Genomic DNA, 72,089 nt, shown 5'->3' with positions numbered 1-72,089 from the left:
CTAGAAATGCTGTGGCTAGAACTGGTCCAAGAGAAGAATTTCAGAAAAGATCTTTTCCTCTTTTGTTAATTATACAATTTAAAAATGATTGATAACTCTCAATTCAGAAATGATTCAAGTCCGTATTTTGGCCTGTGGAGTGAGGAAAAGGAAAACAAAATGGAAGATGGCAGCCTCTCCCTTGTTTTAGCTGTGGCTATTTTTTGTACTTTTCTTGTCCAGACAACAGTATTTTGACAAATTGACCCTCCATGAGCTCAGCAACTACTCAGTAACAAATAAGTAATTAATGCCGGTTTAGAGAGTTCAGATGAAGTAGCAAGTATTGTAGTAAACATGGCAGCATGAGAATTTAAAAACTCATTATACAATATGACAGTTATCCTTTATGGAATCAGCAGAACCTTGGAGTCATTTGGGCCCTAGAGACCCAGGTGATATTGTTCCTCTTTGGGGGCCTCACCAATCTCTAGACTCCTAAGTCTCTCAAAAGAAGGCACAGCACATAGCTGGCAAATCTACTTACCAGCAGAGCTAAAAACCAACTCAGGGTAATTGAGTCAGCTTGTTACAATGGAAAGAATACTGGCTCTGGAATCAAAGGCCTAAGGTTTAAATCTTAACTCTCATACTTGTTCTCTGAGTAATTATGGGCAAGTTACTTTTCTTCCCTCAGATTCAGTTTCCTCAACAATAAAATGGAAAGGTTAAACTAAATGGCCTCTAAAGTCCCATTTTGCTCCAAAACCATCTTCCTTTGATCCAAAAGTGCCAGAAGCAGGGTAGTTTCTCCTACCTGAGATGGCACATTTTTCTACTTCCTCTTCATGGCCTTCATCTTAACTGCACCTCCTTTCATATAAGGTGATCTAATTCTTTTGGAAATGGGATGTCCCCTTACCATTATGACAATATCCTTCCTCTTTAGACCATCTTTTACAGCACTGTACCCACCACCTACCCCTAATCAAAATGTCCCTGAAACTGTTTTAAAAGCAAAATGCACAACTCTAGTCAAGAGAAAAATAATGGAGCCCTGGTTTAATCAATTAATCAATAAGTATTTATTAATAACCCACTAAGAAGCAAGTACTGTGCTAGGCACTAGGAATACAAAGACAAAAAAAAATGAAATAACTGCTCTTGAAGACATTGTACATGAGAACACAAGATAGGATCACAGATATAGAACTAGAGGACTTTCCATAGGACGTCTAGTCCAATGCCCTCACTTTTCAGCTGAGGAAAACAAGACCCAAGAGGTTGAGTATCTTGTTTAAGGTCATACAGGTAATAAGCGTTTGAAGTGGGATTTGAAACCAGGCCTCCTGATTCTAGATCTAGTGGTCTTCCCACTGTATTATGTGGCCTGTTTGTAAATATACACAGAATAAAGTATCAGCAGAATATAAACAGGGATAGGGACTGGATCACTAATACCATTGGCATAGAGAACTCCTGAATGAGGGCACTCTCTCTAGCAATGCAGGTCGGTACTGTCCCTGCCACTTTTAATCTTGGACAGTCCCTTATGTGTCAGAGGCCTGACTTGAACCCAGGTTTTCCTGGCTTTGAGTGCAGCTCTGTCTGTGTCCACTACATTATGATTTTTCTGAGGCAGAATAAATGCTAAATAAATATAAATTAGTTTACATGCATGGTAGTTAGTGAGGGAGGGCACTAGCACATTATAAGGGGAGATAAGAAAAGATCTTTTCACTATAATACTTGAGCTTTGTTTTAAACAAAATGAAAAATTCTATGAGATTCAGCTAAGGAGGGAGGGTATTCCAGGTATGGGTGGTTTAAAGACATGGAAGTGGGAGATGGAGAAAGGATGTGAAGAGTTTGCATTTTATGTTGGAGCTATTCAAGTTTATTGAATAAGGGAATGATCTGGTCAGGTCTCTCTTTAAGGAAGACCTCATCAGGTCTCTGGAAGATTGAAATGGGGAGAGACTTGAAGAAAGGAGACAAATTATGAAGCCATTGCAATAATCTAGGCCAAAGGATGAAGGGCTGAACTAAAGTAGTGGCTATGTAAGTATGGAGAAGGGGACATATGTGATAAATATTGTGGTTGTAGAAACAGTAAAAATTTGGCACCCAATTAGATATATGGCTTGAGAGAGAGTGAGTAATTGAAGATAATACAGCCTAGGGGGCTAGAAGAATGGATTAAGGAAAGATTGGAGGCAAAAGGTAATGATAAGTTTTGAACATGATCAGTTTGAGTTATGTCTAGGACATCTAGCTAGGAATTTTTATTAAGAATTTGGTGATGCCAGTTTGAAATACAAAAGGGAGACTGAGAGTCATTTGCAGAGACATGATAATTAAACCCATGGGAGTTTGTTCAGTCACCAAGAGAAGGGCTATAGATAGAAGGACCAGGTAACAGCCTTGGGGTATTCCCACAGTTAAGGAGTGTGAGAAAATGAATAATGATCCAACATAAGATACTAAGAAGGAGCAATCAGATACGTAGGAGGAGAACCATGAAAATCCAGAGAGGAGAGAGTATCTAGAAGAAAGGTAGTCCACAGTGTCAAATCCAAAGGGGAGGATGAGAATAGTGAGGATTAAAGGAAAAACAGATTTGGAAATTATAGGATTATTGGTAACTTTAGTGTACATGGCATCAGTTAAGCATTGAAGTAAGAAGCAGCAATGCAAGTGGTTAAGGAGTTAGTAAGAATTCAGAGTACATGTGTAGACAGTTTTATTTTTGTTTTGTTTTGTTTTGTTTTTGTCTCTCCTGAACACCTGGCATTTGGTTGAGAAAGGGAGGGGAGGTATGAAACAATAGCTTGAAAGAAATGGCAGAGTCTAGAGAATGAAGGAACATGTTCTTTGTTTGCTTTGGTCTTCTTAGCCATTGTTTCATTTAGTGTCTCGGTCACTGACTTCATAAGTGGTAGAAACATTTAAGCAGGTGTCATTGTTGTTGTTATTGTTGATGATGATGATGATGATGATGATGAGGATGTTGATATTGTTATTGTTGTTGTAAGTAGAGCCCCAGAGGGGGGAAAATGGAAGTAAGCACAGATAACTTAGGATAGTAGATAGAAACCGTTACCAAACTAGCGGACTCCACGAAACACTGGATGGAACACTTGCTGCTGCTACAGAGTTGAGAGCCGAGAACCAATACTTTTCAGCTTCAAAGAAATATCTGATACAATCTCAAGAGAGACAGGAACATGGCTGCCATAGATTTGATTGGAAATGGTAGGGAAGGGCTCTCATGCTCTGTTTCTTTGAACTACTTGGTGGAATCTAGACTGTTGATTGTAGGCACATATAGCTTTTGTAAAATGTGTCTACTGTGGAGTTGGGAGGAAACACATCCGCTATTATTCACATGCACAAAGGGCAGGGGAACCTCTCAGATCAGAGAGTGAGTGCCCAATCAATACTCAGAGAACCTGTTGATCATTTTCAAAGTTCTCTGACTTTTTCTGCTGTATATCAGGGGCCAGACCAAAATTTGACAAATCTTCTCATTATATCCTGCTTACTATTCTAGGATCACAAGGCTAAGAGAACTTATCCCAAGGGAAAATCTACTAAGAACTACATGTGGAGCCTCTAAGAAACACTGAATAGTGGGAGACAAAACCAGAAAAAGCTTATACCTTAGGAAGGGGAAAAGTACATAATGTAAGACAGAGGTTCATACTTGGAAAATAGTTTGCTGTCAAAATATAGAAAAATCTACCTTTTCTTGGTGGAGAAAGAACAGATACATGAATCTACAAGAAAGAAAGAAAAAACTTGAAGCAACTAATAGGAATTGATACCATATAACTAGCAAGATGGTAGATCACTTGACATTTTACACCCAACACTTTCATGCTTTCTTTAACCCCCTAAACCCGAAAAAGGGATTATATTCCAGATGTAGAGAACATATGGCTGAATCCACAGGACAAAGATGAAACTGCAATGGCAAAATCCTCTCCATTAACTAGCCAGAGAACTTTATTCCTTAAAACTCTCATTTGGAATCCCTTCCACATCAGCCTGGACATGTTCATGGCAGGGACTCAAGGTATAGTTATCCAAGTTGATGCCTGACCATGTTACTGCCCTACTCAATGACTTCCTTTTACCTGTCACTTAAAAAAGGCTCTCAGCTTGACATGTGAAGCCATTCATAATCTGACTGCAAGCTACCTTTGAAATCTAACATTCTTCCCTTCACTGTTTCTAAGGTCCAGACAAACTGACTACCCTGCTATTCCTCATTGGTGGCCCTTTACCTCCCACACCCAATACTCACATTGTAGATCTCCCACACCTAGAATTCATCCACATCTCATTTCTACTTCTGAGAATCATTAATATCTTTTAAAATAGCTCAAATGACACTGAACACAAAGCTTTTCCTGATACCCCCAAATTACCTTGTATTTATTTGGTACAAATTTTTGTGTTTATTTATATGTCTACATATCTTCTCCCATGACAGTTTGAGCTCCTTGGATGCAAGGACTTCTATTTTTTTTCTTTGTATTCCTAGTGCCTAGCATATAGTAGGTGCTTAATAAATGCTTGTAGACAGATTGAATGGGGAGGGGGGGAGAAGAGGGGAAGGAATACGTGAGCACAATTAATGTAATAGAAAAAATATATAGGATGTGATCAGTGCTTTAAGGAATAAATACGGTGTTACTACAGGGGTTTGAAGGGCCATGAGCTCACACTAGGGAGGATTTACCTATAATTGATATGGCAATATTTATACAAATAACAATAAAAGGAAGATAATGATAAATCTATATGAGTCATCAGAACCATCAACAGATATGTACTGAGAAGCTACCATGTACATAGAAAGTATTGAGAAATGTGGCAGGATATAAGAATGTCAAAAACATGTAGTTAATGCCCACAACAAATCTCTAAACTAAAGGCATAGGGCAAAACTGTAAGACCTGAGTTCAAAGACAGCTTCAGACACTTATTAGCTGTATGACCTTGGGCAAGTTACTTAACTTCTGTTTGCCTCAATTTCCTTATCTGTAAAAAGGAGGTAATAGAACCTACCTCCCAGGGTTTGTGTGAAAATGAAATGAGAATATTTGTAAGAGGCTTTGAAAACTTGGAAGCATTCCACAAATTCTGAATTGTCATTATTTTAGTATTAGTATTATCATCAGCAATTATATTGACTAGGCATGAAAAGACACAAAATCTTTGGCAGTAAATTACTGGCCCCTTAAATAGGTTGATAGTATCTCCCATTCACACTTTCTAAAGAAAAAGAAAGGTACAGAGGAATTCAAGCAATCTAGCCCAATGGGGCCTTTTTCAAGGGTTACAAAACAACAGTTAATGAGCCTAACTTGATACTCTCAGGAACAGTTGTTTGGCTTCTTTTGAGGACATAGGATTATTCCTTAATTTCCCTTAATTACTCAATCAGTGTTAAATCAATCAATGAAATCAACACCATTCATGTTCAAGAGCCACTGCTGAGTTGAAAATAATATATATTAAACTGTTCTTTTCCTTACCTCCATTTTAATGAGACATTTTTAAAAAATCTAATTCCTTTTTTGTTCTTTGAGCCATTTACTAATTATCTCAGTGTTGTCTCCATGCCAGGAGCAGTTATACTGGTCTAGTTCATATTTAGGAAAAACAAAACAAAAACCACCTCCTTTTCAGCATAGTACATTAGAATACGCAGTTATCTCAAACAGGAAACCATTCCATGCTCCACATAAAATGGAAGTATATCTGTAGTTAAATCACTTCTGAAAGACCAGTTCCAAAAACTGTTTGAACCAGAATAGCATCTCTTAATATGCCTACCCAATAAAAATGACTACTTTGAAGGATAATAAATATTCAGCTATATGAGTTCTGATAGGTTTCTATACGTGTGTATTTTTTTTTCAAAAGCCACATTACTTCATAGTCAAACATCCTAATTTAGAAAGGACAGGCCAAACTAGAAACCATGAGTCTCTTTGTGGCACTGAATTTTATAAAGAATAAGGATAAGCTATTGAAAGTCATGGGAAGAGCCTCAAGAGTGGTAAAAGGTCTTAAATTCATGTCATGTGAGTATCAGTTAAAGTAATTTAGCCATATGGAATGATAAGTAGGCATGGTAGATAGAGTGCTAGATTCCAGAATAGGTAGACCTAGGTTTATGCTACCTGTGTGAGCTTAGAACAGCCATTTCACCTCTCTACACCTCAATTTCCTCAAATGTAAAAAAAAAAGAGGTTGAACTAGATGGTCTCAAAGGCTCCCATCAAGCTTTAAATTCATGATTTTATGATCTTTTCCATCCTTCTGGAAGATTGGTGTTTATCCAGGAGAAAAGAAGGGACATGATAGCTGTCTTGAAAACTTCCTGTGTGGAAGAGGGATTAGATTTTGGAAATTTGTCCTTAGACAGCAAAATTCAATGTGATGTGTAATGAGGTAAATTTAGGTTTCAACTAAGGAAAAATCTTCTAATAGTTACAGCTTCCCAAAGGTGGAATGAGCTGTCTCTGGAAGTAAAGGTTTCTCCCTAAAGGATGGTGATTATTGATGAGTGTGCTTTAATGAGGATATTTTATTCAGATATGAGTTGCACTGGATGGTTGCTGATGTCCCTTCTAACCTTGTAATTCTATGATTTTGGGTGGGAGTCTCAAATTGACAGATTTGTGCTTAACTTAAGGAAGAACTATTGGGAGACTATTATTTCCCATAGTAATGTTTTTTTTTTCTATTTGGAATATTCAAGCAAAAGCCAGATGATCATTTGTTAGAGATGCATTGGATCCTTCATTTAGATTTTACATAAAGAGTTGTGCTAGGGAAGCAACTTCTAATGAAATTATCTGAGTGCTCACTGTGGGAAGAATTCTTTAAGGAATATCAAGACATGGTCCTTGCTTGAGGAGTACACAATTAAGTAACGTAGAGTGTAAAGGCATACATAATTATTCACAATGACATAAATAACAAACATAAAAGCATATTCATAAACAAATATACATATATATATATATATTACACACAACCTAATTGGTTTCTGTGTATATAGTATCCTGTCAAGAGTAAAGGAGAATGGTTCACACGTGTATAGTAAAGGAAGAAATGTGAATGAAGGAGGATTTTGCTTTAGGAAATGAAACATCCCTTTTCCTACAGGTTCAAACTTTCTGTTTCATGAATATTATGCATTAATATTCATTAAGTGAAGCACATTATCATTTTAGAAGGAGATTACTGGGGATTCACTGTTTTCATTCTATCACGTTTTCCAATTAGGATCCCCACTTTTGCAAATAATAAGCTTTTTGTTGCCAAGGGCTTGAAACAAAGTTCGAGCAAGGGCTTTTGGAGCAATGTTATACCTCCATTTAAGGAGCAAGAGAGAAACTGAAGTGCAATTAATTATTTTTTTAATGACAGGTTAATTTTGTTGCAGTGATGCTGATCAGAGAGAAACCAAGTTACTAAGGGAATAGACAGAAGATCAAGGTGGAAAGAAATATGAGGAACTAAGGTCAAGAAGGTAGTCATACCTTTTGGTGTCACACAGTACCATCAGAAAGACAAATTGGCAGCTATCTTGAAGTTTTTTTTTTTCCTTGAAGCCAAGAAAAGTAAGCATGGAAATAGAATATATGGTACACACATGTGTGTGTATTTACAGATATCACAATGAAAGTGGAAAAAGATTGTTATGACTATGTATTTTTGGTGTGTAAAGGGCAAAACAAAAAAAAATGAATAATAGAAAGTTGAAACCCAAGACAAACAGGGGCATAGTAAGAGAACTTCTAGTTGCCTTTGGTGAATTCATGTTACCAGACCTAGACAAAGTAAAGAGCAGGAGCATCCCAGAATCCTGAATGAACTGACAGTTGTGATTACTAAGCCAGTGCTAGAGATGACTGAAAGATTATAAGGAACAGAAAAGGCTGTAGGACTGTATAGGGCAAAGGACACTTTTCAAAAAGGAGAAGACAATAGATTTTGCAATCTTTAGGCCAATGAGGCTGACTTTGAATTATGGCAAAATTATTTTAAAATATACTTTATTTCATTAAATATTTCCCATTTGTATTTAAAAAATTAACATTCTTTTTTTAATTTTGATTTTTAATTTTATTTTGATTTTTTATTTTAAATTTGATTTTTTAATTTTAAATTCTTTCCCTTCTTCCCACTCCTTGAGAAGGCAAACAATATAATATCGATAAGCTATGGGAAGTCATTCAAAACATATTTCAATATTAGCCATGTTACAAAAGAAAATAAAAAAGTATACTTCAATCTATACTCAGAATTCATCAGTTCTCTCTCTGGAGGTAAATAGCATTTTTCTTTAATTTGCCCACATCCGCTCTAGCATTTGTCATCTTCCTCTTCTATCATGTTAGCCAATCTAATCGGTGTGAGGTGATATTTCAGAGTTGTTTTAATTTGCATTTCTCTAACCAATAGTTATTTAGGACATTTTTGTTTGACTATTGATAGCTTTGATTTCTTCTTCTGAAAACTGCCTGTTCACATCCTTTCACTATCAATTGGGGAATGGCTTTTATTTTTATTAATTGCCTTAGATCCCTATAAACTTGAAAAATGAGAGCTTTAACAAAAAAACTTAGCATAAACATTTTTCCCAGTTTCCTACTTTCCTTCAAATTTTGACTGCAATGGATTTGTGCAAAAACATTTTAATTTTGTATAATTAAAATTATACATTTTACTTCCCATGATACTTTCTATCTCTGATTTTGTCATAAATTCTCCACTTATCCATAGACCCTACAGGTGCATTTTTCATGTTCCCCTGATTTACTTATTGTCACCCTTTATATCGAAATCACTCATCCATTTTGACCTTATTTTTGTGTACAGTGTGAGATTTTGATCTATGATTAGTTTCTGTCAAACTGCTTTCAGTTTTCCTAGAAATTTTTGTTAAATGGTGAGTTCTTGCTCAAGAAGTTTGGATCTTTGTATTTATCAAACATTGGATTCATGTGGTCATTTCTTTTTTGGATCTTTCGGTTTGTCAAACATGAAATTATTATAGTCATTTAGTACAGTGTATGGTGTGCCTAACCTATTCCACTGATCCACCACTTTCTTTCTTAGCAGTAGCAGGTTGTTTTCATGATTACAGCTTTATAATATGGTTAGAAATCTGGTACTGCTAGGTCACTTCCTTTACAATTTCATTTTCATTGATTCCCTTAATCTTTATCTTTTGGTCTTCTAGATTAATCTTGCTATTATTTTTCTAGTTCTATAAAAAATTATTTGGTAGTTTGGTATGACATTGAATAAGAAAATTAATTTAGGTAGAATTTTAATTTTTTATTATATTGACTAAACCTACCCATGAACAATTAATATTTCTCCAGTTGTTAAAACTTACTTTATTTGTATGAAAAGCATTTTGTAATTGTGTTTATAGAGTTTCTGAATTTTTTTTGGCAGGTAGACTGCTAAGTATTTTATATTGTCTGGAATTATTTTAAATAGAATTTATCACTTTCTGTTGGCTATTCTTCCTAAAAAAAAATAGAAATGCTCATGATTTGTGTGTATTTGTCTTATGTTCTACAACTTTGCTAAAGTTGTTAATTAGTTGAAACAACTAGCATTTTTGTTGTTGTTGCTGTCTCTAGGGTTTTCTAAGTATACCATCAAATCATTTGCAAAGAGTGATAGTTTTGTTTTCTCATTGCCTGTTTTATTCCTTCAATTTATTTTTTTTCTTGTCTTATTGACAGCATTTCTAAATGATATTGTTTATGAGTGGTGAAAATGGAAATTTTACTTCACCCCTGATCTTATTGGTAAGGCTTCTAGTTCATCCTCATTACATATAAGGTTTATTCTTGGTTTGAAATGAATGCTGTTACTCCTTTTAAGGAAGGCTTCATTTATCCTGAGGCTTTTTAGTGTTTTTAATAGAAATGTGTATTGTATATTGTCAAAAACTTTTTCTACATGTATTGCTATAGTCCTATGATTTTTGTTGTTTCTGTTATTGATATGGTTAATCATACTTATAGTTTAACTAATATTGAATCAGCCCTGCATTCCTGATATAAATCTCACCTTGTCATAGTACATGATCTTTGTGATATATTGCTGGAAACTCATTGGCCACATTGTATTTAAAATTTTTTCCATCAGAATTTGTTAAGGAAATGAGACTACAGTTTTCTTTTTGTTTTGTCTTGTTTTGTCTTGTTTTTTATCTTCCTAGTTTAGGTAGCAGCACCACATTTGTGTCATAAATGTATTTGGTAGGACTCTTTTTTTACCCAAATTTTCTATTGCCCCTTGAATGTTTGGTAAAATCCACTTGTAAATTCATCTGGTCCTGGTGATGTTTTTCTTAGGGAGCTCACTGATGGCTTGTTCATTTTTTTTCTTTTTTTGGTGAGGCAATTGGGGTTAATTGACCTGCCCAGAGTCACATAGGTAGTGAGTATTATGTGTCTGAAGTCAGATTTGAACTCAGGTTCTCCTGACTGCAGGACCAGTGTGCCACCTAGTAACCCCTTCAATTTCTTTTTCAAAGATAGAGTTATTTAAGTATGTTATTTCCTTCTCTTAATCTGGGCAATTCATATTTCTGTAAATGTTCATCCATTTCACTTAGATTTGCAGTTTTCTCAGAATACAAATGAGCAAAATCATTCTTAATAATTGCTTTATTTCATCTTCATTGATGGTGTATTCACCATTATCATTTTTGATGCTGATATCTGACTTCTTTCTTTTTTAAATCAAATTAACCAGTGTTTTTTCTATTTTATTCTTCTTTTCATAAAACTATTTCCTGGTTTTATTTATTACTTAAATGATTTTTTAAAATTTTTCAATGTTATTAATCTCACCTTTGATTTTCAGAATTTCCATTTTGGTATTTAACTAGAGATTTTTATTGTATTTTTTGTAGTTTTTTTTTTAATTGCATGTCCAATTCATTGATAAGCTTTTTCTCTTTTACTGATGTAAGTGCTTAGTGATATAATTTTTCCCTAAGTACTGCCTTGGCTACATATCACAAATTTTGGTATATTTTCTCATTGTTTCTATTGTCTTTAATGGAATTACTGATTTTTCAATGATTTGTTCTTTGTCCTTTTCATTATTTAGGATTATATTACTTAGTTTCTAATTAATTTTCAATCTTTGCTTCCATGGCCCTTTATTGAATGCAATTCTATTGCATTATAATATGAAAGGGGTGCCTTTAGTAGTTATCCTTTTCTGCATTTGGTCGTGAGGTTTTTAATGCCATAATACATGATCAGTTTTTGTGAAAGTATCATATACAGCTGAGAAAAGAAGGTATACTCCTTGTTATTTCCACTCACTTTTCTCCAAAGGTCTATCATATTTAGCTCTCCAAAAATTCTATTCACCTCCTTAACTTCTTTCTTATTTATTTATGATTAGATTTATCTGTCTCTGACAGGGAAAAGTTGAGGCCCCCACTAGTATACATTTACTATTTCCTCTTGTAAGTCATTTAATTTTACCTTTAATAAATTGGATGCTATGTTGTTTGATACACATTTCTTTAGTATTAATATTACTTCATTGTCTATGATACCTTTTTAGCAAGATGTAGTTTCCCTGTTTATCTCTTCTAATTATCTCTTCTAAAGCTTTTACTTTGAGATCATGATTGCTAGCTCTGCCTTTTTCATTTCAGCTGAAGTATAATTGATTCTGCTCCAGCCATTTTTAACTATGTATGTCTTTCTGTTTCAGTTGTGTTTCTTACTAACAACATATTTTTGGATTCTGGTTTCTAATCCACTCTGCTCACTGCTTCCATTTTATGGGTGAATTCCTTCCATCCACATTCACAGTAATGATTACTAACTGTGCATTTCCCTCCATTCAGTTTTCTTCCTTTCATCCTTCTCTCTCTTTTTATGCTGTTTCATCACCAAAGCCTGTTTTCTTTCAGACCACTGCCTACCTTAATCTGCCCTTCTTTAAATCATCCTTACCTTTCTCTTAACCCCTTCCCCTCTTACTGTTGGGTAAGATAGATTTCTATACCCCATTGAGTGTGTAAACACACACACACATATGTATGTATATATATACACACATACATATATGTATGTGTGTATATATTTCTCTCTAAACCAATTATTTAGATGAAAGTTTCAAACATTGCCTGCTCCCCACCATTTTACCATTCACTATAAAAGTTCTTTCTTGTTCACTTCTTTATACAATTTCTCCCATTCTTCTTCTCTATTCTTCTGTCTCCCAGCCCATCCCTCTTCCTTTTTTTACATAATTAATTTTTATTAATTTTTATTTACTTTTTGTTTTCAACATTTACTTCCACAAGATTTTAAGTTCCAAATTTTCACCCCATCTTGCCCCTCCCCCCACCCCAAGATAGCATGCATTCTGAATACCCCTTCCCCTAGTCTACCTTCCCTTCTATCTCTCTCCCCCCTTCTGTTGTCCCCTTCAATTTTCCTGTAGGGCAGGATGGATTTCTGTTCCCCATTTCCTGTATTTCTTATTTCCCAGTTGCATGTGAAAACATCTTTTTAAACATGTGTTTTTAAAACTTTGGGTTCCAAATTTTCTCCCTTCCTCCCTCCCCACCCACACTCATTGATAAGGCAAGCAACTAAATATAGGATATATATGTGCAGTTATGCAAAACACTTCCATAGTAGACATTCTGTGAAAAACTAACTCTATTTCCCTTAATCCTATCTCACCCCCCTACTTATTCTATTCTTTCTTTTGACTCCGACCCTCCTCAGAAGTACTTGCTTCCGATTATCCCATTTCCCAATCTGTCCTCTTCTCTATCATCCCCCTACTCTCTGGTCCCTTCCACTCCCCCTTTTTTCCTGTAGGGTAAGACAGATTTCTGTATCCAATTGAGTGTGTATGTTATTCCCTCCTTAAGTCAAATTCTATGAGAATAAGATTCACTCATTCCCTCTCACCTTCCCCTGTTTCCCCTCCACTGTAAAAGCCTTTTCTTTTCTGTTTTTTGTGAGATAATTTACCCTGTTCTACTTCTCCCTTTCTCCTTTTCCTAGTATATCCCTCTCTCACCCCTTAATTTTATTCTCCAGATATGATCCCTTCATCTTCAATTCACCCATGCCCTCTATATATCTATCTATGTCTATATATACGTACATATAATTTTTCCCCTCCAACCACCCTAACACATGAGTTACAAATATCATCTTTCCATGCAGAAATGTAAACAGTTCAACCATAATAAGTCTCTTATGATTTTCTCTTTCCTGTTTACCTCTTCATGTTCCACTGTACCGTCCACGCCGACCTTATGCCGGCCGCGCCGACCACTCCTCCTATAAGGAGCAGGCTGCCAGAGTCATACTCACTCATCAGTCTTCGGTCCTCAACCAGATAAACACACAGAGACGAGCCATCGGGAGGCACCAACACCAGAGCTTTATTCAGAGGCCATCGCAGCAAGCCATCACAGCAAGGCTAAGCAGGAAGGCCAGAGCAACAGAGCAGGAGCCAAGAGAGAGAGCATGATCTGACCACACTCGTTCCTAAATACCTACCTAGCCCCTCCTCCCCAGCCCGCTTACTAGCCAATGATTGTAGGGTCAGATACTGGAAGGGGCTGTCTGAGTTTAGCACACCAAGGGAGAGGGAGTGACGTAGGAGGCTAGGACCAGATACAGGAAGGAGGCGTCTGGGATTAGTGCATAGACAGAGTACGTGACCTAGGAAGTCAGACTCAGATACTGGGAGGAGGCATCTGGGGTCAGTGCTACACAAAGGGACCCAGGAAGTCAGGAAGGTCACAGGATGGAGGTGTCTGGGGTTGACGTTGCATATAGGGAGGGGACTAAGCAAAGGGAACTCAGTCCTCTGCCGTCCCACTTCCACGAGGCACCGCCCCTTGCCTCAAGAGCACAAGCTCCAGCTACTTCCTTGCACCCAGCTTATCTCACATAGCACTGCCCACTGCCTCAGGGCTTCTCCGTACCCAGCCCATCCCAGTTCACCACGACTCTGCCTACCGCAGCCCCTGCCTCGACTTCCAAAAATACCCAGATCTTACCCTAATCTTGCCACAGCGCCCACCTGGTAGTTGCCAATATCAGACAGTCCCTCACAATTCCCCCTTTTTGTTTAATAGAGGGGTGGAGACGTTGTCTCCATACTAGGCCTTCGGTACTGAGTGCCTCTATAGAACCTCTAAGAATCCTAAGAAAACCTCCTAAAATAGTGGGTAGAAACAATAACAGTATAAATGCAAAAAGAGTTATAAATGCCCAATGGGTTACAAAGGAGGGGATGGGGAAAGACGTATGCTTAATCCAATCGCTAAAGTGATGCACAATATCATCAGTCTCGTGTTGGTGCCAAGTGTCAGATATGTTCCGTGCCAGCCTAATTAACACCCGCAAAGCCTGGAGTACAGAGGAAAGATTTGTAGTCTGGATCTGGGAAAGGGCACGGGTATCATTACACCAAATAGAAAAGAAAGGGAGAGTGTCATTTATGCTTTGTGAAACGATGTCACAAGTGGCGCTATGGTTTAAGGGTGTTACACAAATGGATCAATATCAGCCATCGCATGGCAACTGCTGTCTCAATTCCAGCCACATAAGTTCATTCCCAATGTCCTGAGTAGCCAATGCTACTTTTTTGAATCTGCTCCTCCAGCTGCTGATCAATATCAGCCTGCACTTGGAGGGCTTGGGCGAATTTATTGGCCAGTTCCTCTATTTTTGAGGCAAGCAATTGCTGTCCACTATATAAGTCCTGCATCTGGAACTTCTCGAAGATGGATGCTGCCAACGCAAGTGCCCCCAGCCATTCTCTCTTGTGTCCCAGGGCACTGGAGCTGACGTAACCTGTGGCAAAGTCCTGATCGCGCAAAAATGAAAACAGTTTACTCAGTTTAGTCATCCTAACTGTCTTTTCTTTCTCCTTTCTCTGAATTTTCTGTTGACTGTGTTTCTTCTCCCATCCTTGTTGTCTCTCCCGGGGCTTCTTCAACTCATTTTGTTCTTCTTTCTGGTACCCAGCGGCTCTGGCCATCAGAATCTGTAAGACATAAATACCCCAGCCCTCTCCACAACACTACAGATGGGCCTTGCCAGTTTCCCTCATCGTCCTTCCAGAGGACTTTCTGGTTAAGGGATGGTGCATGTAGTGCTGTTTTTAAGGGGCCAGATGAATTACAAGTGGGTGGTGTTATTAGCTGTAACATGCTGGGGGATAGGCCCGTGTCTCTATCTAGACAGAGAAAATTATATGTATATAAAGCTTTATCCACATCTGCTTGGGTAGGCCACCGCCCAGAGCCCTGACTTCCTACTCCCCCTTTTTGTTTACTGAGGGTAGCTTTCAAGGTACGATGGGCTCACTCAACAATAGCCTGACCTGTGGGGTTATAGGGGATCCCTGTAACATGCATAATGCCAAAGGATGTAAAAAAGGCAGTCATTTGTGTAGATAAATAGGCAGGCCCATTGTCAGTTTTAATGACGTGAGGGATCCCCACAGAGGCAAAACAATGGTACAGATGCTTAATAACTGATGGGGTGTTCTCCTTACTGGATACAGTGGCCATTATAAATTTGGAAAAAGTATCAGTGCAGACATGGATAGTGACACGGCCAAGGTGAGTAACATCCATTTGCCACAAGTCATTGGGAAAAAGACCTCCTGGGTTAATCCCTTTACTGGATGGAGGGGGGAGAAAAGGAACAGAGCGCACACATGGCCTCACAATTTGTTGAGCCTGTTCACGAGTTAAACCATACAGGCGTCTCAGGGAGCTCGCTGGTAGGTGTAAAAAATCATGGGCTTGTTCAGGAGGAGTGAGGACTGGCAGTAGGGAGCACTGTAAAGCACGATCCGCTACATCATTGCCTTCAAAAATGCCTCCTGAGGTGGACTGATGAGAATAAACATGGAGAATGTAGAGGGGGTTGTTTCGCTGCAACAAAATTTGCTGTAATTCCCTCAGGAGAGAGGATATGGTGGACTTATGAGGTTGGAGGACGGCGTCCTCTATGCATCTAAGAACCTTTACTGCATATAGACTATCAGAGATTATGTTTATAGGCTCAGGATATTTATGGCAAGCATGGAGGATTGCAAAGAGCTCATTTTTCTGGGTAGAGTCATAGGGGGTTTCTAATACTGTTATTTCCTTGGAGGCCTCATGATAAATAGAGGCCTTATTGTTTTTTGTAGCATCAGTGAAAACATTTGAGCCTTGAACAGATTCCCCCATAACCTTTCATTGGGGTGGTACTAAGGTTATTTGCTCTAGCATAGGGAGAAGCAGGCAGGAGGAATGGGGACTTATCTCGGCCCATTGGGAGCAAAGTGCCCAAGACCAATAGGTTTGCATAATGGCTTCTCGCTGTCCAGGTTCAAAAATCAAGTAAAGTAAAGGTCTCTGCCCAGACAAGTGGACAGCCCTTTGTACTGCAGCTAAGGCTAGTTCCCCTAACATCTCATAATAATTTGGCAGTACCTTGTGAGCCTTCTTTGCATATACAAATTCTAACAATTTGGGACCTTGGTGTATAACACAAAAAGGGCTCTGTTGATTGACCAAGGAGACCTCTATTCTACCTTTGGGGTCCCATCTGGTGGTCTGGGCCTGGGCAGCAAGTGAGAATATTTGGGACTTTAGCAGCAGGAGTCCATGCCCGAGGGGAGTTTAAATCTGAATTTCCTTTTAAGATATCATATAAAGGCTGCATTACAGCAGGAGGAATGGGTGTGAGGGCCCTGAGCCATTGGATCTGTCCTACTAACTTTTGGAAGTGATTCAAGGTGGTTATCTTATCAAGCCCTAGTTCAGGAATTTGATTGCTAATAGAAACAGCCTCCATACGAAGGCCTAGGTATGTGAGTGGGTAATTTTGTTGGACTTTGTCAGGGGCCACCACCAAACCATAATGAGCAAGTGCAGAGATGGTTTCTTTTACTAATCTTGCTAGTGTCTCATCACTGCTAGTGGCTAATAAAATATCGTCCATATAATGAAGTATTGTGGCTTTAGGCCATTTGTCCCCGATAGGGTCCAGCACTCTTCCCACATAAGCCTGACATAAGGTGGGACTGCAGCACATTCCTTGGGGCAGGACCTTCCACTGATATCTTAAATCTGGTCCTGCATTATTGGTAGTGGGTATGGTAAAGGCAAATCTCTTTCTATCTTCTGGGGATAATGGGATAGAGAAAAAACAATCTTGGATGTCTATGACTGTCACAGGCCATCCAGAAGGCACTAAATTAGGGGAGGGGAGGCCAGGCTGTAGGGTTCCCATGGGCTCTAGGGTGGTGTTAACCGCCCTGAGATCTATTAACATTCGAAATTTCCCTGATTTCTTTTTTATTACAAACACTGGGCTGTTCCAGGGGCTGGATGTGGGCTCAATGTGCCCCACCTGTAACTGGTGCTGCACTATATCACGTAAAGCCTGGGCTTTCTCTGCAGGGAGGGGCCATTGGGGTACCCAGACTGGGTTATTAGATCTCCATGTTAGAGGAGTGGGTCTGATACAATAAAATTTTTCTTGTTGCCCAACGGCCCCAATTAAAAATCCTGCGGGGGTGGTATATAAACAGATGCCCCACAAGCCTTCAAAATATCCCTTCCCCATAAATTGTATGTCAAACCTGTAACTACTAGGGGTTGGATGGTCCCTTGCTTATCTGCGAATTGCCAGGGCAGCTCCTCTGCTGATACCCATGCTTGTTGTGCCCCTCCGACCCCATTGATCGTTGTGGCATCAGGTTGGACTCGCCAAGGGGGGGCCAAAATAGTCGTGAGATGACAGAACGATCAGCTCCTGTATGTAATAATCCCTTGAAGAATCACCCCTTAATTTGGATAGTTGCCCATGGCTTACTGTATTCTATTTGTTGTACCCAACTAATATCATTATTGTGGTTATCCAGCAGGGGGAGGGCTTGAGCCACTACCTCCCCTTCATCTACGTAAGCTGCCAAATCATGTGGGTTAGTTACTATAATCTGTTGCTGGGGCTGGTGAGCAATAACCATGGTGTGGACAATAACTGGGATATATAATGAAAGGCCTACCACGAGGGCTGCTTGGAGGGCAGAATTAAGCCCAGTCACTGGCACTATGGTATCTCTGGGGTTGATTTGGAAGTTCCCTTTGCTAAGAAAGGGAAGTCTGAACCACTGGGTAGAAGTTGGAGATATTCCTGATGCAGCCCCGAGGGCGCATTCTGAGAGTGTGGAGCTTCCATCTGGTAAGCTTGTTGAGGAGGGCCCCTTGCCCCACCTCCCAGCTGGCTTGCAGCATTCTTTAGCATAATGGCTGGATTTGTTACAATTGTAACAAATTACCTTGGGGCGGGATCCACCAGGTTTCTGGCGGCATTGCACCTTGAACTGACCGGCTTTTCCGCATAGATAGAACAATTTAGTCTCTTTATTTTTCAGCACTTCTGATAGTCCTCTCCAAATGGCTGCCTGTAGGCGGGCCACGAGTCAGGACCTTTTTCAATCTTGGTCATGGAGAGCCTTTGTTTCCCCAAAGCCTGAATCTTACTAAAAGCCCATAGGGCACATTTGGAGACAGCTGCAAACACTGTATTTAGTGTCTCTTTTAACTCCTTAAATTTCTTCCATTCTAAAGGGGCCCAGGTCCTCCCTCCCTCGGATAAGTGTGGGGGAAGCGGCCGCCCCTCCGCATGGCTTTCCTTGCTACGGTTTCCTGCTCTCTCTTTGCTCCTGCTCTCCCGCTCCCGCCCTCCTGCCCGGCCTTGCTTTCTTTTCTCTTGCTTATTCTCCCATTCCCTGTTTCCAGTGTCCTCTGTCTCACTCCCTGAGTCTGTCTCACTCCTTGATTCTTCCTCACTACTGATTTCCGCTTCTTTCACTCTTTTATATACTTCTTTCCCTTGCACCTCCCGATCCGGGACCTTAACAAACAACTGTCCCATCTTTCTTCCTTCACCCTATCGGCTACGGGTCTTGTCTCTATTCCCGTGACCAGACCAGCTGATCCACAGGGCCTCTGGCCTATTTCCTCCGCCCCACATTGGGCGCCACTTGTACCGGCCGCGAAGACCTTATGCCGGCCGCGCCGACCACTCCTCCTATAAGGAGCAGGCTGCCAGAGTCATACTCACTCATCAGTCTTCGTTCCTCAACCAGATAAACACACAGAGACGAGCCATCGGGAGGCACCAACACCAGAGCTTTATTCAGAGGCCATCACAGCAAGCCATCACAGCAAGGTTAAGCAGGAAGGCCAGAGCAACAGAGCAGGAGCCAAGAGAGAGAGCATGATCTGACCACACTCGTTCCTAAATACCTACCTAGCCCCTCCTCCCCAGCCCGCTTACTAGCCAATGATTGTAGGGTCAGATACTGGAAGGGGCTGTCTGAGTTTAGCACACCAAGGGAGAGGGAGTGACATAGGAGGCTAGGACCAGGTACAGGAAGGAGGCGTCTGGGATTAGTGCATAGACAGAGTACGTGACCTAGGAAGTCAGACTCAGATACTGGGAGGAGGCGTCTGGGGTCAGTGCTACACAAAGGGACCCAGGAAGTCAGGAAGGTCACAGGATGGAGGTGTCTGGGGTTGACGTTGCATATAGGGAGGGGACTAAGCAAAGGGAACTCAGTCCTCTGCCGTCCCACTTCCACGAGGCACCGCCCCTTGCCTCAGGAGCACAAGCTCCAGCTACTTCCTTGCACCCAGCTTATCTCACATAGCACTGCCCACTGCCTCAGGGCTTCTCCGTACCCAGCCCATCCCAGTTCACCACGACTGCCTACCACAGCCCCTGCCTCGACTTCCAAAAATACCCAGATCTTACCCTAATCTTGCCACAGCACCCACCTGGTAGTTGCCAATATCAGACAGTCCCTCACATTCCACTTGAGTCTTGTATTTGAAAGTCAAATTTTCTATTCAGCTCTGATCTTTTCATCAAGAATGCTTGAAAGTCCTCTGTTTCACTGAATGACCATTTTTCCCCTGGAGGATTATATTCAGTTTTGCTGGTTTTGGTTGTAATCCTATCTTCTTTGCCCTCTGAAATATTATATTCCATGCGCTGCAGTCCCTTAATGTAAAAGCAGCTAAATCTTGTGTTATCCTGATTGTGTTTCCACAATACTTGAATTGTTTCTTTCTGGCTGCTTGTAATATTTTCTCCTTGACCTGGGAACTTGGGAATTTGGCTACAATATTCCTAGGAGGTTTCTTTTGGGGATGTCTTTCAGGAGGAGATTGGTGCATTCTTTCAATTTCTATTTTGCCCTCTGGTTCTATAATATCAGGGCAGTTTTCCTTGATCATTTCTTGAAAGATGATGTCTAGGCTCTTTTTTTGATCATGGCTTTCAGATAGTCCAATAATTTTTAAGTTCTCTCTCCTCGATCTATTTTCCAGGTCAGTGGTTTTTCCAATGAGATATTTCATATTGTTTTCTAATTTCTTTCATTCTTTTGGATTTGTTTTACAATGTCTTGATTTCTCATAAAGTCACTACCTTCCAATTACTCTATTCTGATTTTTAAGGAAGTATTTTCTTCAGTAGTCTCTTGGACTTCCTTTTCCATTTGGCCAATTTTGTTTTTTAGGGCATTCTTCTCTTCATTGGCTTTTTGGACCTCTTTTGCCATTTGGGTTAGGCTATTTTTTAAGGTGTTATTTTCTTCAGTATTTTTTTGGGTCTCCTTTAGCAAGCTGTTGACTTGTTTTTCATGATTTTCTTGCATCACTCTCAGTTTTTCCTCTACTTCTCTTACTTGCTTCTCAAAATCCCTTTTGAGCTCTTCCAAAGCCTAGGACTGATTCATATTCTTCTTGGAGGCTTTGGATGTAGGAGCTTTGACTTTTTTGTCTTTTGTTGGTTGAATGTTTTGATCTTTTTTGTTACCAAATTAAGATAATATAGTCTGACTCTTTTTACACTGCTTACTCATGATCCCGGCCAATTATTTGAGTTTTAAACTCTTTGTTAAGATAAAAGTCTGCTTCCAATGTGGAGAATGTACTGTCCCAAGCTTCAGGGGTTTGTGCAGCTGTTTTCAGAGATATTTCTAGGGACCTGAAAATTTTCAGTTCTTTCAAGGTGCTATGATAAGGGGTGAGATGTTTCCTCTCCACAGCCACAACAAACTTTACCACACCTGCACTCCTCCTCGCCTTACCACCACCCCTCAGAACTGTGATCCAGATCGAAGCACAGGTAAAGCAAGAAATTCCTGCCTCAGCACTGGCAAAGAGATTCCTGCAATCCCCATCTGATCAGCCACTAGATTCCCCCTCAGTCTGTGGGCCGGAAGCTCAGGAAACAGCCACGGACCTAAGGGCGGCTGAGACCCAGCTCTTTCTCTCGCTGCAGTCACAGACTTTTCCCACTGACCTTCCAAGTTGTCTGTGGTGTTCGTGGGTTGAGAAGTCTGGAAACTGCCACAGCTGTCCATGATTCAGCCCTCTGAGGCCTGCTCCAGGGTGGCTTATACGCTTATAAGCTGTTTCACTTTTTTATGCTTCTCTTGAATCTTGTATTTAAAAGTTGAAGTTTCTATTCAGCTCTGACATTTTCAGCAGGAATGCTTGAAAGTCCTCCATTTTATTAAATATTCATTATGTCCCCTGAATGATTAGACTTAGTTTTGCTGGGTAGGTTATTCTTGGTTGTAATGCTAGCCCTTTACCTTCTAAAATATCATATTCCAAAGTCTCTGCTCTTTTAACATGGAAGCTGCTAAATCCTATGTTATCCTAACTGTGGCTCCATGATATTTGAATGGTTTCTTTCTGGCTGCTTGAAGAAATTTCTCTCTGCCCTGGGAGCTTCATAATTTGTCTTTGATATTCCTGGGAGTCCTCATTTTGTGATCTCTTTAAGGAGCTGATTAGTGGATTCTTTTCATTTCTATTTTATCCTCTAGATCTAAGCTATCAGGGCCCTTTTCCTTTATAATTTCCTGAAACATGATGTTTAGGCTCTTTTTTCATCATGGCTTTTCATCATAAATTATTTCTCCTCAATCTATTTTCCAGGTCAGTTGTTTTTCCAATGAGATATTTCACATTGTCTTCTATTTTTCATTCTTTCAACTTAGTTTTATTTTTTTTTTCTTACTGTTTCATGGAGTCATTAGCTTCCACTTGCCCAATTCTAATTTTTAAGTTATTATTTTCTTCAGTGAGCTTTTGAATCTTTTCTTTTTTTCCATTTAGCCAATTCAGCTTTTTAAGGAGTTATTTTCTTCAGGGATTTTTTGTGACTCTTTTACCACATGACTAATTTTGTTTTTAAGGTATTATTTTATTCAATATTTTAATGACTCTTATCAAGCCACTGTCTTTTCATAATTTCTTGCACTACTCTTATTTGTTTATCCATTTTTCCTCTACCACTCATCTGATCTTGAAAATCATTTTTAGCTCTTCCAAGAATTATTGTTGGGCTTTTGTCTGACTCACTTTTTTTTCTTTTGAGGCTTCATGTACCTTTGACATTGTTGTCTTTTTATGAGTTTGTGACTTAACCTTCTCTGTCACCATAACAACTTTTTATGGTCAGGTTCTTGTTTTGTTGTTGTTTACTCATTTTTCAGTCCATTCCTTGACTTTGAACTTAAAGTTAAAGTTGAACTCTGTTCCTAGAATGGGGTGAGGTGGTGGGGGAGGAACTTTCCCAACTTCAGGCTTTTTTTGCTTGGATGATTTTAGAGCTATTTAAGGTGGTGGGTGAAGGTTGGAAGTTTTCAGAGTTTCCAAGGTGGTGTGATCCAGTAAGAGGTGTAGCTACTGTTCTCCCTGTCTGTGCTCTGTTCTTTACCAAAGAAGGGCTCCTGATCCCAAGGGATCTTAATTGAACCTGTTCCTCAGGGCCTTTGCTCCTTGGGATCATGAGTAATACTGTTCTTCAAGGTCCCTGGTCCTTTGTGACCAAAAGTGCTTTTCTCTGCCTTTGAACTGTGACCTGGAGGCAGGTATTGACAATGGAGTTGCTGAGCAGCATCTGGTCCTGTGCCCAGTGCTAGCACATGAGGTGGCCTGTAATCTCTTCCTGACTAATTGTCCAATACCCATACTTTCTCAAGCTTGAGGACTCCTAAAGCTATTCTTGCTGCTGTAACTATAAGAAATATGACTGTTAGTGCTATATTCATAAGGATTCTGGCCCAACTCCTACCCCGGTGTTGCCGATCTCTCATTCCAAACTCCTAAGTTGTCTTGAGATGGAAGTACATCTCACCCTGACCTTTTGTTGACTCTGCCACTCCAAAATTGGATTTGAGACATTATTTCAAAGGTGTTTTGAGGGAAGTGTTGGGAGATCTCAGCTACAATGCTTCCTCTACTCTTCCATCTTTATGCCACTCCAAGAAGTCCCTGGCAACATTTTAGAACATATTAAAGTGTTCATCATTAAACTTCTATAAACAGAAGAAGTAATCACTCAAAACTACCTTTACTAGTAATAGGAATGTCATGCCATAGTAACCTCATTCCCCTTCTTTGAAGGTATTACTATGCTAGTATATCAATGAAATGTTAGATATGTTTATTCAGATTTGGGTGAAATGATTCAGTTTCTCATGTTTTTCTATTAGAGAGATAAAGAGATATGATTTAAAAGATAGCATATATAGGTGATTTTGCAGACCTAGTTGAAAAGCCTAATGCAGAGAGTCATTAAATTTTATTTTCTAGTAGATTTTCCCAGGGTTATGTGACTATTTATCATTGTTATTGAAATCATAGATGACAGAAAGCTCTGAAACACAACTAGCACTTATCTGACAATAGTCAAGATCTTGGCAGGCTAGACTGTTAGGCTAAATCTAAGGCGAAGGAATTTAATGAGGATAAATGTAAAGCCTCATAATTGGTTTTAAAAATTAAATTGGAGACTAGAGGGGATAAAAACAACCTATTAGGGTCTTAAGGGTATATTCTTGTTTTTTCAAGGCTGACCTGACTCCAGCTAACTCCCTTTTCTTTTGCCTGTCATGTCCTATATTTTCTAGAATGTATTGAAATTCTTACATAATAGACACTCCAGCCTCCTTATGTAACCTTACTGATTAGGCCCTTCCCACATGTGACATCAGATGTAGGAAACCAGCCAGAAGTTCCTGAGTTAGATTCCACCTCTCCCTATTAAGTACTGGTGCTCTTGAATGTCCAAAAACTTTCCTGACACATGAAGTAACAATGACAGGATTAGCAAGTGCTTGCTGTAACATGCACCAAATTCTTGAAATAGTTTTTTACAAGAAGATTGTGAACTGCCACCCACTACCCTAGGACTCAAGGTCCCTCCAGATTTGGGACGTTTCATTGGTGAGTGTGATTAAATCCTATGTATCCTATCCCTGACCAAATCTGGGTGTGTGCTTTGACTCTTCTTTCATACCCTTGAGTATCTCTAGTTGAACCACAAAAACTTCCTTTGTAAGTTAAAACATACCCCCAAAAAGGCCTATTTCTGCCCCACCCAACTAATTCTATAAATTCTCTATATATATCAGCAGTGGACCCCCTCACAACTTCACAAATACATAATAGAGGAGGTATGTCTAATCAACAGTTGATATGAAAAAGATCTGGTATTTAATGAATTAACAGTGGAAAGTCTGTGCGATCTTAGACTATGTTAAAGGAAGTATATTTAGAAGTAGGTCAATACTAGTATTCTCTGTTCTAGAGTAACATGTTACAGGTGTCTTATTTATGAAGAACATCAAATAGATAGAGAACTTCTACTGGAGGATAATCAAGATGAAAGGCCGTCAGATAACTCCACATGATCATCATTTGAGGGGAAAGGACAGTTGTTTATTCTGGTGAAGAAAAGACATGAAAGTAAATGGAATGGTAGTTGTTATTAAGTGTTTGAAAAATGGCAATGTGGAAGGGGCATTATACTTAAGGTATATTTGACCTGAAAGGTAGAATGAGAAACAATGGGTAGATACATCAGTGAAAGAGAGTTAGACTTGCTCTAAGAAAAAAAAAAAAAACTTCCTAATATTTAGAACTATGCAAACGTAGGGTGGATTGTTCCAGAAGTAGGGATATTTACAATTCTAAGATTCTTTGAGCAGAGATTGAACAATGACTTCTTAGGTTCCTTGTACAGGGATTTATTATGCAAGTATAGGTTAGACTAGATGTTCTCTATGGTCCCTTCTAAATGTGCAGTCCTGTGATTAATGATTTTTTTTTCCTATTTACAGTTCCTACACTCCTGTATTAAATTGTAGGCTCCATGAAGATAGTCATCTTACTAATCTTTAAATGCATAATGACATTCATATGTTGCATGCACATTTCAGAATGCAATATGAATTATTTTTTTATTATATCAACAGACATTAAGTATGCCTCATACTATGAACATATGTGGACTACCTAAAACTGCTAGCTGAGGTTGGTATCATCCCCCTGTCAAAATTTAAAAAAAAACTAGTGATCATTAATAACTTTTATCCTAGGGTCCTGTAATCAAACCAGAATGACTGCACTAAAACAAATAGGTGTCTGCCTATCAAAAGGTAGACAGACATATAATTCATGAATTATTTTCCTTTCTCCACTGAAGTCCTACTCTCATGGATGACATAGAGAGAATTCTTGGCTCTCAAAGACTATGGCAGCAAAGGATAAGCCCCATAAAATACAAGAAAGTTAGAAATTTTTTGACTATAGGCCCAGTGATTTCCTGTCTAAGGAATTGCATAGCTAAGTTAAGAAAGGGTTATTCTCAGAATGTCCATAGGGTGCTGGATGTGAAATCCGTAGCATCTTTTTAAAGACCATCTACTGAATCACACAAAAGAGGGGATGTTCACTGGTAGAGGGAGTGCCCACTGGAACAAAATTACTGATCCTTGAACTATTTCCTTGAAGAACACAATACCCAAATTTAAGCTTTTATACTATGAGAGCTACTACAATTGGCTTAAACTATTTGTATTTTTAAAAGAAGAGGGAAAGAAATTGAACTTTAATTGTAAATGTATCCTGAATCTGATAAGTGTTTTTTTGTTATTTCAAAAATATTCATGTATTTGTTCATTGAACAAAATACTTGCTAATCAATATCTCACAGCATACACCAAGATAAGGTCAAAATGGGTACATGATTTACACATGAAATGTAATACTATAAGCAAATTAGGAGAGAATGGAATAGTTTACCTGTCAGATCTATGGATAAGCAAAGAATTTAGGATCAAATAATAGATAGAAAGCATTATGAAATGTAAAATGGATAATTTTGGTTATAAAAAATTTAAAATTTTTGCACAAACAAAACCAATGCAACCAAAATTAGAAGGAAAGCAGAAAGCTGGAGAAAAATTTGCAGCAAGTATCTCTGATAAAGGCCTAATTTTTCAAATATAAAGAGAACTGAGTCAAATTTATAAGAAAACAAGTCATTCTCCAATTGATAAACCGTCAAAGGATACGAATAGGCAGTTTTCAAACAAAGAAATTAAAGCTATTTATAGTCACATGAAAAATGCTTTAAATCACTCTTGATTGGAGAGATGCAAATAAAAACAACTCTGAGGTACCACTTCATACCTATCAGATGAGACAAATTATGACAAAAAAGGAAAATGATAAATGCTGGAGGTGATGTGGGAGTATTTAGAATACTAAAGTATTGGTGCTGAATTTATGAACTTATCTAACCATTCTGGAGAGTGACTTGGAGCTATGACAAAATGGCTATAAAACTTTACATACTCTTTGTTCCAACAGTACCACTGCTAGGTCTGTATCCAAAAGAGAGGAGGGGAAAAGGAAAAGGACCTACTTGTACAAAAATATTTATGACAACGCTTTTTGTGATGGCTAAGAATTGGAGATCAAGGAGGTGCCCATCAGTTGGGGAATGGCTGGACAAGTTGTCATGGAATACTGTTGCTATAAGATGTGACAAGCAAGATGATTTCAGAAAAACCTGGAAAGAATTACATGAACTGATATACAGTGAAGTGAGCAGAACCAGGACAGCATTGTACACTCAGAATAGAAATGTTGTACAATGAAAAACTGAATGACAGCTATTCTTAACAATACAATAATCCAAAACAATCCCAAAGTACTCATGATGAAGCATGCAATCCACATCCATCCAGCAAAAGAACTGATGTTGTCTGAATGCAGACTGAAACATACTATTTTTCTTTTTCTCTTCTTTCTTCCTTTCTCTTTCTATGTTTTTTTTTGTTCAAGTCTTCTTGCACAAAATTACTAAAATAGAAATATGTTTTGCACAATTACACATTTAGAACCTATCTCCAGTTGCTTACTATCTCAGGGAGGGATAAAAGAGGGAGACAGGGAGGGATAGAATTTGGAACTCAAAATTTTAAAAGGAAAACAAATGTTAAAAATTGTTTTGCATGTAATTGGGGGGGTATAAAATATTATTTTTAAAAAATGAAAGCATTGTGCTAGGAGTAGGAGTCATAAGAAATAGGACACCATACCTGCCTGCATGAAGCTCATATTTAATAGAATAGCAATGACAAGACTATAATATCAAGGAAGATGAGATAATGACTACAGTACAATATCTTCTGTTTAAATACCATAAGTGCTATATTACTTCAGAGGTGTCATGTAATATTTCTATCTGGGGGAAATGGAAGACTACAGAAAGATATGATGTATGAAGTGGGCCTGGAAGAATAGGTACAAGTTGGAGAGGTAAAAATGAGGAGAGGTAGGGTGGAGTGTAAATAGAAAACAATAATCCATGCATTTCCATAAAACTTTTTTGTATATTTGATCCCCCCTTTTGTTCTGTTTTTTGAATTTCAAGCAAAGATAAAAAGTGAAACTATCAATTTCTCAAAGAAGAATATATATTCTCAAAGCTCCTGTTTGGACAGAGAGAGGGTCTGTGCACCTTACTAAAATATCTGGAAGTGTCATGAGGATTTTCCCTTTCATTTGTAAATCCAACTCTTGTAGGTGAGGTTCAGAGAGTAATCCTAAACTTGAGCTGTTCTGTTATGCCAAATGTAACACTGCGTGACTGAAGGAGGGCACCATGTGGACATAGACTGGATTTCCAAATTGATTAGGTGATATTTTATTTAATAGTTAGCACAAGAGAATGCAAGCAGGGTGAGAACTGCCAGTGAACTATTTATACAGAATCCATCAAAATTTCATATGGTAATTAAGATATTGTAAGGAAGAGTGAATGTAGTAGGTTAGAACTGAAAGGACCTTAACAGTTATGCCATCTAAAAGGCTTATTTTTACATGAATTGGAGAGGAAGTACTGTGAATACCAGCTCTGGAGTAAGAGATCCTGACTTTAAATTACACCTCTAACATATGCCACCTCTATGACCATGGTCAAGTCATTGAACTTCATTGGGCCTCAATTTCAGCATCTATAAAGTAAAGGGGTTGGACTAGAGCACCACAAAATTTCCCAAATGTAAGTCAGCCAATGCTTCTTTTTCTATTCAATTCTAAGCCCAGTCCATCTACAGTGTCTCTCCAATATATACCTACTTATAAGGGTGGGGGGATCCAATATTCCACCTCACTTAGAGTTAGTAACAAGATATTACTTCCTGATACCTTGGAGGTGACTAGTCATGCCATATAGGTTCTGTATAATAGAGCTGACCAGTATGGAACCCAAGGACTGGGTGTCATCAGTAAAAAGATGAAAGCCATCCAAGCCAAAGCACTGGGAAGGAATTGCTTGGGGGTAAGAAGACGAGAAGGTAAAGAACACTGGCCTCAGTTTTGATCTTTTTTCAGCCTTACCCTACCCCCAAAATATATAGGACTTCCCATCATATTCCTAGTTCTAGTAATGTCCTTAGAACAACTGATATAGTACCTACATTCAAGGTGAGGACAAACTATATGCACTGAGCAAAGGTAGCTTCAAGGACTCTGCAAGTAGTTTAGCAAAAAAGCTGTGCTATGTGTGAAGGGAGTACTCCACAAAGGGGAGAAAAAATGACTTCTATCAACCAAAAATTGTGAATTGCCCATTTGTCATTTGTACCTTCTAAGGTTCAGCCAGATTTCCCTTGGACTCTGTATATACTGGTGGCAGAGTGTTTCAAAGACTTTTGTGGATGCTATTTTATTTTATTTTTATAATTAATTAATTTATTTTTAGTTTTCAACATTCACTTCCATAAGATTTTGATTTTTAAATTTTATTCCGCTCCCTGTCCTTCCCCCTCCCCAAGACAGCATGCAATCTGATATAGGCTCTATTTACACATTCATATCAAACGTATTTTCACATTAGTCATGATGTAAAGAAGAATTAAAACTAAAGGGAGGAAGCACAAGAAAGAAGAAACAAAACAACAAAAGAAAAGGAGAGCAAATAGTATGGTTCTATCTGCATTTAGACTCCTAAGTTGTTTCTTTGGATATGGATAGCATCTTGCATCATGAGTCTTCTGAAGTTGTCTTAGATCCTTGTATTGCTATCCCTTGTTTGGTCATAAATTCTTCCATTCTCCATGTATCTGATAGGTAAACTATTCCTTGCTCTTGTAGTTTGCTAACAGTATCAGTCTTTATATCTAAATCATGTACCCATTTTTACTTTATCTTGGTATAGGGTGTAAGATGTTGATCTATGCCTAGTTTCTGTCATACCATTTCCAGTTTTCCTGGTAGTTTTTGTTAAATAGTTGAGTTCTTACTCCAGAAGCTGGAGTCTTTGAATTTATCAAATAGTAGATTGCTATAGTCATTGACTATTGTGTTTTGCATACCTAACCTATTCCATTGATTCACCACTCTATTTCTTAGCCAGTAGCAAGCAGTTCTGATAATTGCTGCTTTATAATACAGTTTAAGATCTGGTACAGCTAGGCCACCTCCCTTGCATTTCTTGTCATTAATTCCCTTAATATTCTGGCCCTTTTGTTCTTCCAGATGAATTTTGTTATTGTTTTTTCTAGCTCTATCAAATATTTTTGGTAGTTTGATTGGTATAATACTCAATAAACAATTTAATTTAGGTAGAATTGTCATTTTTATTATATCAGCTTGGCCTACCCATGAGCAACTGATATTTTTCCTATTATTTAAATCTGACTGTGCAAAAAGTGTTTTGTAATTGTATTCATATAGTTCCTGAGTTTGTTTTGGTGGGTAGTCTCCCAAATATTTTATAATGTTTACAGTACCTTTAAACAGAATTTCTCTTTCTATATCTTGCTGTTGGGCTTTGTTAGTAATATATAGAAAAGTAGATGATTTATGTGGGTTTATTTTATATTCTGCAACTTTGCCAAAGTTATTTATTATTTCAAGTAATTTTTACTTGATTCGTTAGGATTCTGTAAGTATACTATCATATCATCTGTAAAGACTGATAGCTTTGTTTCTTCTTTGCTTATTCTAATTCCTTCTATTTCTTTTTCTTCTCTTATTGCTAAAGCTAACATTTCTCGTACAATATTGAATAACAGTGGTGATAATGGGCATTCTTGTTTCACCCCCAGTCTTATTGGAAATGTTTCTAGTTATCCCCATTCCATATAAAGCTTGCTGATGATTTTAGATAGATGCTACCTATCATTTTAAGGAAGATTCTATCTATTCCTGTGCTCTCCAGTGTTTTTAATAGGAATGGGTATTGTATTTTGTCAAATACTTTTTCTGCATCTATTGAGATAATCAAATGATTTCTGTTAGTTTTGTTGTTGATATGTACAATTATGCTGATAGCTTTCCTGATATTGAACCAGTCCTGCACTCCTGGTATAAATCCTACCTGGTGATAGTGTATTATCTTCTAGATAAGTTGCTGTAATCTCTTTGCTAATACTTTATTTAAAATTCTTACATCTGTATTCATTAGAGAAATTGGCCTATAATTTTCTTTCTCTGTTTTGGCTCTTCCTTGTTTAGGCATCAGCATCATATTTGTATCATAAAAAAATGTGGTAGGACTCCTACTTTGCCTATTATCCCAAATAGTTTATATAGTATTGTAATTAATTGTTCTTTAAATGTTTGATAGAATTCAATTATAAATCCATATGGCCTTGGAGTTTTTTTCTTAAGGAGTTCATTGATGGCTTGTTCAATTTCTTTTTCTGAGATGGGGTTATTTAAGTATTTTATTTCCCCTTTTGTTAATCTGGGCACTTTATATTTTTGTATATATTCATCCATTTCTCCAAGATAGTCAAATTTATAGGCATACAGTTGGGCAAAATAGTTCCTAATTATTGATTTGATTTTCTCTTCATTGGTGGTGAATTTACCCTTTTCATTTTTGATGCTGCTAATTTGGTTTTCTTCTTTCTTTTTTTTAATCTAATTAACCAAATTTATTTTGTGTTTTTTTTTCATAAAACCAGCACTTAGTTTTATTAGTGCAATAATTTTTTTATTTCAATTTTATTAATCTCTCCTTTGGTTTTCAGAATTTCCAATTTAGCATTTAATTGGGGATTTTTAATTTGTTCTTTTTTTAGTTTTTTTAGTTGCATGCCAATTCATTGATCCCTTCTTTCTCTATTTTATTCATATAAGCACTTAGAAATATAAAACTTCCCCTAAGAACTGCTTTTTCTACAACCCATAAGTTTTGGTTTGTTATCTCTTTATTGTCATTCTCTTGGATGAAGTTCTTTATTGCTTCTATGATTTGTTGTTTGACACACTATTATTTAAGATTAGATTATTTAGTTTCCAATTAATTTTAGTCTATCTTTCCATGGTGCTTTATTACATGTCATTTTTATTGCATCATGATCTGAAAAGGATGAATTTAATATTTCTGCCTTTTTGCATTATTTGCATTTGTGTGGTTTTATGCTCTAATAAATGGTCAGTTTTTGTGCATGTGCCATGTACTGTCTAGAAAAAATATATATTCCTTTCTATCCCTGTTCAATTTTCTCCAGAGGTCTACCACATCTAACTTTCATAAAATTCTATTTATCTCCTTAACTTCTTTCTTGTTTATTTTGTGGTTATATTTATCTAGTTCAGAGAGGAGGAGATTAAGGTCCCTCACTAGTATAATTTTGTTGTCTATTTCTTCCAGTAATTCCCTGAACTTCTCCTCTAAGAATTTGGATGCTATACCACTTGGTGCATATATGTTTAGTAGTAATATTACTTCATTGTCTATAGTACCTTTTAGCAGGATATAGTTTCCTTCCTTATCTCTTTTAATTAGATGTATTTTTGCTTTTGCTTTGTCTGAGATCAGGATTGCAACCCCTGCTTTTTTTTTTTACTTCAGCTGAAGCATAATATATTCTGCTCCAGCCTTTTACCTTTACTCTGTGTGTGTCCTTCTGCTTCTAATGTGTTTCTTGTAAACAATATATTGTAGGATCATAGTTCTTAATCCATTCTGCTGTCTTCTTCTCTTTTATGGGAGAGTTCATCCCATTCACATTCACAGTTATGATTACTGTGTCTTTTTCTCCATCCTATACCCTCTATTTATGCTTTTCTTGCTCCTTTTTCACTTTCCCTCCTCACTAGAGTTTTACTTTTGAACACCACCTCCCTCAATCTGCCTTCCCTTCTATCATCCCCCTCACTTTTCTTTCCCCTTTCCCCTCCTATTTCTTATATGGTAAATTAGATTTCTATACCCAACTGATTATGTCATTCCCTCTTTGAGCCAAATCTGATGAGAGCAAGGTACAAACAATGCTCACTATCCTCCCTTCTTTCCCTCTATTGTAATAGGTTTTTGTGCCTTTTCATGTTATATAATTTACCCTTGTCTGCCTCTTCCTTTTTCTTCTCTCAGAACAATCCCTTTACACTATTTAATTAGATTTTTTATCACATCAAAGTCAACTTTTACTTACACCCTTTGTCTACATATACTCCTCTTAAATGTCATAATAACAATACAGTTCTCAAGAGTTACAAGGGTCATCTTTCTTTGTAGGTATGTAAACAGCTTGTCCTTATTAATAATAAGTATGTTAGAAAATACTCCCAACTAACTAAAAGCTAGTTAAATCTGGCTAATTTATATGAACTAATAATCATGTAGGTGGAGGGGACACCACTAGTGAACTCTAGCATTAGAACTCTAGCATGGTTTTCTAATGCTCAAAAACCCAGAGTCACCTCCACATATCAAGGAAGCACTGGAGTAGCACTTCCTAAAGTCCTATTTTATATAAAATTTCCAAAAAGACATTCATGTACCTAGGGCTGGCCCTCAGTGTCTACAGACTAGGTCAGTACTTAGCTGGTGATTTCAGAAGTCCCTGCTTAAAAAATAACTATTCGTATCTTCATCAGATTAAGGTAACATCTTAAACCATTATTTCTTCATTAAAACTTCAAATGAGCATCCCTGATATACTTGCCCATAAGTGAATTCTGATTGTTTTTGAGGGTGGAGGGATGTTATTGAGTTATTTAGAAAAAAATAACTGACATTCATATAGCATTTTAATGCTTACAAAACCCTCAAAATACATTATTTCATCTGAGCAATACAAACTCAGCCGATTCTATCTAGTTAACCTGAGAGCATGCTTTACCTCCACCTACTCAGGACATCTTGGGACATCTTGCCATCTTCCCTTTCACTGACTGGCACCTTTCCCCATAGGGAACAGCCCCCTCTTTTGGACCAGAGATCAGGCCTTCTCCCCTGGGTGAGTAAACTCACACCACTATGGAACTCTTCCCTGGGACTGAGTGTGATTGTCAGGCAAATGTAAATTCACCCAACCCACTATTATTGAGCTGGCCTCAGATGATGCTTCACATTGTGAATGCTTCAGACACTTTGAATATCTTTGGCATCCACTCTGCAAAGGAACATGGAAATACAAGGAAGAAGGGAGCAAAATAGAAACTAAATAAGGAATTATTGAAGAATGTTTATGAATGTAGCTTCCATAAATCGCTTTCAAGAAATTACTGTGTCCCTTACAAAAACAAAACTATTGACAAATGTGAAAATAGGTTTAATATGAATGTATATGTAGAGCCTATATCAAATTGCACACCATCTTGGGATAGGGGAAGGGGACAGATGAGGAGAAAATTTGTAACTCAAAATCTTATAGAAATGAATGTTGAAAACTAAAAATTAATGAATAAATTTTAAAAAAAGAAAACCACCCCTAATCTCTAAGGGCTATCCATAAAACTACAAAGGGAGGAGTAACCCCTGAGTTCTGTGGACCCAATCCACCAATGTGAATAGGGGTTCATATGGTAACTCCAGATTCTACATGTGCTATTAGCTGTCCCTATAAGTTGTTTATACCACTACATATTGTGATTTAAATGGTAGGCATTCATCATCTATATTTTTATCAATAAAATCAATCAGTACCAATGGTTATATAAAGAAAAAGCAGGTTAAAATTTAAGAGTTAATAAATTAAAGAGTTTTCTGACAAAGTTTGAACAATGAACCAGATTTCAACATATAGTAAAGCTTTCTCCCCCTCCTTCACTCTACTCCCAATCCCGTGTATTATATATGTTTCTCCAAAGAACACAATGAATCCTGAAAATGCTAAAATTGTTAAGTGACTGGAGGAACAGCTTTGGGAGAGGAAATTGCAAAGTAAGTTGAAACTTTCAGTGAAATTATGTGTTCAGCAAGGAGATTTTAAAATAAGGAGAGCACAGAGGAGTTGGCCATGAGACTAGAAGACCAGAGGACAAAAACACTAATTCTAAGAAATATGTGGGTAGAATATCAGGGAGTAGCCAAGGCAGGACTAGTGGCCTTAAGAACATGTTTGACCTGAGACCTCAACAGAAAAAGTCTTGTTTCTTAAGTAGCAGAAGGACCATATTTGATCAATAATAATAATAATGAAAAATAATAATAGCAACAACAAAAAACTAATAGGACTATAGGACTCTGTTAAGAAAGCACTTTGCATCAATTATTTGATTCATTATAGAAAAAAAAACAGTGAAGTAAGTAGCATGTTCATATTTTCCCCATTTTACAGATGTGGAAACTGGTGTTTACAGAGCTTAGAGATTAAATGACTGGTTCATGGTCATAAAGTTAGAATCAAAGCTTAAGTTCAAAATTTGGTCTCTTGATTATCAACACAGAATCCACCAGCATCAGGGCTTTGTAACTTAAGGAAGAACTCTGCCTCAGCACAGTTCCCAATGACTTGCAGTGGTCCCTTCCAGTTCCATAAGTTACACATCAGCCACTTTGAAATTCTACTTATTGCTAATACTTATTGCTAATACAAAGCTTTGTATTTACAATTGAGTTAATGAATATGATTCAATTTCCAAATGGTCACACTTTTCTCTGCATTTGAAAATTACATGCTGGTACAAATAAGAAATGCTACCTATAGATCTTGACTGGGCAGTCAAACTCTTCTCTTATCACCTGGCGTTTTTAAAAGTTCTGTCTGATAAGTAAGAGGCTAGGAGACAAAAAGGTCCAGAGTTCAAATCATGCTAAATTCATAACTCCCCATGTGACCTACAAACTGCCAAAAATTATTATCCATTCTGTGGCTCATTCCTCACAGCTGGAAAATTACATTAAGAATCAGGCCTTTCCCTAGAAATTAAAACTGTGTCTAGACAGAAAGAAAGAAATTTTATATAAAAGTACATCTTGTCACAAGAATAGTGGATGGGGGAATCTAGAACACAGTGAAGTTTACATTAGTATTGTTGTGTAATGTGTCACACATCACTTTCTTGAGGAAAGCTAGGACTTTCAGATGATGGAAGACAAGCTTTTCAATAGCCCTCAAGCTGACTAGTCTAATCACAGCCTATCCTAATTAAGTAATCACTCAGTGCTCAGAAGCACCAAATAAAAGGCTGAGGGACAGGAATCCGAGGCTCAATTTTTAAGCTCTTCAGTGGCTGAAGAATGCTGTAGTAAGCCATTGCCAGGCCTGCCATTTTCCCAACCTAGACTACTTCATTGGTTCCTTAACAAGCCCCAAATCCCTAGAGACCATCTCAGAAAAAGCAAAGTGTGTCCCTTAAAACTCTTTCCCTGTTTATATTCCTGCCCCATCTCTCTTTCCTTTCCTTTTTGCCCTCTCTTCCTCTTGAATGGCAATTCACCAGGGTAGTTAATACACTAAGGAAAAACACAATCAAAAATTAAAATTCGCATTAGGACTAGTGACCAGAGTGTAGAGTAGTGGAGAGGCTGTTGATAGCTATGGAAATGGAGTTGTTAATAAGACTTAGGACTATAATTGATGTAAATTTGGCATTTCAATTCTTTGTAAGTGCTCAAATATAAAATAACTAGATTTCTATCTACCTCTTTCAAAATGGTTTGCTTGATTGAAAGATTCTCAGGCCTAGATAATGGGATTGTAGCTTTTCAAGCACTGAAATGCTATTCAAGTAATCAAGAGGTACAGTTTTTGTTTTTTTTAAAGCTGTATTGATGGCTTTCGTTTCTATATCACAATCATTTCTAGAAATTATCCCCTTATCTTTCACCTTGCTCCCAGAGAAATGGGACCTACTTTATAATAAATAAATAAATAAATAAAAGCAGATTGACACAACAAACAATTCTTAAGACGTATTTAACATCCTCCACACCTAGTCCCTTACTTTCTACCGAAAGGAAGAAAGTACTTGCTCATGTTTTCTCCAAGGTCTGTATCTGTCATTAACATTACTTGTTGGGCTTCTTTTAATGCCCTTTTCATTTGCATTACTGTGGGCAAGTATATTTTGCTCTCTTAGTTCTACTTATTTCACCCTGCATCAGTTCATGTATGTCTTCTGATGTTCATTTGAATTCTTCATAATAATTTTTTATGGTATAGTAACATTCCATGATGTTCATATACCATAATTTCTTCAACTATTTCACAGAAGATGAATTCTTGTTTTGTTTCCAGTTTTATTTTGTTTTTTTTTCAATTATTAAAAGGGTATCTTTTCTTTTTCTTTTTCTTTTGGTTAGGCATTGGGGTTAAGTGACTTGCCCAGCTTCACATAGCTAGTAAGTGTCAAGTGTCTGAGGCCAGATTTGAACTCAGGTCCTCCTGACTCCAGGGCCATTGCTCTAGTCACTGCACCAACTAGCTGCCCCATTAAAATGGATATTTTCTATGGATATTTTCTATGGATAGTTTCTATGGATATTTTGTTTCATATAGGACCCTTCTTTCTATATGTTACTTCACAACTGTATATGTCTAGTAACAGTGGGATGTCTGATTCAAAAGCCATGAAGAGTTTAGTGATTTTTCTTTCATGATTCCATATTGTTTTATTTAATGGTTAGACCAATTCACTGCTCTATCAACAGTGTTTTTAGTGCCTTTCTTCACAAAGATTCTCCTCTAGTATTACCATTCCTTTTATCTTTGCCAGTTTGCTGGGTTTTAGGTGAAAACTTGCCTTTGTTTTAACTTACATTTCTCTTTATTTTTAGCGATTTGAAGTAATTTTTCATATAATTGTTGATAGCTTGCAATTTTTGAAAGGATTCCATTAAACATTTCTTAGTACCTCCTGTACGCAAGACATCATGTAGGCAATGGGGTCACAAAAGTGTATACAACACTTTTTATGTATTATATGTATGTATATTACACTTATACGCTTTAAATGTAAAGTACACTGAAAAAGTACATCCTGACTTCTAAGAGCTAACATCTTTGGATAGAGGCATTGGACAAGGAGAAAGCTATTACAATATTATGTTTACATTTTTAAAAGGAGGAATTCCAAAGATTAGGGAGATAACAGTATATGGTATATTTTGCTCAATTTTCATACTTAAATTTTAGGAAGGGCATTGATTAGAGAACATCCAGAGGGCAACTAAGATGATGATGTAGGACCTTTGATTGACAAATATGAGAATCATTTGAAAGAACCTAGGAATGGAAAAAAAAAAAAACCTCTATTCAACATTCAAAGCCCTCGTTACCTTTCTTATCCTCCCACTTTTTCAATATTCTTGCACCTTATACCACACAATGTCCTCTGTGATCCAGTGACACTGACCTCTTTGATGTTCCTCAAATAAGACACTCCATCTCCTGACTCCAGGAATTTTCACTTTCTGTCCCCTAGTCCTGGAACATTTTCCCTCCTCATCTCTGCCCGTTGGCTCTCCTGGTTTTCTTCAAGTACCAAGTAAAATCTCACTTTCCATAGTTCACCTTTTCTAATCACCCTTAATGCTAATACCTTCCCTCTATTAATGATGTTCAATTTATGCCGTATATAGTATGTGTGTACATAGTTATTTACCTGTGGCCTCTCCCATTAGACTCTGAGCTCCTTGAGAAGAGGGGCTGTCTTTTACCTTTCTCTGTATCCACAGTAGTTAGCAGGATTCCTGGCACATAGTAGGTGCTTAGTAAATTTTTCTTAACTGAGTAACTAGAAGGCTAAAGTAAGAATTAGGAGTGATCATATAATTGCCTTCAAATACTTGAAGAATTGTCATTTGAAAGTTGAATCTGACTTCCTTTAGGCCCCAGTGGGAAGAACTATGCCCAAGAGGTAGAAATTGCAGAGACAAATTTAATCTTGATAGAGGGGAAAAGCTACAAATTAAAGATATACAAAAGATGAATAGATATGGTAGGGTGATGGTTCTCTGTTGGAAGCACAATATAAGTGTTGATTGCCATGAAATGGTTGATTTCTGCTGTACTAGATTGATTGGAAAGAGAAGACACTATAACTCGGAACAGCAGTCATAAGGCTATTACAATAGTCCTGTAATTAAAAAAAAAAGGTGATGAGAGCTTGAACTAGGGTGGTGACTATGTGATTAGAGATTATGGAGATAAAATTGACAAGACAAGGTAAAAATCAGAAACAAGGGGTAAGGAAGAGAGAGAAGAGTCAGGGAAGTATCTAAGTTTGTGACCATCGGAGACTGGAGGGATAGTGGTATCCTCAAAAGAATTAAGGAAGTTAGAAAGAGGAAAAGGTAGTAGGGAAAGATAACAGATTCTGTTTTGAGATGTTGAGTTTGAGATATCAATGGAACATCCAGGTACAGATACCTGAAAGCTACTTGATGATGGGGTCGGGAGTCCAGGAGAGAGGCTGAGATTGGACATAATAGATCTGAGAATCAAGAGTATGGAGTTAATAGTTGAACCACTGGGAAGTAGAAAGACTATTAAGAGTGAATATGAGAGAAAAAGAAAGTAGAAGAAAGCCCAGGAAAGAGACCCAGTGAACACTTCCACACAGGGGAGGGAAAATGATGAAGATTCAATAAAAGAGACTGAAAAAGGTTATTCTTATAAATAGGAATAAAACAAGTACATTGTCACAAAAATCCATGGTTTCAGTAGAAAAGTAGGGTTGGAAACCAGACTGTAGTTTGTCCTTTTCCTCATTTTATAGATGAAGGAATAGGCACATCAGTATAATCAAATAGTTATTTAGTCTTAGGTCTAGAACCCAAGTATCCCGGTTCCAAACGAACACTTCCCACTGTTCCATACCATCTCTCTTGTGTACAGCACATCCAATAAAAATTCTCCTACTTGATATGATACTCAATTTTTAGTCTTGTTCAATTGCAAAGAATAGTGCTAGTAAGCAGTTGAGTCAGGTTTTGAAAGGAGATCATTCTCACTCCAAATCCAGTATTCTATGCATTGAGCTCCCTGGATGCCTGAGACAAAGATCATATGCCTAGAGAAAGCATTCCTCTGTCCCACACATTGTGACATCAGAAAGGAAATACATTGGAGAGTCTGATTAATGGTTCTTCTAGTTTAGTATCCTATGTTTTCAGTGGAGTAAAGTGGAGCAGAACTAGAGGGAAGAACAGAGAATGGATGTCTTCCTTGACATCAAATTGAACATAGAAATGTCTCGTTTTCCTTTATAAGGATTGTAGATTTATCATCTATTAATTAATCTAACCTTCTTGAAACTGTTTATATTTTCAAACGTAGAAGTTGTCTGGCCAAAAATTTTACATGCTGAATAATATAGCATGGGGCAGCTAGATGGCACAGTGGATAGAGTGTCAGATCTGGAGTCAGGAAGACTCATCTTCCTCAGTTCAAATCTGGCCTTAGATACTTACTAGCTTTGTGACCCTGGGCAAGTCGCTTAACCTTTTTTGCTTCCGCTTCCTCATCTGGAAAATGAGCTGGAGAAGGAAATGGCAAACCACTCCAGTATCTTTGCCAAGAAAACCCCAAACGTGGTCACGAAGAGTCAGAGATGAGTGAAACAACTGAACAACTACCAACTTGTATAAGCAATTATTTTTCTTTTTTCCAAAAAAACTGTCTTCTTTATGCTTCAAGATTTCTTTTCTACTTCTGGAATACTTAGAATCCATGGTACAAAGGAAAAAACTCTGGATTTGGAGTCAAAAGCTCTTGTTTTGAATACTAGTTTTATTTGCCACCTGTGAAAGAGAAAGTGCCACTTGTGTTAAAGAAAGTTTCTCCATAGGCCTCCATTTCATCTATACAATGAATGGAGTGGTCAAACACATAGCCCACAGGTCACATGTGGCCCACCACACTCCTTAGTGTGGCCTGAACCAGATTATAATGTGGTTTCCATCTTATTTATAATGTGTTGATATGTGATCATTATTTATATAATCATTTGTGATTTTCTAAGTCAATATGTGATCTGAAGGGATCCATATGTGTGGTTTACTCACCTCTGTTTCTGTTTGAGTTTGATATCACTGGTCTAGATGATCTCAAAGGTCCCTGTTAGCTCTAAATCCAGTAATTTGGTGGAGGTGCCATAGTTACCCTACCCAGACTGTAATATGGAAATAATACTGAGAAAGGTTATGATTGAAAAGCAGTGATTTTTACCTATTCATGTACTACAACTAAGGCACTGTTTCCTTGATCATATTTCTTACCATTCAATTGACATTCTTTTGTCTCATTATGTCTTCTTTTCATCCAGAGTCACGCAAAGAATTTCAAATCCCTCTTAGCTTGGCATTTAACTACCAAGAAGAGTTTAATGTCATCCACAATCATGGACATTTGTACATTTCCTATTAAGATTATTAAAAAGAATACCAGCACCAACCCCTAAGGTGTTTTTGCTTAACCAGAGAAATGGAATTAGGAAGGCCTGTGTTCAAATTTTGCCTCAAACACTTTAAATGTATGAAATTATGAAAGACATTTAGCCTCTCTCAGGTTCAGTTTTCTCATCTGTAAAATGAGGGATTTTGGAAGTGATAACTTCTGAGATCACTTCCAAATCTCAATCTATGATCCTATGACTTTCAAATAATTCTATGTGAATCAGACATGATTTCTCATTATTGGAACAATTTTGTTGTTGTTCAATGTAGTTATTTATTTTGACCATATTCAGAGTAGACTTTATGCCCTCCTTGCCAATAGAACGATAGATAAAAACATTGCATGCTATCATATTAACTGACCTTCCCACTCAGACCAATAGTAGGATGGGGAGGATGGATTGTAATGACTATTGAACTCAGAGAAGAAGAAACTCTCTTCTGTCTCATTATCACAGTATCTGTGTAGGCATTTAGGTGTTCTCTCCCTCCAGTGTGTAGACAGTTTAAAGATAACAATTTATTTAAATGTGGTGGTGTCTTCTGCTACTGTTCAACCTCACAAAAATTGAACTCCCTTGTGGGTTGCCAAGATAATTTTTTTATTTTATTTTTAATGGTAAAAATTTATCTTCTTATCTATCAATTCCCCCTCTCCTTGAAATAAAATCAAAGCCCTCATAACAAATATGTCTAATCAAACAAAACAAATGCCCACATTGTTCACATCCAAAAATATATATGTCCCATTCTGCTCCCTGAGTACACCCTCTGTCAGTAGGCGGATAGCATGCTTTATTGTTGGTCTTGTAATAAAAATTCCTGATACCTAAAACGCATAAAGACCTGATTAATCTGAGAAATCTCCTGTGAATGAGAATATCACATTCATGGTAGCACTTATTTGTTCTGCGCTAGGAGATTTAGTTCTGAAGTGATGTGAGATAAAAGAAGAAACCAAGTTGAGTAGATATGTTTAGGAATTAAAGGGAGGAATAGTATTACAGATTTTGTGTGACCCTGTTCTTCCAAAGAAACCTGATCATATGTGTCTGTACATTTATGTCCATCTTAACTCCCAAGTTTTCACATTAGAGTAAAAACAGCCTTTGAGATGTTATGCTAGTGGAACATTGAGTAAATGTAGCGCATTGTTTAATACCTATTTAGAGTCATTGCTGTTAGTGTCTTCGATCTGGCTCTCTGCCAATGTAGTTGATGTTTTCTCTGTATGCAGAGTCAAGGTTGAATATTGCCATTGTTATTGGTGTTGTGGGTTTCAATCCATACAATGCTTTTTTATTTGATATTGATGCTATGATCTTTATGTTTATTCAATTACACCATATTTCTTATCATTCATCCCCTATTGTCTCAAAGGAGGAACTTTTAACTCTTTCCCTCTGTCATGTCAAATTTGTCTGTGAAGATAATGAGATGACACTGTCTTTTGCAAAAGGCAAATGGATACCTTTAACCTTTCTACACAATAAGCACACCCATACATCTCTCCATTGTACTACTTTTTTCCACCATGTTTTATTTTCCCACCTCTTTTAAGAATCTTATTGAACAATCTGACTATACACTATGAGATTTAAGATAGTCTATAGTTTCTAAACTCTCAAATCAATCAAATATCATTTATTAAGTGCCTACTGTGTGTCAGACAGAGTACTAAGCATAAAATATATGAAGAAAGGGAGTAAAATAGTCCCTTCTGTCAAGGAGGGAAAAGTATGTGAAGACAGAGTTATTTAGAAAAGCCTGTTCTCTCTGAAATATCCTAAGATCACCAGTACCCATTCAGTACACAGATATAGCATAAAACTGAAGTGATATATTAATAATGGAAATAACAAATCTGTCATAATGGCTACAGGAATTTCAAACTAGTTATTAGGAACTGTTTAATGAATTGTTGGAATTAAAAAATGAAAGTCAAAGTATATCAAATAAAATTGCACAGTAATATCTATAAAATACAAAAAAGAACAAGAAGGCCTCAGCTGTATTCAGTAGTTACTCCATGGAGTAACTATGCTAAAACAGGGACAACAGATACGCAGGATGAGAATGGTTGTACTCTGGGTCAGTGAAGGAAATCCTTATCCTAATAAAATCAAGTATCACCCACAGTATCTTAGTATAGGTTACTGGTCCTCTATGTTGACCAGTGTCAGACTGGATCCTCATGCTTAGTCACCTTTGGGCCTGCTTATGACTAATGGCTGCTGGGTGGAAAGATTCGCAAGAAGGCCAATAAGAAGAAATTTGGAATCATAGTCATTCATAGAATATTAAATCTAGTAATGAACATAAAGGTCCTCTAATCCAACCTGTATATATTAAAGATTAGGAGAATAGTGTCTGAAGAGATAAAGTTATTTTCCAAATGTCATATAAGCAAGTTGATATATTTATAAATGACATGTTTATAAAATTATAAATTTATAAATATGCAAATGCTCATATTTATTGACCCAACACTTGGTTCATAATTTGGCATTTTGGGGGAACATTATCCAGCCTTTTTTCTTTTTCAGGCAGCTGGACACTTTAAGTGGAGGCATGATGGAGAACATTTTTTTCAGGGCATAACAGCATACTTTGAGGTCATGTTTCTGAAAGAATTTGTATTTCTTATGTCTTGTTCATAGAAGTTTTAAAAATATTTCTAACATCATAAATTCTTCAAGTTAGAAGGACCTTTGAGGTCGTTAGTTCAACTTACCAGCCAATAGGATCCATTCTTTCTATGAATCGATTTTGTTTCCTCAATCCACCTGTAGGCTTTTGCCATTTCATTTCATTAAAGAAATGGACTATTTAAACTTCATAGAGGAAGAAAATACCTTTCCTGAATTAAAAGGTTGTTATACTCAGAAACAAATTCCTATCCACCCCATTGTTATAGATCTCCAATTCTGCATAACCCTGAGCATCCTTTGGCATTATTTTCTGGCCTTTTCACTATGCCACTCTTCATTTATTCATTCATTCAAATATGTGTTAGGTATAGTGAGGGGGGTTGGGGGAAGGGATACAATGAAGCAAATGACAAGATGACAAAAATAAAACAAAACTGCAAATCTTAGAGCAAGTTAAGTCTTATTTCACTACAGTAAATCATTTCCATTAACATATTATATCTAAAAGGCCTGACTGCTGTGGGATATTATTCCAGAGGCAGAGGAGAGAGACAGGAAAGGCACAGATTAGGGAGGAAAACACCCATTCCATCTTCCTTTCTTTTCACAAACACCAGTGTCATCTCAGCTCCCTCAACTGCCATTTCTGATACATGTTTGTTGGTGCATTTACAGAGGTCTTAATTAATTATTTGTAATTGCACAGTATTTTCTGCCTTTATTTCTCACTGCTATCCCAGACTTGGAAACAAGATGTTCCATCTCAGGAGACTGCCCTGGTAAAAGCCTATTAATAAATAATTAAGTTCCAAGGCTCCTGCAACGGTGAGTCATGCCTTCAGATCACATGGATGCAGTCTCCATGGCAACGTGCCAACATGGACCAAGCTGCTCCATTTCTCTTTTTGTGTAAGTGGAGAGGGTGGGGCAAAGAAATAGATTAGAAAAAGATTTGCTTTGTTTTGTTTTGTTGATTTTTTTTTATTTCCAGAGAAGAAAGAAAAATCAGTCATTAAATTTAGTATTCATGTAAACTTGTGTTTGTAGCAAATGATATGTGATCATACAGCTGACATCCCTCCCTTTTCCCTCTCTACATGCACCTCTCTCCCTCTCATAATCCTCAACTTTCTCTCCCAGGTCTTCACATGGATCTACCCTCTCTACACCAAAGGCATAATTATATAGTGGAAAAAGTTATGGTTTTGGAATCAATGGACTTGCTTTTGAATTCCAGCTCTGACATTGGGTCACAATTAACCTTTCCAAATCCCAGTTTGCTTCACCTATAAAATGGAAATATTAGATGATCTCTAAGACCCTTTTAAATATAAATCTATGGTGCATTCCTTATATCTAATAGTAGCAGCACTAATTTGGTATGGATGAATGAAGGAATGAAAGGAAAAGTGAGGAAATAAGCATTTAGTAAGTGCATCCTATGTGTTAGGAACTCCACAAACATTATTTAATTTGATCCTCACAACAACCCTATAATACAGGTACTGTTATGTTCCCCATTTTACAGATGAGAAAACTGAGGCAGATAATGCTTAAGTGATTTACCCAAGGTCATACTTCCAATAAGTATCTGACATCAGATTTTCCTGATTCCAGACCCAGTGCTTTATGCACTCTGCCACCTAGCTGCCTCAAAATAATGAATGAATGAGTATTTATTTTCTAACCCTATGCCAAGGGTGGGGAACCTGTGGCCTCAAGGCCACATGTGCCCCTCTAGGTCCTCAAGAGTGGCCCTTTGACTGAATCCAAACTTCACAGAATGAATCCCAAAAGGATTGGTTCTATAAAACTTGGACTCGGCCAAAAGGCTGCACCCAAGGACCTAGAAGGCCACGTGTGGCCTCGAGGCTGCAGCTTCCCTACTTCTGTATTCCAAGTACTGTGCTGAGGCCTAGATCTACAAATAGAAAACCAGAGACTGCTTTAACTTTCAAGGAGTTCATATTCTCATTAGAGGAGTAAACACATAAAAGGAAATTTACCCTTGGACTTATGGAAAGACCTGTAAGTACTAAGGGTAAGGTTGTGGGATAAATAGACCTTAGATATAGGATAACCATACTTCTGCTTTGGCCTCCATCTTCCATGCTGTTCATTCCAATTCTGCACCCTGATGCAGGATATTGATAATAGGTTTTGAAGAGGTCAGACTTGCTCAGTCTTCTGCAGAGGCCTGCTGCATTCAGTTTAGTGAGCATTAATTAATTCATTTAGTATCAATTGCATTAGTAGTATCAATGCATTAATAAAACTGTGTGCTACATTTAGGTGGATATACAAAATTTAGATAAGACTCAGATTTTTGGACTTTATAAATTACAGTTGCATATGAAAGATATATATGTACAGAGCCTGGTACATGATAAGCACTTTAAAAATGCTTGTTGACTTGACTTTAACTACATTTCAAAATAGTTCAGTATGGGTGCACAAGAGAATTGCAACCAAAATTCTATATGAGATCCAAGGGTTTGTTGATCTTTCTTCAAATACCTGCATCTGTGCCTTGACATCACAATATGTGTTCACTTGGCATATCCTGTCTCTAGCCCCAAATTTCTTCTGGGCTCAAACTGTTCATGGTACTAACAGGAGTGAGCCTTAAATGATATTCCACTCAAATCTTGGACCCAGGCCAACATAAAATCTCCTAACTGGAAACTACCACATCTGTGTCATGAAGTTGTGTTATTCATTTTCACCTGGAAAGAAAGATAAGGTAACTTAGTGAATGGTTCCAGCTAAAAGCTAACCAAATACCTGGTTAGACCTCAGGTGAGCTCTAAGTTCTGTTCAGCTTTGATATATCTGAGTTTAGTGCTTAGTGCTAGAGTCTTTTGCATATGTTTCTTCAAATTACATAGGCCATATCATAAAAAATAAACACAGACTTTTAAAAAGTACTTGACCCAACATTTATGATTGTCATTATCGCCCATTTAGAGGAAAGTATAGTCTTCTGTTTCACCGAAATGGGAAACTCCAATTTGGGTATATGATGATCTAATGCCCCTGCATAATAAAAGTATATTTCTATAGTGCTTTAAGATTTGTAAAACACTTTCCTCTCTATGATGCTATGAGATATGCTATGATGCTATGAGCTTATAAGAATTGCTTCAAGGAAGAAGCAGACTAAAGGAGGTTAAGCAAATTGTCAAGTGTCATATAACAAGTAAGTGTCAGAGCTTGAATTCAAACCCAGATTTTCTGAATCAAGACCAGAATTTGTTTTTAACTTTAACCAGTGAGAGTGTGGAGCAATACCTTTGAACTTAATTAAGATGCAGCTTGAGCAGGTAAGATGGAGCTAGAGTGGGAAATACTTGCTTATGGGTCATATAATGACTGTGGACTCTGAGAAATACAAAAAAACTTGGAAATTTAAAAAATCACAGTTAAATCATCTTTCTGTGAAGCAATCAGAAGTCAAGAACATCTGCAGTTCCCTACAGCTCACTGAAAGGGTCTGAACTGCATACCTCTCATGGGAAAATTCACAGCAGTTCTCTGTTGCCCCTATGTGGTATGTATTTCATAGCCACATTTAATTTTCCATTTGTTTTCCCCAGACATCCCTTCCATCTTATTTGCATTAGTGACTGCAATTCCTGTGCAGAGGATGGTTGGGGAATGGACAACCCAAAGATCTTGCCTCTTTCCTTTGAATCTCCCAGTAAATTTCATTTCCTGTCCTGGGAAGCAGCATCTTCTTTCTTCCTGCCATCTGGCCTTTTTGGTTTATCACTTAGGTCTTAGAAAGATATCAAGAGAGTCCCTATTTTCTTAGCTGGGCAAAGTTGCATAGTTTTAACCCAAAAGGTTTATCTTCTTATTTCAAATGTCTGCAATATGATATAATGCATTCTCCTGTCTTGGCATTATCTGCGATCTCTCTGCTCTGTTACTGGCTTTCCATCCTTGTTAGTCACTGTGTATTTTATAAACAGCTTGACTGATGTGTTTCACTTAAAGTAATGTGGTTTCTCCCCAAATGAATGTTCAGAAGGAGCAGATGAAATTTTAGTTCTCTGTAATGCGATGGATGTAAATCAAATTAATTGTCTCACTGACTCCAGAAACATCCGGGGTTCTCATTTCCTGCCCAAATCATTGGAGCATTCACATTAACTTTTGGCAGGTAAATATTGTTGGGCCCAAGTCATTCAACACCAATAACTGCACTGAAAACGCACCAGGTTGAGAACTTTGACACGTAGATTGGGCTCTGCCTTCAAGAAATACAAGCTTGAATAACCCAATACCTCCCCATTTTTCCTTTCCCTTTCCTCTCTGACCCTAATCTCAGGCCCTAAAGGCTTCCATCTGAGGCACCACCACCTCTCAGGTGATACTTTCAATATAGCAATACTTCATGACACTGACAGCCCCTTTTGACCACAGCAGTCTCTCCATTTTCATCACATAATTTCAGAAGAGGCATCACATGCTGGCTTACCATCTCTGAATGCTCCTCAATCTGCAAGTTCAAGGCAAGGGCACAGTAAAATCCCTCTGATGGTCACCTCTACTTTTTATGATCCTTTGGGAAATGTGATTAAAAGTGGATTAGTAAAGTTAGTATGGTAAAAGTGACAAGACTGTTTTTCCATACTTTTGGCATGGTTTTCAGGGGATATTTGGGGTTGTCTTAGCAGAAGGATGACTGGGAGTTAGCTGCCCCAAACTGAACTCTGCATGACTCTGGCCAGATAGATAGGAACATGTTCTTCATGGAGAATTTGATCTCCTCATACACAATTTTTTTTATTCATGACACAATGATAGGCAGAATAGGAACGAAGCTTTAAAAAATGAGAGTATAAATTAGAATGGGGGTAAGAGCATGGATAGTGGGCACACATTACTTAAGACAGAAAAAGGTCACCAGAACCTCAAAGGAAGCTAGAACTATAGGTTTTCTCCCCCATGTAGCTTTGTCCTTGACCTAAGACAGTAAACATGAAAGGGTTGCTAGGAAGCCTCTATCTGTTACCTATCCTGCCTGGACACGGGCAGTGACTACCTTGGATCACCTGAAATTCTTCACTTCACTCCCCTGATGGACTCTAGATTTCCAACTTCTTCATGTAAGATCTATTTTGGAATATTTCCAAGTATTCCAAGCATCTTGTCCTGGACCACTCCCATGTCTTGGCAGCTTCTAGAGCTGTTCTAGGATCTTGTCTAAAAATCTCCTCTGTAGGTGTCACAGCAAAATATCTAAGAAGTTGACTCCAAAATAATGAGGTGTGCTTTCAGAATGATTTGTCTTTGGTCCTAGAAATGAAGTGAGTCTCTTGTGTTTCCCAGAAACAGCACTACTGATAATAGGTCATAGATAGAGAGTTGAGTCTCCTGCATACTCCCTGCTGCCTTAAATATTTATAAGGTCAATGCTGAGCTCAGTTGGAATTTTTCTCTTTTGATGCATCATCACCAATGCCAATAGTACTCATACTTTTGCTGCCTACCACATATGACTTTGGGCAAGATACTTCACCTGTCTGGGAATCATTCTTGTTACCAAATAAATGAAGAAAGAAGACTAGATAATCTCTATAATTGCTTTCAGCTAGAAATCCTATTTCTTGATTACATGAGCTGATGTACCCTAATGTGGAAAAAAATGCTAATGAATGAATCAGAAGACCCAAGTTCTACTCTTTGCTCTCCCACTTACCCTCTTTACAGCTCTGGGCAAGTCATTAACTCACTGAGAGTCTGAGTTATCTCATCTGTAAAATAGGGACAATATCATCTACCCTTATTCTACTATAAAGAATTATTGATAAAGGTTAAATTGGAGAGTCCATATGAAAATGGTATGAAATGCAGCACAAGTGGGAGTTTATTATTATTAAAGGATGAGACCCCATTAACAACCAGCTCTACTGAACTATCTCTCCCAACACAAGCTCCCTGACTTCCTTATGAGAAGCTAGGTAGAGAAGAATAAAGTGATATGAGTATAAAATGCATTCAATCCCTTGGGTTGTCTAAAGAAGGCATTTCCATATAATAAATCAGCATTGTTTTCTCCTACCCAATTTTTTCTTATTTCATGCTGAAAACCTCGATTATTTTAAGTTTCATCATTGGTCGGGCCTTATTTTCCAGTGCTTCAATCATATTCCATCCTTTGTTCTAGAACTTCCCCCAACTTCCTTTAGGCAAGGGGGGGAGGTGGAAATGTCAGTCAGCAATAGCAAGCTGATGCCTGTAATTTTTCAAGTCTTGAGTCAGAACCAATAGGGTCTATCCTTAGTGCAATTTGAAAGCTAGTTATGACCATGATCTAGTTAATTTCATTAAGTGGTCAAACTGGAAAAAAATAAGAATTCAAGACACACCAATATAACTTGAGGCTTGAAATATGCCACTTGGTCATCTACAGTAAACAAGTGACAGGAACCTTGCCATTTTTTCCTTTAATCTTGTTCTTTCTCCATCGTAAGTGCTCTATGAAATTTATATTCTTGGAAGAATATCTTCATATCAAAACTCAGCCTCAGGGATAGGAGAGTAATAGCCTTGGTACCATGATACTGGAAACAAATCAGAAAGGTTGGGCATCACAGGCAAGTCACCATAGGTAAAAAAAGGACACAGATAATCTTAGTTTAAGTCAAACTCATTTTCTAGTCTTTAGTTTCAGCATTCTTATTGTTTACCAATAAAGTCAACCCACAGAGATTTAGCAAGGTAAATTTTGTGCATAGTATAAATTTTATAATACCTTACCAATTTATAAAACAAAATAATCTTTACTACTTATAAAACTCAACTTTAATGTGGTGCTATTTTACTTCCATCCATAAGACTACCAGAATGCTGCTATATTCACCAGAGAAATCATAGAAAAGATAATAGAATTATAAATTATATTTTGAGGCATACAGTAGAGGTTAATGCCTTAGTCTTAATCTCAGGCCAGTGTCCGCTACTGAATATCATACCATAACTGTTGGCTGTGGCAGTGCAGGGGGTCAAAAAAGACAAACAGTAATTTTTTTAAAATGTAATGATTATAGGCAGAAAAAGCAACAGTAGTGCAATCTGGGATGAACAGACAAAATCAGATCATCAGGTGATCCTGAAATATCAAGATCAGGATTTGGCTTATATACTTTCCTGTTAAGTTAGGATCTGGACCAATGGTATATGTAACCCTAAATCCACAAATAAATGCTTTTAAATGACAGCATCTAGCTGGAGGAGAAAGTAAGAGGGTATCAACTGAAAATGATTCCTGGTAGTGGATTCTTTTGTCAAGTTATAGAAACATAGAACTTTAATGAAAGTGTTCTCTTAGGCCTATTAATCCAAACCCCTCATTTTACAGAGGAATAAGACTAGGTCAAAGGGTCAGATAGAAAGATAGACAGATATTAGATTTTATACAATTAGTCCATGGTCAATGGAGAGCATACATAGACAAATATGTGATATGAGACATAATATATATGATAAGCATCAAACGTAATATGTGTGTATAAAATATATGTGTGTGTACCCACACTTATTTGCTCTCAGTGTGAACATGAGCTAAAACCTCAAACCCAGGGATTGAGGCCTCAAGGCCACATACGGCCTTCTAGGTTCTTGGGTACAACCTTTTGACTGAGTCCAAGTTTTATAATTTCAATCCAAACTTCACAGAACAAATTTCCTTAATAAAAGGATTTGTTCTGTAAAAGTTGGACTCAGTCAAAAGGCTGTACCCAAGGACCTAGAAGGCCATACGTGGCCTTGAGGCCACAGGTTCCCCACCCATGGTATAACTTCTCAGACCCTAGATCATTCTCAAAGGATATGAAGCATCAAAAATATAGATGAGTATGAGAAAGAAAAGGGAGGGGCAAATAAAATGGAGGGTAGATTGAGGGAGGCTGTGGTCAAAAGCAAAGCTCTAGTGAGGATGGAAAGTGAGAAAAGGAGAAAGAAAAGCACAAACGGGGGAGGGAAGAATAGAATGGAGAAGAAGAAACAGATAGTAACCATAACTGTGAATGTGAATGGGATGAACTCTCCAATAAAATGGAAGTGGATAGAAGAATGGATTAAAAACCATAATCTTACAATATGTTGTTTACAAGAAACACATTTGAAACAGAAGAATATTCATAGGGTAAAGGTAAAAGGCTGGAGTAGAATATATTTTGCTTCAGCTGAAGTAAAAAAAAAAAAAAGAAGCAAGGAGAGCAATCCCAATCTCAGACAAAGCAAAAGCAAAAATAAATCTAATTAAAAAAGATAAGGAAGGAAACTACATCCTGCTAAAAGACAACATACACAATGAAGTAATATCATTACTAAACATATATGCACCAAGTGGTATAGCATCCAAATTCTTAGAGGAGAAGTTCAGGTAGTTGCAGGAAGAAATTGACAGCAAAACTATGCTAGTGGGGGATCTCAACCTCCCCCTCTCTGAACTAGATAAATCTAACCACACAATAAACAAGAAAGAAGTTAAGGAGCTCAATAAAATCTTAGAAAAGTTATATATGGTAGACCTCTGAAGAAAACTGAATGGGGATAGAAAGGAATATACTTTTTTTCTCAGTGGTACAAGCACCTAAACAAAAATTGACCATGTACAAGAGCATAAATAACTCACAATCCAATGCAGAAAGGCAGATATATTAAATGCATCCTTTTCAGATCATGATGCAATAAAAAATATATGTAATAAAGGTCCATGGGAAGATAGAACAAAAATTAATTGGAAACTAAATAATTTAATCCCAAAGAATAATGTGTCAAACAACAAATCAAAGAAACAATCAATAACTTCATTCAAGAGTATGACAATAATGAGACAACATACCAAAGCTTGTGGAATGTATTGAAAGTGGTTCTCAGATGAAGTTTTAAATCTCTAAATGCTTACACGAATAAAATAGAGAAAGAGATCAATGAATTGGGCATGCAATTAAAAGAGCTAGGAAAAGAACAAATTAAAAATCCATCATTAAATACCAAATTAGAAATACTGAAAACCAAAGGAGAGATTAATAAAATTGAAATTAAGAAAACTATTGAACTAATAAATAAAACTAAGAGCTGGTTTTATGAAAAAAACAATAAAATAGATAAACCTTGTGTTAATGTGATTTTTTTTAAAAAAAGAAGAAAACTAAATTATCCGTATCAAAAATAAAAAAGGTGAATTCACCACCAAGGAAGAAGAAATTAAAACAATAGTTAGGAGCTATTTTGCCTAACTGTATGCCAACAGGTTTGACAATCTTAGTGAAACTGATGAAAATTTACAAAAAAAAAAACTGCTCAGATTAACAGAAGATGGAGTGAAAATACTTAAATAACCCCATCTTAGAAAAAGAAATTGAACAAGCCATCAATGACCTCCCTAGGAAAAAAATCTCCTGGGCCAGATGGATTTACAAGTGGATCCTATCAAACATTTAAAAAACAATTAATTCCAATACTATATAGACCATGTGAGAAAATAGGCAAAGAAGGAGTCATACCAAATTATTTTTCTGATACAAATATAGTGCTGATACCTAAACCAAAAAGAGTCAAAACAGAGAGAGAGAATGATAGACCAACTTCCCTAAGGAATATAGATGCAAAAATTTTAAATAAAATATTAGCAAAAAGATTACAGCAGCTTATCATGAAAATAATACACTATGACCAGGTAGGATTTATACCAGGAATGCAGGGCTGGTTCAATATTAGGAAAGCTAATGGCATAATTGATCATATCAACATATGATCCAGAAACCACAAGATTATCTCAATAGATGCAGAAAAATACAATACAATACAATACAATATGCATCCCTATTAAAAACACTAGAGGCTCAGATTCTTAAGTCTAGCCAAAGGCTCAGATTTTTACAACCTAGATCACAAATGTTCAGATTCCTTAAGAGTCTAGCCAATATGACAGATCTTTAATAAACCTTGTCTTTGGCTGAAAGAAGACTTGGGTCAAATTCATTTGAGCAGGAAATACATGTTATGATTTTGGGGGCCCAGCACCCCTAAACTTCTAGACCTCAACATATGGTTCCCTGACTGGAAAGAACTGCCTAATCCCAAGCTCTTCTCCAGCCAAAATCAGAAGGGTCCTAGCCAGTAACTTCCAGATGATTGCTCAGGCTACCAACCTCCTACTGAGTCCAAGGTTTTCTAGCACACTGGACCTGAAGTCTGACCCCTTGAACTGGACCCAGAGAGGCAGGGACAGCTCTATGGCCCTTGCCAGGAGGAAGCAATTTCAGAAGTTGAGACCTTCGTCACTTACCCCAAAAGAATTTGGGTCTGATTTGTTTGAGGGGGGAATAATGGGGTATGGGCCCAAGCTGAGACCTTTGCCCCTTAACCCAAAAAAGGATTTGGGTCCTATTTATCTACTGGCCCTAGAAAACCCTTGGACTGTCCTTGAATTCTCTTACTTGATCAAGGAAGCCTGGGAAGGTATAATTCCATCAACTGGACTTTTCTTATCACCTAAACCCAAAGGTATAATCCTATCAACTGGCCTTTCCTACACTCAATCTCCCAATTCTCTGTTCCTAGCCCTTCATTGTTTTACTTCTTTATGGCCCCCTGTCACTTCCCACCCTTAATCCATTCTGCCTTGGCCAAGTGGTCCAGGTCGCTGGCAGTCTATTACTTCACAGTCCCCACAGACCACTTGGCCACTCCTAGATCCTTTCCACAGTTTTTCAATATATAAGGTCCATCATGTCTCCATTAAGGTGCTCAGATTCTTAAGAGTCTAGCCAAAGGTTCAGATTTTTACAATTTAGCCAATAGCTCACAAATGTCCAGATTCCTTAAGAGTCTGGCCAATATGGTGGAACTTTAACAAACCTTGTCTTTGGCTGAAAAAAAAAACACGCACACTAGAGAGCACAAGAATAAATGGGGTCTTCCTTAAAATGATAAGTAGCATCTACATAAAGCCATCAGCAAGCGCATTTCCAATAAACTCAGGGGTGAAACAAGGATGTCCATTATCACCACTGTTATTCAATATTGTACTAAAAATTTTAGCTTTAGCAACAAGAAAGGAAAAAGAAATTGAAGGAATTAGAATAAGCAAAGAAGAAACAAAGCTATCACTCCTTGCAGATGATATGATGGTATACTTAGAGAATCCTAGAGAAGCAAGTTAAAAAACATACTTGAAATAATAAATAACTTTATCAAAGTTGCAAGATATAAAATAAACCCAGATAAATCATTGGCATTTCTATAAATTACCAACAAAGCCCAATAGCAAGAGAGAGAAAGATAAATTCCATTTAAAGTTGCTGCAGACATTATAAAATATTTAGGAGTCTACCTGCCAAAACAAACCCAGGAACTATATGAACACAATTGCAAAACACTTTTCACCCAAATAAAGTCAGATCTAAATAATTGGAAAAACATCATTTGTTCAAGGATAGGCCGAGCCAATATAACAAAAATGACAATGCTACCTAAATTAAATTACTTATTCAGTGCCATACCAATCAAACTACCAAAATATTATTTTATAGAGCTAGAAAAATAATAAGATCCATCTAGATGAAGATAAGATCCAGAATATCAAGGGATTTAATGAAAAGAAATGCTAGGGAAAGTGGCCTACCCATACAAGATCTTAAATTGTTTTATAAAGCAGCAATCATCAAAACTTCTTGGTACTGGCTAAGAAATAGAGTGGTGGATCAGTGGAATAGGTTAGGTATACAAGATGCAGTAGTCAATGACTATAGTAATCTGTTGTTTGATAAACCCAAAGACCCTAGTTTCTGGGATAAGAACTCATTATTTGACAAAAACTGTTAGAAAAACTGGAAAATAGTGTGGCAGAAACTGGGCATAAACCAACATCTTGCACTGCATACCAAAATAAAGTCAAAATGGGTACATGATTTAGATATAAAGGCTCATACTATGAGCAAACTGGGAGAGCAAGGAATAGTTTGCCTGTCAGATTTATGGAGAATGGAAGAATTTTTGATAAAGTAAGAGATAGAGAACATTATGAAATGCAAAATGGATAATTTTGATTACAATATGTTGAAAAAATTCTTCACAAACAAAGCCAATGCAACCAAGATTAGGAGGGAAGTAGAAAACTGGGAAATAATTTTTGCAACTAGTGTCTCTGATAAAGGCCTCTATATTTCTAAAATACATAGAGAACTGAGTCAAATTTATCAGAATACAAGTCATTCTCCAATTGTTAAATGGTCAAAGGATATGAACAGGCAGTTTTCAGAGGAAGAAATTAAAGCTATCTATAGTTACATGAAAAAATGCTCTAAATTACTATTGATTAGAGAAATGCAAATCGAGACAACTCTGAGGTACCAGATCACACCTATCAGAATGGCTAACATGAAAAAATAGGAAAATGATAAATGTTGGAGAAGATGTGGGAAAATTGGAACACTAATGCATTGTTGGTGGAGTTGTGAAATGATCCCACCATTTTGTAGAGTAATTTGGAACTATGCCCAAAGGGCTATAAAATTGTGTGTACCCTTTGACCCAGCAATACCACTTCTAGGATTGTATCCTAAAGAGATCATAAAAATGGAAAAAAAGGACCCACATGTATAAAAATATTTATAGCAGCTCTTTCTGTGGTGGCAAAAAAAAATTGAGGGGATGCCCATCAATTGGGGAATGGCTGAATGAGTTGTAGTATATGAAGATAATGGAATACTATTGTGCTATAAGAAATGATAAGGAGGCAAACTTCAGAAAAACCTGGAAAGACTTGTGTGGACTGATGCTGAGTGAAGTGAGCAAAACTAGGAGAACTTTGTACACAGTAACAGCCACATTTTGCAATGACTAACTTTGATAGACTTAGCTCTTATCAGCAATGCAAGAATCTAAGACAACTCCAAAAGACTCATGATGGAAAGTGCTATCCACATCCAGAGAAAGAACTATGGAGTCTGAATGCAGATTGAAGCATACTATTTGCTCTTTTTTTTTATTCTGTTTTGTTTCTTCTTTCTTGGGGTTCCTCCTATTGGTTCTAATTCTTCTTTACATCATGACTAATGTGAAAATATGTTTAATAGGAATGTATATGTAGAGCTTATATCAGATTGCATGCTATCTTGGGGAGGAAGGAGGGGAGGGAGGGAAAGAAAATTTAAAATTCAAAAGCTTATGGAAGTGAATGTTGAAAACTAAAAATAAATTAATTAAAAACAAAACAAAACAAAATAATAGATACACATATACATATCTATCTATATCTATCCTCTACCAAAACATTTTCTTGGTCCTTTATAAAAGTGAGGAGGTGACTTTTGGCTTTCTAAGGTTATGGCAGTAGAGTACAAGGTCTAGCAGATAAATACAAGCTAGAAATGTTGTGAATATGCTTTCAGTAATAGAGTGGATACATGTCATCTGAGCATCAGCTTAACAAAGTTTAGATAGATTCATAACTAGAAAGTTGTTTGCAAGGTGACCGACTCTTTTGCACTACAACAGTGAATAAACAATAAATACTTGGGCCTAGAGGTGCTGTGATCTGTCTTGGTGAAAAAAGTATCCACCATGATCATAGAATTGTAGATTTAGAACTCAAAGGTACCAGACAAGTCTTCTAGTCTAACACCATCATTTTATAGATAAGGAAAATGAGGTTCATGGGAGCTAAATTATTTGCAGAAAGTCACCTACATAGTAAGAGGCAGAGTGGGGATTTGAACTCAAGTCCTTTGAATACAAATGCAATGCCCTTTATCCCATAACAACCAGCAAATCAAAACTTGTATTGAAGTAATCATATCTAAAGCTGAAAATCCAGAAACCATCCGAAAAGAAAAATCTTAAAATTGGAAAAAGAAAAATCTCTTCACTGAAGGAGTATAAATGGTAGCGCTTTTAGTTTTAGGGGATATATGGGAGTCTATTTCTTTAGGGAGATAGCAGCATGACTAGCTTATTGGTCCTTTCTGTTTCTATTTTCCTACACTTTATTTCTAATTTTAAGGCTTCTCAGTATTTATATTAATGGCTTATTTCTCTCAAAATGTACTATATGCTTTTTTCCAAGTTGAATTTTTCCCATTACTTTCAACCGATGATTCTAAACCCTCTAGGTTCAGACTGCTAACCAAATCAGCATCCTTGTCAAATTTAATTAATGTGCTTCTACTTCCACATCATTAAGGGAGATGGTGCATTAGACAAAGACCATGTAGCACTCCACTATTCACCTTTCCAAAATATTGTCATTTTTTGTTATTTATCTTTGCAGTAATTTAGCCAGTTTCAGCCTTCATCACTGCTCATATATAAACCTACATAAATGAATTGACAGAATACCATGTGAATGCTTTATAGACTACTTCAATAAAATCAAAATGTGTGACAGTCACCACCTTCTCTTCATCCATTTTTTTTAGTTATTAAAGTAAATAATGAGGTCTGTTTTTGTCTGTCAATATTTTTTAAATAAAGACAATAATCTCTCCTACAGTGTAAGCTCCTCTATTAGATGTTTATAAGAATCATAAATATAAATATATACATATATCAGATATACATATGTATTAGATATATATTAGATACAAAAATAAATATTTGGTTACATCAACAATCCCAGTCAACTCTCTAAAACAATAAATTACATGGCTAATATGGAAATGTTTTGCATGATTGCACATGGAATACATATATGTGTGTGTATATATACATATATGTTTTATATACATATAATGTATGTATGTATGTACAAGACACAAATTGTTTGCCTTCTCAAGGAGAGGAAAGAGAAGGGAAGGAGGGAGAGAATTTAGAACTCAATTTTTTTTTTAAAAAAATGAATGTTAATTTTTTGTTACATATAATTAAGAAAAATAAAATAAAAATTAAATACAAAAATAAGACTATAAGCTGCAAAAGAATAATTGATTGGCATTGGTGGAAGAAGTTTCCACATACTAGTCATTTCCCACATTAGTAAATGCACAGGTCAGATCTGTCTAAGCCAAAAAAACAAAAAAAACAATGTATTTTTAAATGTTCACAAGAATAAGGTTGAAATTTTCAAATGCTTAATTATCTGACTCATGGTTCTTTTTGTTATAATTTTATTATGTAATTAAACATTAATAAACTTGAATACCTTTATAAGCAAAAAAAAAATGAACATTGTATACAAAACTGTGACCTTCTATTCCATAGTTCTCTTTTTTTAAAAAAAGTCTAGATTAAATTCAATACAAAATACCCAAACTGTGCTATTTTTCTGTGTCCCATTCTGAATTTCCTTCAGCTCTCTTAGTTGAATTGTTTAACATTTCTCCAAGAAAGGGATGAAACTGACTGACATTCTGGGATTCATCTAGAATTGCAGGGGATGCCAAGGAAAAAGATTCCCTTCCAATACTGAGAACTATTTGAAACCATTGGACTTGAATCACAGCCAAATGCTCTTAATGGAACAATCTTCATGACATGGACTGAAAAGGAATGGAGACTACAGTGATAATACGAGTATCTCATCTCTGTGACAACTAGGACTGCAAGAATGGAGCCAGAAGGAGTTGGTTCTTCATGGGACAATAGGAGAAAGAATAAATTGAAAGAAAAAACTGAAAGGAGTGATAAGCTGAGGCAAATAAGAAAGATATTGGATTTTCCACATGAATCTCAGAGCAGAAGACTCATGTCGAAACTACTAGAAATGTCCACTTTTTCAAGAACTCAGGGAAGTTCCAAATAAAGGTCTGCTCTTTCTCCAACTTCTCCTTTGTGCACCTGGACAATTACAAAACAATTACAGAAACAATATTGGCTGTTTCTTTTAATTAAACCTTTCTAGTATCCTGAAGAAAGCAAGGGTTAGTTAGGGATCCACTAAAATTTAAATTAGCGGAGAGAGATAAACCTTTGTCTTAATGTTAGGAATTTTCTCAATGGTGAGCCCTGAGCTATTATGATTGTATTAATGATTTTTTGTCTAACATAAACTCCACAAAATAAAGAAATGGGACATGTGGATCTGAAAGATACTACACTGACCCTACACTAAAAAGCAAGCTACTTATTATAGCATGGTGTGGTTGATATAGTAATAATTACAACAATAATAATGATAATTAACTTTTATATGACATTTATTATGTGCCAGGCACTGTGCTAAACACTTTGCAATTACTACTCCTTTGATTCTCACAATAACCCTGAGAGACAAGTGCTATTATTATCCCCATTCTACAGATGAGGAAACTGAGGCAAACAGAGATTGTGACTTGCCCAGGGTCACCCAGCTAAACTAGTAAATAAGTATCTGAGGCTGGATTTGAACTTAAGTTTTCCTCACTTCAGTCCCAGTTCTCTATCTGCTGTAGCATGTAGCTCTCCAGTATGAAAAGGGATAGAGAGAGGAGAAGGTAGTGATCAGGCAAAAAAGGTCACACCCTGAATCAAACATACAGAGAGATCAGAAAGGTCTAAGAGAGACTCAGCTCTGCCTTGGAAAGAAAGGACAGAAACCTTAGTCTATTCAGTGACACCCACCAACATTACATTCTGTTTACTTTGTTTTGTTTTCATTTTTTGTTTCTTTTTTTCCCCCTTTCTTTTCACCTTAAAGTCATCCTTAGTAAGAAATAAGCATAAGCAAGAACAAATTCACATATTGGCCATTTGTGAAAACGTACATCTGATTCTTTACCTCTAACACATAATTTCCCAGCTAACTCATGGGAAGAATACAATATGATCAGTTTTCTTTAATCATGATTGGTCTTTGTAGTTATCAATTTAAAATTTCAAAGTTGTTTTATTTTACATTGAGATAGTCATTGTGCATTGTTCTCCTGGTTGCACTCACTTCACTCTCCATTAATTCATACAAGTCTTTCCAGATTTCTCTTAATCCACCACCCCTTATTTCTTAAAGAGTAATAATGTTCCACTGTAATCAAATATTATCATTGGTCCAGCCATCTCCCAAATGATGGGTATGCAACTTGTCTCTAGTTTTTTGCAACAACAGAAAATAGTACTCTACTTTTTTTTTTATTTTTCCAATTAATGGAATTTTTCCAATTAAATACAAAGATCATTTTCAACATTCATTTTATAAGATTTTGACTTCCATATTTTTCTCCCTCCCTCTCTTCTCCCCTCCCCAAGACAGCAAGTGATCTGATACAGGTTATATATTACAGTCATATTAATATATTTCTACAATAGTCATGTTGTAAAAGAAGAATCAGAACAAAAGGGAAAAAAACACAGGGAAGAAAAAAAATGAAAATATTGTGCTTCAATTTGCTTTCAGAGTCCATAGTTCTTTCTCTGAATGTGGATAGCATTTTCCATCTTGAATCTTTTGGAATTGTCCTGGATCATTGTATTGCTGAGAAGAGTTAAAGTCTATCAGAGCCGGTCATTTACACAGTGTTGCTGCTACTGTGTACAATGTTCTCCTGGTTCTGCTCATTTTGCTCAGCATCAGTTCGTGTAAGTCTTTCAGTCTTTTTTTTTTCCTGAAATCTATCTACTCATCTTTTCTAATAGCACAATAGTGTTCCATTACCTTCATATATCACAGTCATTGTTCAGCCATTCCCCAATTGAAAGACATCATCTCAATTTTTGATTCTTTGCCCCCCCCCAAAACAAAAAAACTGCTAAAATACTTTTTGTTCCTGTGGGTACTTTTCCCTTTTTTATGATCTCTTTGGGATACAGAACTAGAAGTGATCTTGCTGGGTCAAACAGCAGGGTACTATTTTATCATCGTTTGGAGGTGAATTTGGGAGAGATGTGACATTTTGCTGATTACTGTCTTGGCTCTGGAAGTAACTGTTGCTAGACTTTTTGTTTGTAGATAACTGTGCACTCAATGGAGCCTCTGAGGCTGAGATGCAATAGAGTATAGATCAATTCGCTGTGGCTTTTGCTAAATGTGACCTGACAACACCAAGAAAACAGAGATTCTCCACCAGACAGCACTGCACCATCCATACATCAAACCATTGGTTATAGCATGTGGAGAAATGTTGAATGCTATGGATAAGTTCACTTACTTTGGGAGTATACTTTCCAGGGATGTCCACGTATAAGATGAGGTTGATGCATACATTGCCAGAGCTAGATTAGCATTTGGGAAGTTCAAAAAGAAAGTGTGGGAGAGAAGAGGCATTAGGCTACATAGTAAATTGAAGCTCTACAAAGCTGTTGTACTTACTCCATTGCTATATGTCTTTGAAACCTGGGTAGTCTACCTACACCATGCCAGGAGCTGAATTGCTTCCATTTGAATTTCCTGAGGAAGATTATGATTATTAACTGGCAAGATAAGATACTGGACAATGAGGTCCTTTCTTGAGCTAAATAGCCAAGCATTCAAATTGTACTGCAGAGGGTACAACTCCAATGAACTGACCATGTAGCCTGAATGCCAAATGTGTATTTATGTAAAAGACTATTTTATGGAGAACTCACACAAGCCAAGTGCTCACACAGAGGCCAGAAGAAGCAGTACAAGGATAATCTCAAAGTCTCTCTGAAGAACTTTAGTATCAATTGTGAGACATTAGAGATTCTGGCAACAGGACTGCTTGGCGTGGCATGCTCACATCAAAGAAGCTCACATCAAATCCAGCCTCAGATACTTATTTACTAGCTTAGCTGGGTGACCCTGGGCAAGTCACAATCTTGCTTTATGAGCAAAGCAGACTCACAGTAGCACAAAGGAAAAATGAGATGCACAAATCTAAAGATAGACTTGCTGGAACCAAGATGGTGGAGTAAAAGTAAATTGCTGTAACTCTCCCATATTCACCACCAAACAATCATAGTATAGTTCCCCAAAACAAATCCTGGAATAGCAGAACCAGCAAAAAGATGTGGTGAAATAATCTTTTAGATTGGCAAGAAAGGTCCATCTCACTCCTGTAAAATGGGAGTGCATTCCAGGACAGGAAGCATCACAGCAAACCAGCAGCAAGCCCCACCTCATCAAACAAGTGCAACATCCTGACCTCCAGGGTGGTGGATCAGGCAAACACCAACACCAGAAGCTGCCACATGCGTTAGCATAGCCAGGAGAACTGGTAAACTCCAGCTTTGAGAACCAACTTGTGCTTCAGCACAGCCCAGGGCAAATAGGCATCCTATACCAACTAGACTCCCACAGGTTTCAGTGTAGTCCCAGGGAAACACAGAAAAACCCTATCTGACTTCAGCACATGCCAGACACCACCACTTGGACCCCAGCTCAGCACCATGTAAGCTGCCAGACCCCTATAGCCTCCAGCAGCACCAGCTACTCCCCACCTCACTCCTTCAGCACAACACCAGACACAAGGGTCCCCCAAAAGCCTCAAGGCAACATCAGTGCAACACCAGGCAAACAATCAGAGATTGAAGCCACTGGCAAAAGAAACCTGAGACAAAGCCCCTTGCACTCTGGGAGCAGAGTTCAAATTTAAAAGAAAGGAAAAAGGCCAAAAAAGATGAGCAAGAAACAAAAAAAAAATAATGATCTGACCATAGAAAGTTATTATGGTGACAGGAAAGACCAAGACACAAACTCAGAAGAAGACAAAAATAGACTTAATTAAAAGAGTTAAGGAAGGAAACTAGAGCTTGCTAAAAGGTACCATAGACAATGAAGCAATATCAATACTAAACATACATTCACCAAAAGGTATAGCATCCAGAGTCTTAAACGAGAAATTAAGTGAGTTACAGGAAGAAATAGACAGCAAAACTGTATTAGTAGGGGACCTCAACTGTCCTGTATCAGAGCTCAACAAATCCAACTAAAAAATAAACAAGGAACAAACTAAGGAGGTAAATAGAACATTAGAAAAGTTTAGAGATAACAGATGTTTGGCATGATTTAGACATATGATGACACCATAACCAAATTAGAAGAGCAAGGAATAGTTTACCTGTCAAATTGATAGGGGTGGGGGGAAGAATTCTTGATCAAACAAGAGATAGGGAGTATTACAAAATGTAAAATAGATAATTTTGGTTATAGCTAATTTAAAAGCTTTTGTACAAACAAAACCAATGCAACCAAGATTAGAAGGAAAGCAGAAAGATAGGAAACAATCTTTATAGCAAATGGTTCAGATAAAGGCCTTACTTCTCAAATATATAGCAAACTGAGTCAAATTTATAAGAATATAAAACATTCCCCAACTCATAAATGGTCAAAGGATGTGAACAGGCAGATGGAGAAATTAAAGCTACCTATAAGCATATGAAGAAGTCCTCTAAATCACTTTTGATCAGAGAAATGCAAATTAAAACAATTCTGAGGTACCACCTCACATTTATCAGATTGTCTAATATGACAGAAAAGGAAAATGATAAATGCTAGGGACGATGAGAGAAAATTAAGACACTTAATGCATTGTTGGCGGAGTTGTGAACTGATCCCACCATTCTGGAGAGCAATTTGGAACTATGCCCAAAGGGCTATAAAACTGGCATACTCTTTGATCCAGCAATATCACCACTAGTTCTGTACCCCAAGAGAGCATAAAAAAGGAGAAAGGACCCACATGTACAAAATTATTTATAGCAGCTCTTTTGTGGTGGCAAAGAATTAGAAATTGAGGGAATGCCTATCAGTTGGGGAATGGCTGAATCAGCTATGGCATATGAATGTAAAGGAATACTATTGTGCTATAAGAAATGAACAAGCAGATTTCAGAAAAGCCTGGAAAGATTTGTACAAAATGATGCAAAGTGAATTAGCAGAACCAGCAGAGCATTGCACACAGTATCAGCAACATTGTGTGATGATCAACTATGAATGACTCAGCTCTTCTCAGCAACACAATGATACAAGCAAGGACAAAGGACTCACAAAGGAAAATATAATCCACATCAAGATAAAGAAGTGATAGACTCTGAATGTATATTGAAGCATACTTTTTTTCACTTTATTATTTTTGTGGGATTTTTTCCCATTTGATCTGTTTCTTCTTTCACAACTGTGACTAATATGGAAATATTTTTACATGATAGCACATGTACAAACTGTATCAAAGTGCCTACCATTTTCAGCAGAGGAGAGGGGAGGGAGGGAAAAAATTTGAAACTTGTAAAAATGAAGGCTAAAAATTTTTTTGATATGTAACTGGGGGGGAAATACAATAATATTTTTAAAAAAGAAAAGAAATTATGAACAGACATACTTCAGAAAAACCTATAAAGACTTGTACAAACTGACGAAAAATGAAATGAGAAGAACCAGGAAAACATCATACACTATATGAGCAACATTGTATGATGAACAACTATGAATGACTCAGCTCTCTCTACAACACAATGATCCAAGACAAAGGAAAATGCTATCCATATCCGGATAAAGAACTGATGTACCCTGAATACAGATAAAAGCAATTTTCTTCACTTACTTTAATTTTTTCAGTGTTTTTTTTCCTTTTTTATCTGTTTCTTTCACAAATGTGACTAATATGGAAATATGTTTTACATGATAGCACATGTATATCCTATATCAAATTGTCTACCATTTTTGGAAAAGGGAAGGATATGGAGGGAGGGAGAAAAATTTGCAACTCAAAATCTTATGAGAATAAATGCTGAAAATTGTCTTGACATGTAATTGGGAAAAAAAATAAAATACAATCAAGAGAAAAAAACAGTGAGCAAAAAAAAAAGTCTAGCACCAACTCTCCCTCCTCTCCCTCCCCTCCAACTTAAATAATTTATCATCAGTGTGGTAGCTGCTTTTGATGCTGTTTTCATCCTTGTTGGTTGCTACTAATTTCCATGTTACAGTTCATATTTGATCAAGTTTAGGAAAATATTCATAAGATACATATATATACACACATACACATATGTGTGTATATGTGTGTGTGTGTGTGAGAGACATAGGCAAATTAAAAGAGAAAGGATTGTTTCAGTTCCCTTTCCCAAGAATCATATAATCAGGGAAACTGTTGATAAGAGAAAAGTTTAGAGAGGTACTACAAGAGTTGAGTGCTATTTGATCTTTAACCTCTTCCCTGGGAGTGGTGAGGCAAGAAAGTTGGAAGCAGAAAACTAGAGAGAAGGTCTTTTCTTTAAAGCTCCCTTAGCAGTTTCTTTTTCTCACTGAGGCACTGAGAGAATGGAAAGTTAGGAAAGTTAGGAAAGTCATGGAACATTACTAGCTAAGTAAGAAAATACATGAAGTCAGAGGACTTAAAAGAGAATCTTATCTGTTAACTCTGAAAAATAAGGATTTTTGATAATAAATTGGTTTGAAATTCTGAGGTCTTGGGACAAAGCCCAATAGCAATTGATTCTCTGATAAGGATTCAAGCTGATTTAGAGATAAAGCATTCTATTCAAGAATACCCAAAAGACCATGGTTAGATTAACCATTTTTCCTGTATATTTAATTTACTGTATTTATTCAACAAACATTTATTATGTACTTACCAAGTGCAATGAACTCTATATAATTGTTCCCTCTAATCCTTCCAAAGATTTGAGTCTTATCCCTAACCTTTAGCTGCTATAGATAAGACCCTGTTACCTACAATCAAATTTCAATATACATTTGGTAATTTTCTCATGTAGATTTTATTCCATTTATAATCTTACAATGCAAAATAGACATACTTCATCTTACACAATAGATGTTTTCCTAAAGAGTCATATGTAAATTATATTTTTATATACTGAATCATATTTTAAATGCACCAAAGAGATTTTCTATTTAAAGAACCTGGATGTGAATTCTTTTGATATGTGACTATTTGCCCAATAAATGATCTGGTTTATAAGCTTGAGTTTTCACTTACTTATCAAGTATTCTTATAGTAGGACATACCTACTTTAGAACCCAAACAACATAAATGAGAGAATACATTTAAAAAGCTATTATAAGGTGAATTTGCAGCCAAGAACTCCAAGTTTCTCAGTACGATTTTAATAAATTACATCCGTTCTTCTATGTGCTATATAGGACAGAGCTCTATCTCTCTATATTGCTCTATCTGTCCATCTTTATTGTTTTAATAGGCATCTCACACTAAACATTAGCTTCACCCCTAAACATGACACTTCCAATCTTCTCTACTTCTTTAAAGAATACTACTATACCTCCAACCACCCAGCTATACAACCTCTAATTACATCTGTAATTCTTCCCTCTCACAAACCCATTATAGCCAATTTGTGACCAAATCTAATCAATTCTATTTCTACAACATCTCACATCAGTTCCCTTTTCTCCACCCAGACAACCACTGTCCTTATTCAGACCCTCATTACTTTTCACCTTGACTATTTCAATGACTTAATAATTTGTTTCCATGCCTCCAGTCACATCACTCTCCAATCCATCTTCCACACAATTGTCAGCATAGTACTACTAATGTACAGGTCTGAACATTTCACTCCTTTGTTCAATAATCTTTGGGGATTTTCTGTTGCCTCTAGGATAAAAAAATAAGCTCCTATTTAAGATTTCACAAGTCTTGTGATTTGTGTGATTTGTCTGAACCAAACTTTCTAGACATGCTTCTGCCAATTGTACCAGAACTGGTCTCTAACCTGTGGGTGGTCAAAGCTAAACAAAGTGGTCTAGAAACAGGAGTCAGTAATCAAATAGATATTTAATTTCAAAGTGAGGAAAATGTTTGCAAGTAGAAGTCCTCCCGAGACAGAAGGCATAAGCATATGGCAGGGGTAGGGTTTTTAAGCATGAAAACCACAAAAAGTGGGACCCAACAGTCATTCTTGGGTCCTGAGTAAACACTGTGGTGCCTTAAACATAATCAACTACTTGAATGGATCAATTTGAGTTCCCTGGAATGATGCAGATCATCACTTATCCATGCGTACCCATCTTATGCAACTTTTGCCCATGTTCTCCAGAAAGTGTTCAAGAAAGGACCTGTACAATGTACTGGAGGACTTCAATTCTTTCTCCAAACCCAATAAAGATACCATTGGAACACTGACTATCTACATACCACTCTTTGCCCTCACTAGGTGACTAGTCCATCTTTTCTTCTTATAGATTGTCTTGGTGATACTTTTAATTCTATTTTTCTTTTAAGCTCCTCTTTAGTTATATGTTGCATCCTGTTCACACCCAGCAAGTGCCTCCCTATTGTTCTCTGTTTAGTACTCATCTTTAGTTCTTTGGGGGCAGTGGTGTCTCATTGTAATCTAACGATAGTAAAACGTTTACGTTGAAAACATGGGTCTTTGCTTTCATGGAAGCAAAAAAAAAAAAAGCACTGCAATTTCCTGAAAACAATCTGTACTCGTAGACTCATAGAGAGTAGACATTTCATAAGTACTGGTCCAATTGAATTGAATAAAGAGTTACACTTTTGCAAAAAAAAATACCATGTATGTGTGTATGTACATATATACATATAGTCATATATGAAGGATGAAATCACATATGAAGTATACCTTCATACACCTGAAGCACCGTGTTTTAGTGGATAGAGCACTGGATCTGGATTCAAAGAAATTGTTTCTGAAGCTTGGCTTTGCTTCTAACTAATGTTGCTTCATGACAATCAGCAAGTTACTCTCTCTGGGACTCAATGTCCTCCCCAATCAAATAAAGGGGTTAGACTCACAGAAATATCTAAGATATTTTTCACACCTGAATTTATGATCCTATCATCTCTCTATAAGTCTATATTGCAACCCAATCTCATCTACTCGTTCAGTGTAAAAATAGTAGCTGATTGGAAGGATCTCTTTTTCTATCTCAGTTCATCACAGAATCAAAGTCAGAAGGACATCAGCAGCCATTTATCCCAACCTGTATGAGAAAAAGTATCCCCAATATATCATGCTATATGATTGATAATCCAGCCTTTTCTAAACATCCTTCAATAAGGAAGAACTTACTTCTCACTTAAGGTACTCTTTTTTCCACTTTCGGTAATTCTACTTGTTGGGAATGATTTTTCCCCTGTGATAATAGCCCTATATTTGCCTCTTTGTTACTGCCATCCATTGTTCCTAGTTTGGTCCTTTGAGGTCAAAGAGAACAAGTCTACTCTTTTCCACATAGCTGTCTTCAAGTACTTGAAGGGCTAGCATCATGTCCCTCCAAATCTTCTCTTCTTTGAACTAACGCTCTGTATCTCCTCCAACCAATCTGAAGCCTCCTTATTTGGACAAGAATATGATACAATCACCAGCTTCAATTGACAAGAGTTTACTTAAAAGCAGTCGAGGAACCTAGGAGGAAATAAACATTCTCTTGATTGATGAAATGGGGAACTGCTATGATTTACAAAATTGATCCAAAAATATGACCCAAAAATTCTTCATCACCTAGATTCCAACCAGCACAAAGTAGATTGATGGAACTGGCTTTTTTGGATTTATTAATGGAAACAAGTCATATTTATTGGGCATATTTACACAATGCTCAAATAATTTATTGATCAATCTAGTGGGGGAAAAAACTCCAGTTGTATGTTTGCCATTGTCTAGACCAAGACACCCATTACTTATTTTTGAGTTTTGCAACAGGACTTTTTTAGGCTCTGCTGGCCTATCCTGAGTATAGTACTATTGTGAATGTTACTGAAGCTTGTTTTTCTATGGCATGATCCTGATTGGTCTCTCTTATGTTTATTACTCCTCTTATAATTGCTGATGGACTCAGCCAGGTAGAGGAAGAAATTATACCTTCTTGTCCACTTCTTCTAAGATAAAATAGGAATTTGTAGGTCTGGCATTTAAAACCCTCTAAAATATGGCTTTATCTACCTCTCTAAACTTATCTTGTACTATTTCCTTTCATAAACTCTACTTTCTATCCAAACAGGGCTACTAGAACTTCCCAAACATTCTTCCTTTCAACTCTGGACTTCAGTACAGGGTTGGAATTCACTCTGTCCTTATCTCTGGCTCCATAGGTCCTCACCTTTTGTTAATTCTGAACTTTGGTGTCACTCCATTAAGCATTTCTATAGCTACCAATTAGTATTCTCTCCCTCCTCAAATTATCTTGTACACAAATACATAGGTAGGTGGCACAGTGATACCATGTTGGTCTTTGAGGCAGTATTTGAACTTAGGGCTTCCTGACTCTGACACTTGGTAACTCTGTGACCCTAAGCAAGTCACTTAACTCATCTTTGCTTCAGTTTCTTCCTCTGTAAAATGGGGATAATAATAGCACTGAGCTAACAGGATTTTTACAAATATTTAAGGGCTGTATAAATGCTATGGCATTGTTGTTATAGACTATTCATCCCTTCACCTCAGTAAACTGTAAGATCTTTGAAATAATAATAGCTAGCTTTTATATAGTGCTTTAAGGTTTCTGAGGTGATTTACAAATAATATTTCCTTTGATTCTCATTATAACCCTGTGAGGCATATGCTATTATCTCCATTTTACAGATGAGGAAATGAAGGCAAATAGAGGTTAAGTGATTTTCCCAAGGTTGCAAAGTTAGCATCTGTTGACATATTTGAAATGGGATCTTCCTAAAGCTAGGCCCAGTGCTCTATCCACTGTGTTACCCAGCTACCTCTAAAAGTAAAAAATTATTTTGTTTTTATTTTTGTATTCCTCCAAGCACCTGGTTCAGAGCCTTGTACATAGTAAGCATTCCACAAACATTTGTGGCACAAACTAAGTTATTTCAGTAAGTCATTTCTGTAGCAATGGCCAGGTGGTAAGCCATTTTTCACCCCTTCTTTAACTTCTTTTCATCACTAACATTGAGGTCATTAAAATTGTTTTTTTTTCTTTTTGTATTCAGATGCCCCAGTTATTTTAGAAGTGCTAAACAATTTACAAAGTGACTTGTAAGCTCTCTGTACCTGAATTTCTCCATCCACAAAAGGGGAGAAAATTATATAACACCACAAATGCCTCTCAGGACCATGAAAAGGATTCATGAATAAGTTGGTGACAAAACACTTTGCAAATTAAAATAGTGTAGAAGTTCTAAATCACTCAGATTTTTTTAAGAAGTTGGGAAAAGAAGTATTACGACAGAAGAATCAAATACTTCTAAAAACACTAAGAAAGGCACCTAAAATATATGTCCCTTTAGATTAGTTTTCATGGAAATATTGACTAGAAATAATTTTGATCAGCCTTCCTATAAGTATATTCAGGTCAATAGAATTTCAGAGTTGGAACACAGCCTTGCAGAGATCTAATCCAAACCATAGTGGGAAAAACTAAGATCCCCTCTATAATAATCCCCATCCATAATTATATATATATATATATATATATATATATATGTGTGTGTGTGTGTGTGTGTATATATATATATATATATATCTGAGAAAAAGGAAGAATGATGTAGTGGTGCTAGCCTTGTAGTCATGAAAACCTGGATTCAAATCTTGGTGACATTTTCTAGCGATGTGACAATGGGTAAAACAGTTAACTGCTCTGTATCTTAGTATCTTCATCTGTAAATTGAAGTGGGTAGGTTCACTGGCCTCTATGGTCATTTTTAGTTCAAAATCGATGATCCCAAGATACCTGACAAATTATCATCCAGCCTTTGACTGAAGACCCTTAAAGAGGGGAGAACACCTAGTCCCCAAAGCAACTTATTCCACTTTGAAATATCTCTAATTGTCACCATTGTTACTAACACCAAGTCTAAATTTACCAATTAACTTCAATGAATTTTGCATATTTCCATTCTCTGGGGCCAAACAGAGTCTAAAATCCCTCTTTCATATGATAGCCTTTTGTATACTAGAAGACAACTATGAGGTACCTTCTCAGTTTCCTCTTCTCCAATTTGTAGACCCAGTTTCTTCAACCAGTGGCTTATGTGGCGAGAACTCAAGACCTTTCACCATGCTGGTTGCTCTCCTTTGGATGCTCACTGGTTTATCAAAGTCCTTATCAATGTGACACCAAGAATTAAAGCAAATACTCTAGATGTAGACTGATCAGGGAAGAATACAATGCAACTTCTTCTCCCTGAATACCATGTTTGTTTGTTTGTCTGTTTTTTAATATAGCTTTAGATCACAATAGCTTTTATAGCTACCACATTGCACTTAAATCAAATTTGTAATGCAAGAATTAGCCTGGAGTCAAGAAGATTAATCCTCCTGAGTTCAAATCTGACCTCAGATACTTACTAGCTGTCTTTCCCCAGGCAAGTCACTTGCCACTATTTGCCTCAGTTTCCTTATCTGTAAAAATGAGCAAGGAAATGGCAAACCTCTCCAGTATCTTTGCCAAGAAAACTCCAAATGGGGGTCAGAAAGAGTCACACACAACTTAACAACAGCCGAACAATGACAAAAACACGCTTATAACTTTTAAAATTCAGTTCAGCAAATAATTACTAAACATAATATGTGCAAG

This window comes from Vombatus ursinus, unplaced genomic scaffold (assembly GCF_900497805.2).
Source record: "Vombatus ursinus unplaced genomic scaffold, bare-nosed wombat genome assembly UNPS02009205.1, whole genome shotgun sequence".
Taxonomy (NCBI): Eukaryota; Metazoa; Chordata; class Mammalia; order Diprotodontia; family Vombatidae; genus Vombatus; species Vombatus ursinus.
The sequence above is the reverse complement of the archived record's forward strand: the minus strand, read 5'-3'. Positions refer to the sequence as shown.